General features: G+C 40.2%; 2 pseudogenes; both read left to right on the top strand.

Moving 5' to 3' along the window:
• The first annotated feature begins 29,602 nt into the window (after positions 1–29,602).
• On the top strand, positions 29,603–44,913 carry LOC149179922 (cell division cycle 20.2, cofactor of APC complex-like; annotated as a pseudogene).
• A 566-nt stretch (positions 44,914–45,479) lies between these two features.
• Positions 45,480–47,550, top strand: LOC149179921 (cell division cycle 20.2, cofactor of APC complex-like; annotated as a pseudogene).
• The last annotated feature ends 24,539 nt before the right edge of the window (positions 47,551–72,089 follow it).

The raw sequence follows: 72,089 nt of genomic DNA, 5'->3' as shown, positions 1-72,089 counted from the left end.
CAGCCAAGATCCTCGCTACTTGTATTTGTGCTCTCTATAGCAGGTTAAGAAGTGATAAAAAGAAGATTCAAAAGGCTAGAAACAATGCCTTTGCCTCTCTTCCTCCCTGTGGGACCATGATTTGAGGCAAAGACCCTCTTGCTGCCCGAAAAACACAAATTTTCCTCATTCATAGGACTTCTAGTGTTTGCAGCTTTTTAGTAGGTTAATAGTCCAGCATTGTTCTGCTTCAGATCTTATTCATCATGCTAAATTACTCATTTGAAATAGTCTTCTTTCATGCTTTACTTTCTTGCAACATTTCTCAGCATTTCCTTTCATAGATCATAGTTTAGACTAGTTTGATGCAAAACTCTGTTTTTCTAGATGCACTCATTTCATTGATTGTTTGATCTTATTGGTTGACTGTCAAGTTCCTTTGCAGTAGATCTCTTCTAGTAGTAGGCCAGCCTATCAGCCATCGCATCCTCCATCTGATCCATGCCCTACAGGTCACCCAAGTCTCACCTCAATTCTGCCTTAGTTTCCTACATTTTCCATAGAACTTCTTCCTCTCTCCTTGATAAAATCCAATTATCTTTCTCTCCCTTGGTGGTTGATGGTAGACCATAGGTGCCCTAACACCTCATTCCAACCTTCATCCACCTTTTTTACCCACTCTCACACCCTCAAAACAGTGGAAACTACTCTCGGCCTCCTCCTGTAGGCCTCCTGTAGAACGCTGTTTTTCCTCTTGTAGATTTCCTGTGTCCTCCTGTAGATTTTCCTGTAGGCTTTCTTTTGAAGGCTAAGTGTGGGAAAAGCCTCCAGAAGGCCACCTGAGACCTCGTAGGACCCATCCAGATCATCCTGCATCCTCTCATGTCCCAAAACCACCCTTCAACACCACCTATTTTTTGCCACATTCACACACAATAAATTACATGCATGTCAAATTCACATAAAAATACAAAAAGATGTTTTTTTCTTATTTACTTCCAGAAATAGCTTAGTTAGATGTTGTTTACTTCCTTGAGTAGGTAATGGAATTCCTTTCATGGTTTTCATAGTGCTTTTTTCAAAAGTAGGATTATTTGGTTAATTAGGGTTTACTAGGTTTGCTTTACATTTCAGTCTTTCTCCTTTCTGCAGTTAGAGTAGCATCTTTAGAGTAATCTTTCTCTCCTTTCATCACATATAGAGCTTCTTCTAAATCCATAGAAGTTGTCTTGAGATCCTATTGATCTTTCACTGGCTGACCAAGTGACAACCTACAGTAAGAGCTAGTACTTGTGCATATAGCACTGACGCTTCCAAGTTTGTTACAAACTGCCAGGTTGATAAGAGTAAAGTAGATAGCCTAGGAGTTGCAACATTATTTCTAAAATACTGGTGCTCACTACCAGCTTCTCATCACCTGTTAGAATTAAATCATCGACATATAATACTATAATAAAAAAAACTTATCTTCAACCACAATATGGTATAGTTTTGCATCTGCTTCATTTTTGGTGAAGCCAAACTTGATGAAATAGTTGTCAATCCTGGTGTACTAAGCATGGGGTTCTTGTTTCAATCGATAGAGCACTCACTTCAGTCTACACACATGTGACTCCCTATTGAATGTCAATAATCCTTTGAGCTTCTCAATGCACACCTCTTCCTTAATCACTATGTTGAGGAAGGTTGTCTTCACATCCATCTGATGTATCTTCCATCCCATTCGGGCTGGAAGTGCTATAATAGATTTGATTGAAGAGTACCTTGTTATTGGAGCAAAGGTCTCCTCGTAATCAATTCCCTCCACCTGAGAGAACCCTCTAGACACAAATATGGCATTTTGTTTCTCGACACTCCCATTTATTTCTTGCTTTACCTTGTGTTGTAGTGGCTACAACCACCCTCCAAAAGTTTTCCTTAGCTTCATTTCAGAGTCTCCCTACCAACCATGCTCAAAAACATATCTTGTACTATCAAGTACATGAGCTTCAGTAGTTTTTTACCAGCTTCTCAGCTTGTGCATGATAGCTTTGTTCACTCCCCCCTAGAGGTTGATACTCCAGACTTGGCCCAATGGCTGGCTGAGTAGCTCCCTCAATAAATTGTGCAATTCTGGAGGGGAACCAGCCTTACCTCCAGAAATTGCGCAAATCTAACTGGCAGCTAGCTGGGCTCAGAAACTGCGCAATCCTGTCAGATGAGCTTCCTTGTGAAAACTGCACAATCTGGACCAGCAGTGCTGCTAAGACCAGAAATTGTGCAATTCTAGGTAGCAGTCAGCTACTTCTCCCAAAAATTGTGTAATCCCTCTAGATAGCCAGCTCAACTTCCTCCCAGAAACTGCACAAAATTTCCCCTCAGTCAAGGAGGCTGTTGCATGTGCCTTCAGGTTGACCAGTTCCACCCAGGACCAAGAAAACTTGACTTGCATGCATGGGTTACTTTTTCCTGAAATAGCAAAAAGCAACATGAAAAAAGCATCCCTAGATTTTAGGGAGCTATTTTTAGCAGTTGGAGCTTACATGAAAAGATCGTTTTAGAAAATTTCCTCCAAGTGTCACTTTTCCCTAGATTTGTGGCATGTGCGTCATGAGCGTCAAAATTATATATTTGACATTTTAGAGCTCATTCTTTACATTGATCTTGGAGATATGACATCCCGCAACACATCTAGGAGTCTTTGACACATCCAACTCAGCTATTTCCAGGTAAGTCTGTTTAACTTGTCTTTTGCAGCATTTCTATCGCTTTTTATGTTTTGGCTTGTGTGAGTGTTGTAATTTTTATTTCTGTGAATGCTTGTTGTCATTTGCATGCATATTAGCTTGTACAATCACCATTTCAGTTTTCATTAGCATCTCACTGTTGTCACATGCATGACACTGTTTTACACGAACAGTCACCGATTTGGCAAATCATCTCACACACATGCATGTTGTTCCACTTTCTGAATCTTGCATTCATTGTTTGCATGCATGATCATTCACATTTTCTTACACTCAGTATCGCCATGCATTCACATATTCATTTTCTTTCAGTTGCCCATTGGCGAGTCTGGGAAACCTTAACCCAGACTCTGTCTCATCAAGACATCATTGCATAATTCTGAGAGGGAAGGCTCTACCTTCCTCCCAGAAAATGTGCAATTCTACCAGTGACTTCCCTCCAGTCTTGCCTTGCGCAATTATGAGGGGAAGTGACTGCTGGCCTAGAAAATTGTGCAATGCAGTCCCTGGGACTATAGCACTTGCCAATTGAAATTGTGCATTGTGTAATCTCAGCACCCAACAGGCCAGTTTGGATTGCACATTGTGAAATTATAGTAGCTAACCAGCCTCCTGATAGTCTGGACTACCTTTTGCGCAGTTCCGCCAGTCAGTCTCTCGACCTCCTAGTGAAAATTGCACAATCCTTACCAGTCAATTCCCATGTATGTCGCATGTCATCCCTCAAGTTTACTTTGTTTTTAGCTGACAATTTTATTTCCATGCATGTCACCATGTCTCTAGATATAGCAGGTGTTTGTCCATCTCCCAGTATTTCAGGATCAATGGCCTCTAACAGAGTAGGATCAAAGGACAATGACAAAAGTGCAACTAGAGCACCTGTTAAGTGAGTGTCTACAAGTTTTCTGATTTATGAAGATACCAAGCTGAATGTACACAAAGACATTAAGCCAAAATGACAAGAGGTAAATTATTCATTCTCAGGAACATTCGGGGAAGATCTCAAAGACCGCCAAGTCTATGTGAACATTCACAAGTCCGGCTTGTACCAGGTTTCATGCAGGTATCTCGTGCTCCCACACATGGACATGATACATTAGATCGTCTCACACACCGATCTTGAGATGATGAGATTGAGCAGTGTCAGTGGGAAAGAGATTGTTACCTTCAGGGCATAGGATTATTAGCATATGTATCATTTGTTGAAGGTGATTACCATGGAAACACCCTTCAGAATACCCAGCAGCAATGCTAGTTCCAGGGATATTTTGAAGAACTGGGTAAAGGACCCCGCCAAGTTCAGGATGACACCCAACCATATTTACAAGACAAAGATATTGCAGAAGGCGTATCAATCCTTGGTCATATTTTCATGCTTCTTGTATGGCCAAGAGAGCATGGAGACCTTTCTGCAGAGTTGGGTGATCACGTTGGACCAACTGGCTAGTGAAGGCAAAGCATGCGACTGGCCCGACATGTTATTTCATAAGCTGAAGAAACAAGTCACAGGAGATTGGTAGGTGCCCAAAGGTCGGCAAGCAGAAATCTGCATGTCCACCTACATCTTGGATGCAATCTGTGCTCGCTAGGAGTTCCCGGGCATGAAGAGGGCATGGACATTGGTGGAAAACTCTGTCAATACTTATTGTAAACTATTTTTCTAATGCAACTTCATAGGAGTTATCACACAACTGTCAGATCATTTTGTCACCTTGATGTACAAGATGATATTTGAGTAGGATCCACCTTTCATGTTGAAGGTAGCAATGGAGGCACTAAACGATATAGCAGATTGGTATGCCTCACCGTCTGGCACCTTCATATAGATGTAGGGCACAGAGTAACCTCTGCATCTTTTGTTGAAGTTTCCCATGGACAAGCTCGTCATGTAAGAAGTATCATACCACATCTCAGCAGGAGTGTCAGCTAGGCTGCATCGGAAGAAGAAGGCACCTTGGCCCACTCTTCCATTGTGGATCGAGTTGTACGAGATACATAACCTCAATCATGCAAATGTCGTAACAGAGGAGTTCAAGAAATATTCTTTTGATGTCTGAAGCTACAATCTATATGACCCTCATTGTCTTATGAAAGATCAATGTGCAAGAGTACAGTTTCAGTGGATACACGGGGTGTGTCATTGGGAGGAGGAAGACCCATGGAGATATTGTTATAGCTTCTCCTAGCCCAATGAAATGATCGGCATTGCTATGGAATGGTTAGCAAAGCAACGTGAAGCAACATCCAAGAGAGCACCAGTAGCAGAGGTAAACATACCAACGCACGAAAAAGGAAAGAGGAATATTGTCGACAACATGGAGGAAAAACAAATCTGTAAGTTCAGAGCAGACCCACTTGTGTAGAAAGAAGATTTAACAATAGAGCCAAAGAGGCAACAAAATGATAGGAGGAACACACAAAGGCTGAGAGAGAAAAAGATGATGGAAGATACAGTGAAGGAGTTTCATGAGTTGAACGAGCAACTCCAGAAGCAGATAGGGTGAGTAGTCGCAGGAGTAGGACTTCGCTCAAGAGATTGAACAAGCACTTGAGAAGATGGTTACGGATATGGAGCAGCAAGAGTTAGAGCAAGACATCGATCTCATGTCTTACCACCAAGAGGTCGACCCACCAGCTTCAACGGATCTGAAAGCAGAGCAAGTCCCAAGCGACCAAGGAGACATTAAGATCCTTAGAGACAATCTAGAAGGAGAGATGCACAACATATAATTCGATGATTTGCAACTTAGAGTTGTACAATCTCTTAGAGTGTCTACTCCAGATGACAACACATCTCCTGTGCATTTTGAGGAACGAGTGATCATGTCTGACATGCACAAGCATCCAACAACATCGGTTGATGCTACCAAAGCATATGTCAAAGCCACTAGCTCGAGCATTTGCTTCTTGATAGTTGAGAATGAGCGAATGGCAAAGGAGTTACAGACGACCAAGCAAGGAGGAGAACTGGTTATAGCATCCACCCGAGCAGAGTTGAAGAAGGAAATACTAGATGAAGTATTGTCCCTTGAGACAATCATGGAGGCGCTATATTTCAAGTTTGGTACCATGCATAAGGTATTTTTCCATCTCAAAAGTTGGCAACAACAATGTGCTAGGAGAACATGTATCTTGTCAAACATGCATACTATTGTTGATTGCATCCAATCATGGACAATGAGATACAAGTGAGCCCCATTACACTTTCCCAAGATGTTGATACCTAGAGCGGTCGAGCTGAAGGCATGCATCCGGAGTCAGGTCTAGAACTATGAAGATCTCCTGAAGCTCATTACTAGTTTGCACACTTCCCATGCACGGGTATTCAAGAGTATGGATGTTGTTGTGCATGCACATGCGATCCCATCTATTAGGACACTCACCGAGACAAAGACAAAGGCATAGGTCTGACTAGAGATCAACACATACTTTGAAGAGTTGATGCGCATATGCACCAACACAGACTTGGTGATCAGTGTAGACACCATGCATCAATATATCGTTGTTCCAACCGCACTCAAGAAAATGATGCACATGTTATCAGACTAGTTGGACATAGGAGCTAGAGTAGTGTACCCAGATGCTATAGAGGCAAAAGTTTGTTTCCAGAAATATGTCACCATCGAGTACACGAACACCATCGCAGACTACCGATCTTGGCATCAGTTTGCTAAAGTCGACCACCGAGAGGATGTCGAAGAGTTGGTCTTCCCACAGCTGTCCAAGTCATGGTGATTTCTTGCATGGCTTGCTCAAGCCTATTTTGTCTCACATGGGTACATGTGTAGATTGTATGTAACGCCTTGTCAAGTGGAAGTTCAAGTTTTGATAGTTGGATGTTACAGCCATAGATCAGATGAAGAGTCATGAGGGTAGATGAACAATCACAAGGGGGAATGTCTAGGGCCACCTCGCCCTTTGCTATATATAGTCCCTCATAACTCATTGTAGAGGCTTTTGGTTAGCCAAGCTTCCGACAGGAGTATCTTAGAGAAAGCTTGGAGAGTATTGTAATGAGCCTTGTCTTCTCCACTGTGTAGAGATAGTATATCTCTTTGGAGGACTAGGCGACAATGACTATAACATTTCACTCTTGGAACTAGTGGTTGGTCATGGTTGTATTGTATGACTAGAACTTTCACTTCTTAATATAACAGAGCCAGCATGTTTCATGCATATGTCATATTGTATTTCAGCTATCTTGTTTACTCTAAATGATATATCTATTTGTTTTCTTACGCATGTGTGTATAGACTCTTTCTGTATATGTATGTATGAATCTTACTGAAATGTGTTGTTGGTTTAACCATCACTTTGGATTGCTAGCTTACTTTCCTTCTAGTTTGTGATGCATCTTTGCTCATGTGTTCCCTTCTTAACTTCGTGCTTTCAGAAGTTTCCAAGGCACTCACCTCACCCTCCATGTGTTAGAACCGCTCATGCACCTTGCTTGACTTACTGCATATGTCACACCCTTTCTACCAATAGGGACATCTTATTTGCCTCTATGGGCAACCACGGTCAAGGTGCTACCATACGATCCACTACTGGGACTCCTACACCAAACAGTCTAAGGTTTAGTTGGGACTTCTTACGGGGATATCCCCTCACATGTTGGCAGTCCAACACCGTCAATATTTTTGGTTGTAGAAGGAGGGCCAAATGACAAGCTGTGTCCTGAATCCTCTTATCCTGTTTTGAATATTTGCACATCTATCATGGATTATGTTATACTCACCCCTCTGCGATGTTTTTTGCATGCCGAACCTCTCGACATCACGAGGGAGTTTCTTGATCTCTTGTCCGAATTCACGTATGACGATGAAGGTGAAGTTGCCTGGCTTGTGTTCTTATAATACTTCTTTGCCATGCTTGACAAGGTAGATGAATTTTCTGATGAGGAGGCCAGCTTGCTACTTGCATACACACTTTGCGAATCCCTACAACGGTGGTGTTGCAGTCTACCTCCTAGAAGCATGCACTCACTTGAGTAGTTCTATGATATCATTGAATCTTCTTTCCATCATTTTGATCCAGAACCTATTAACAAAAAACTGTTACAACAACGGAAGGCTGTGCATGAATTTCCTATGGATATTTTGTAGTGCTTCCATGATTTGCAGCTTTAAGCTCAGAAAAGTAGATGAAATTTAGATATATTTGTGATAGATTCAGATACTATCTTAACAAATCATTCCATCCCAAGAAGAAGTCTGAGATCAAGCCCCGATCAACATAGTTCGATGATGGAGGTGCGCTATCACAGATGAACATGGTCGTTGTCACAAGTGACTGTCCACTGTCCCCTCATCAATCAGCTCCAGCATCGAAGAGTGATGTGGGAGAACATGCACACACATTTGTTCAACCATAACATCCTCCGACATCGTTCCTTCCGATTTTTGTGCAAGCTTGATTGCGAATCCATTGGGTTCTCACATGTATTTTGTACCTCAACCTCCGCCTTTGTACTCGGATGATCCTTCGGATGACACTTTTTTGTGTTCTTCTGTTCCGAACTCTACACTTGTTGTGAACAAGGAACAAGCCATCGACGAAGTTGGTGTTGCACAACCAACATGCTCTGTCATTCATGAAGAGTATGACTGGGAGATTGATCATCAATCCTTGGTGAAGGATGAATCCCTTCCGTCTGAGCCTCCTTCGTTCTTTCCTGACATATTTGGTGATTTTGTCATCCATGATTTCGCATGTGTATCTCTGCCTATGGATGCACCTATTGTTAATCATTTGCAGAACACACCAGATGTAAGTCCATCGTCCCACAACGGAGAGCACAAATTATTCATTGAAAATCCACTTGACTTTTCATCTGCTTTTTCCAGAACAGGGACTCATCTACCCCTCTATTTGATTCATTCGATCATGAGGATGTCGATGAAATGACTGATTTTGTTGATAGGAAATGTTGTGATATATTTACTCCCGTATTCAATCACGATGATGATTATATCGTAGTTGATTTTTTGAAGCCACCTATTTATGATGATATATCTTTCAACGAAGTCGAAACCCCACAGACTGTCGAGGCACCTCAGCCTGATCTGATGGTTATGTCAGGCCCTCGTTGTTATATAGCATTTTGTCACTGTCCCTGTGCTCCCCGTTCCTTAATCCTGGAGGATGTCTACAGTGAACCCTGCATGCCTTGCCTTCATGGAGCAACTCCCATTATGTCCCTATTCATGAGTAGATCATTTCCTTTTTTCACCTTTCCCCTGAAACTTTTGTTTTGCCTAGTTTACAAGGTCGGTGCTAATGACCTTTGTCTCCCCCGCGCTGATGTGCAGAGATTAGCACTATTTCCCATGATGACTGGTGCAACTGAGCTATGTTCTAGTCACGCCAATCCTGTTATGGAAATATTTTTAAATTAGAGTTGGAGCTTCCATCTCTAGAAGCTCCGTAACAGAAGTCTGGTAAATGGTTTGGCCGGATGGGGTCAAGGATGACAGTTTGGGCTCCTTTCCCCTATAATGATGGAACTACCTCAAGGGATAAGTCCTTTTCTCATGAGAAGGGGGTCCATCTCCCATCCATATTTCCTATATAAACCTCCCTTCTTCCTAATCACAAGCTAGTTAGAGTGTTGGTTGAGTGTGAGTATACTATTTTAGTTAGACAAGCAAGATATTACTAGTTGTATCCATCTAGTTGTGTGAGGGAGAAGTGTGTTTGGTTTGGAGTGAATCCTAAAGGGAAGAGCCTTTAAAATATTGTTGTTTGAAGCCATTATGGAGTGGTATCAGAAGTGTGTGGGAACCCAGTCCTGTTAGAGGAAAACTGCGACGTCAAGACAAATGGTTATAATCTCTCTTTGATATTAATATATGCAACTATTGATTGATTTCCTACATGTTTTGTAATATTACATATCCATGTAATAATGCTTCTTGACTCATTAAGTAGGTTGAATTTCAATTTGTCTATTATTATTCTTGTGTGTTGTTGTTGTTGTTTACTTGTTTTAGGAGCTTGAAGAAGGAAGTGAGAGATTGTTGGAGTGAGCAAGTGAGGAAATCATCAAGCAAGATAAGCAACCAAGAGGTAGGCCCTCTTGATTGATTCTAAAATAAGGAAATCTTCCATAGAATGTATCTTTTGTGGCTAGAGCCATTATCGGGCTAGAGGAATTCATTCTGTCCGCATTTATAATTTTACTTCACCACAAGTTGGCGATTCTGCTAGGGAATATCCCATGTTTTGTTTGTTTTGGATTTCATGATTTCATAAGAACTTTGCTAGTTTCACATTTTCCCTTTGGTTCTGTTTCTTTTCTCCTACTTACTAGCCTAAGTCTAAAATTCATAGTAGCAGATCTAGTCCCTGTATTGATTTTTTTTTTTCCTTAGTTTCCTCAGCCAACGCATTTAATCCACTGACACTCACATTGACCAGCGCAAAGTGCAGAGGAACAGTCGCATTGACCAGCCTCTGGAACTTGTTGTTAGTTAGGCAGTTGTGCCGATGCCTATAAGTGAATATTAGGGCTTGACCCCAATCTTGGCCAGTGTGTTATGCTCTTGTGTTTTTGACCCCATGAGCCTTTTTTACTATTTTCTCCCTGATTAGGAAGCTACTTTTCATTTTGTTTTTGCTTGCTTGTTGGCTTGTCATCTTGCTATTTGATTGATTGAGTCATTAAGTGGTCAACGAAACTAGGGCATTTAGTTATTCACCCATTTAGCAGCTTGTGGACTCATCAAGTCTAGGTGTGGGAGTGTTTGTTCCTTGCATTTGTCTTTTGGTCCTTTTACGAACCTCTTTTTACACAAGTTTGTAAAAGGTTTCGTTTACTAGCTTCAACGTCCTCTTCCAGCATAGATTACATTGTTGGCCTTGTGTTTGGTAAAGTCAGTGTTTCATTGATTTGAATGAACTTCTCTTTTCATGCTTTCATATGCTTAAAGAGCTCATAGTCTTGAAAACTTTTTTCATTGAAAGATTGTATGCAAAAAGTTTGTTTCATTGTTTCATGAGAAAGTATGGAATTCTAGCTTGATTGCATCATTATCATTTACATCTCTTAGAACCTAGAATTGCATTAGCATTTGAAAAACGAAGAATTTTTTTTCATTTTGAAAGGACTGATAAATAGGTGTTTGTTAGGAAATTAGGAATTGGAATGCATTTTTCATTAGTTTATTTTTTGAAAAAGTGAAGTAATGAAACATCATTTCATTTTAGTTGCTTTATTGTTTGCATTTGATTGAGTAGTTTCTACCCTCTCTAGTGTAGGCATTTCATCAAATTGAAAGGGTCTTGTCCCATTTAGTTGCAATTTAGGTTTTTCGAGTAGCATCGATAAGACCTGAAAACTGAAAATTAACTCAAGATCAACTCTAAAATGAATCCAATTAACCTAAGGTGCATTTCACATTAACGATCATATCTAGAAGGTCTAGGCTAGAGACGTGTTCCAGTGTCTTTAAACCTAGCAGCTGTCATTAGCTTCAGCATTAGACAGTGCTAGCACAGATTTGTGCTCCCTGTACCATCGAGTATATAACGGGAGACCCCACTAGGCTGCAATCCTTTCATCATTAGAAAGCCGAGTCTACTGCCTTGCGAACGTGATACACCGAACACAACATTCAGGGATATTTCTTGCTCGTACTTCTTGGTTCGCCAAGAGGTATTCTGCAGTTCATTGTTCCTTGGTAATCCTATTTACCTAGATCATCCAAAGTAGTCATTTGATATTTTTGACTCATTAAACTTAAAAGATCATTCAAGCACTTGTCCTTTAGAGCTAGTTTCCAATCAAAAGTGATAGAGTCATCTTTGCTTCTTTCTCGACTCTTAAAAAATGAAATAACATCAGTCTTTTATGCATATTAATAATTGATTGCCCACGATCCAAAACATCTTGTTAGTATTTTTGACCAAATCGTGAGTTCCCTTAAAAGGACATTTTAAAGCCTTGAAGTTATTTGTTCTGTTGACTAAGACAAGGTCATGGTGGTTGAACCATCTGGTTCACCCAATTCCTCTTCCTCTCCTCTATCTGAAAGATTGTCTGAGGAGCCGTTTCCTGAGTTATCAGAGTCAATTGAGGACCAAAATGTTGAACTTGCAATTGTTTTGAGTGTTCAACCTTTTTCATCTCATCCTCCACCTACTTTCAATTTAGGGTCATCTACTGATCTTGGCCCAAAATCTCTGGATAATCCCGTTCAAACTCCAGAGAACTCACTGACCACTAACGATCAGCTTGGACTGGTTATATATCCTCCAAGCCCTCTATTTGATGCTGTTGAGATATCACTGCAATGTCCTTACAGTTCGTCTGACCATCTGAGAGTTCCTTTTGAACTATCCCCTAGTACACGTTCGGTCGTTCTTCGTCGTTTGTTTTCACACATGGAACACGAAGGCAATGCTCTAGTCACTTCTCCAAATGAGTCCCAAGTTTCTACTCCACACACTGTTGAGGGAGAATAATTACAATTGTAGTTTCCTCCCGAGGGTTTCCCTTATTGGGAAGGTATTCCCGCGAGCTTGCCACCCGGCTATGTGTCTTTGGGACATTTAGTTTCAGGCACACCTAGTGCCTCATCACTCTACCATAATCCTATTTGGGCATCAGGTGTCAAGCCTATGTCAGGTTCGTTCGTCACGAACACGACTTCCCAACCAGCTGTTACTTCAGTCCCGGTGCAACCCACCGTCCTGAATACTCTTGTATCATCGATCCTAGTTACACATCAGTCACAACTGGTGGTTTCAAAGATTGTCTCTACTAGTTCTTCTGTCACATTAGTTAGTGGCCAGATTGTGCCACCACCTGGGGGGAAGAACCTGAATGTCTCTATGGTGTCAGGTGCCACTAATGTGAGTAGCTCACAAGATCACATGCTTGGTATAAACTAGCCCTCTTCTGGTATTATTTATAACCTTGTTGATACTACTGGATCAAGCAATTTTCAGTACCAACAGGTTCAGAATCTTGTTGTTCCATCTGGATCGAGCAATGTTCAGTATCAGCAGCGCTATTGGGCTTAGGTCCAATACCAAAATCCATATGTTCCATGTGGTTCTCAAGGATTGGTTAATCAACCTTACACCCTCAAATCGGGGCAGTACATCCACCCTGGCTACAACCAGATTCAGTTCGGTAATTTCCCGGGCACTGTTCAAGTACCCTTGCAACAACAAGGATAGCCTTTACAACAACTAGGGCAGCCTTTGTTACCGCAAGGGCAACATTTTTTGCAACAAGGGTTTTCTGCACAACAACAAGGGCAGATTATCTTGTAGCAAGGTCACCTACAGCAACCCTATGTTCCAGGACAACAGGTCCCATATCCATATGTCCAATGTCAACAGGCTCAACAGCCTTTTAACCCATACGTTACCTATTAGCAACCTATGCCTAGACAATTTCAAGGTATTGAAGGTCAGAATCCTCCCTTTGGTTAGGGTAATCTGCAATGGGGGCAACCTTAGATGCCATATGGCCAAAATCCCCCACTATGGGGGAAAAATCCTTACCAGCAGGGATGGGCTCCTCCCTATTGGCCCGCTTATCGATCTCCCATGCCTTTTAACACTCAATTACCTTTCTTGGCTACACTTGAGTTGCCAGATGTATCATGCCTTACGAATGATTCGATCCTCCATTCACCGTTCTGGCCTCCAGTGCCATCCAAGATACCAAGTGATTGCCCAAAGTTTGATGGAAAAGCTAAAGAAGATCCCCAGGTCCATGTGATGACATATCACCTTTGGTTCTCATTAAACTCGTACGTGGACGACTCCATTCGTCTTCATCTTTTTCGGTGGACCCTCACAGGTTCTGCAATGAAATGGTACATCGAACTACCTCGGAGTACTTTTCATGACTTGAATTCATTAGCCATGGCTTTTCTCATGCATTTTCAGCTACCATTTAACTATGAAACTGGCACCTATTTTCTCACATCTCTTAAGAAAGGCACTAAGACACACATCTTTGATCATATCCATGAATGGAGATGTAGACATCACCTGATCAAGTTTGAGATAGCTGATCAGTTGCTCACTGAATGGTTTACCAAATCATCCTTAGCCCTAATTGCTCGTGATATAGCTATGGGTGGATGCGTTATTGAAGAGCAAGCCATTGCCCATGCCCAGCACTTGGATCTATTCTACCCTCAGCCTGACACCTTATATGAGTTGTTACCCAATGCTCCATAGCCATCATCCAATCCCGCAACATCAAAGTCACCAGTTATTCCTCCAGTTGATGGAGTTATTGGTTCAGTATTTTAGATCCGTGCTAAAACTTCTTCCAAACAGAATTCAGTCTCAAATGCTACTCCTAATAGTTCATCTCAAAATCTGCCAGGCCCTGGTAAAACCTCAGAGGTCCACACTGTCCAGCCTACCATAGCGGAAAAATCCTCGAGAGGGAAAAAGAAAGGCAAAGGAAAAGCTAAAGTTGATGCCCTAGAATAGAGTCCTCCCAAATCGTCTGCTCGCGAATCTTCGCAATGGAAACCTAAGTATCCCTACCTCATTTGCGAGGAGGATCACTATACTAAGGATTGTCCATGATGATCCGAAGTTAGTCGCCTACTCAAAGGGACCCCTGATGTCCTTAAAGAGTCATTTCCATCTCAGCAGACTCAAATGGTAGACCAACCCCAATCTTCTTCCTTTGGATCTCAAGTGTTCATGACGAGCATGCCCATTAATGTGGCTACCCGATCAAAAGATTATCAAACTCCAACTCTGGAAATTGGAAAAGAAGAAGAAGCCGTACCTTCTTCTTCTACCCCGAGTTCTGGCCTCTGCAAATCAAGTGCCCTAACCCTGATTCTGCTATGCAGCCACCCTCTCAAGGTGTGTTTTGGAAATTCTTGTATAATCATAACGCCTGATCCGCTCAACAATGCAATATTGTTGAAGATTTGGCTCAGGCTCCATCAACCATGTCGTCTCTCAAGGTACTCCAAAGCTGCCCATCGTAGCAGAAATATTTGTTGTTAGCTATCGGGGGCATCCATCCTACCGATTCTAATTTGATATGTTTCGATCTAGAGAACCATGTTCCACGGCTCCCTCATCAGACTTCCTTTCTTATTCATGTAATCATTAACGAGAAGACCATCCACTGCACTGTCATTGATGAAGGTGCTTCCACTTGCATCATGTCAACTACATGTTGGAAGGCTATTGTTGCCTATGCACTGAACTGGTCTCTAAACACTTTGGAAGCTTTCGATGGGCACGATTCACGACCTTCAGTGTCTTACCTAACCTTTCCATCACCCTGGAGGCAAGACAGTGCAAGTCGAAGTAGATATTGTTGACGCCAACCTCAATTATAATCTTCTACTCAGCCGAAGTCGGACTCATGCCATGCATGTTGTGGCCCCCTCTTTGTTTTGCGTGATTCGTTTTCCCCATCAAGGGAAGATTGTCACTATGGATCAGCAGTCTTTCTTTGCCTCTTCTTCCTCAAATGGAAATGTTCTATACGTCAAGCACTTTGGTGCTCCCTATGAGAGTGTGAGGGCATGTCTCTTCAAAGATTCTGCCTTAATGGGAAATTTTCCACTCCCACCTCCTCATGTTGCCTCTATCAAATCTAATCCCTGGGTCATACCTGCACCAGATCTTGTTGATTCTTGGGGCGAGATCATGCTGCTTAGTCCCACCGAAGTCAATTACGGGGAAATTGTTTTAGGTTCGAACTCTGCATCCTATGATTCTCATATGTCAAAGACCTCTCTTGATGTGTACTCTCAATCCCCCTGGCTTGGCACTTTGGAATCATCTGATCCCTTAACCGATACCTTCCTCACTGATGAAGGTATCATGGAAATCATGTCTCTCGAGGAACCACCATGGATCGATACTCATCATCGATCCTCGTTCCTGCCTCGCCCGACAGTCATGTCTACCGCTTTCGAAGAGTCCTCTTCTCCATTTCCGCCACCGACTGTTACTCATGAAGTATGGTCGGAAGGAAATTTGGGTAATATTACCCAAATGATGTCGATCGACATTTCTATGAAACTCGATGTAATTGAATACGTTAATATTGGGGTATCTTGTTCTCTGGATGAGATCAAGACATATACTCATCTATTTCAGGAATTCCATAATGTGTTTGCATGGTTTTATGAAGAAATTCCTAGCATCGATCTTAGCATTGTGGTGCATGAAATACCAATGTATTTGCATGTGAAGCCCATTCACCAACGGCTTCGCCCGATCCACCCTAGGAAGGCCACTGCTATTAAGGGTGAAGTTGAAAGGCTTCTCCAAGCTAGGTTCATCTATTCCATCCCCCTTATACACTGGGTGTCCAATATTGTCTCGGTGACTAAAAAATAAGGCATGATCTGTGTTTGCGTGGATTATCGAGATCTTAATCATGTCTATCCTAAAGATAACTATCCTACTCCCTTCATTGATCAAATCATTCATAAATGTGCCGGGAGCGATATATTTTCCTTTATGGACAGTTTTTCTGGTTATAACTAGATTAATATCGCACTGACTGGCCAAGAAAAGATAACCTTTATCTTCCCATGGGGTACTTTCATGTACAAGAAGCTCCCTTTCAGCCTAAAAAATGTTAGAGCCACGTTTCAATGGGAAATGTCCTATGCATTTCATGATATTCACAACATTGTCCAACCTTACTTGGATGACCTTCCTACCCATTCTCGTAAGCGCCAAGATCACCCAGACCATCTTCGGTAGAATTTTCTATGTTGCAGACACTATAACATTTGGTTAAATCCACACAAATGTGTTTTCTACGTGGAATCAGGACGACTCCTCGACTTCAACGTTTCTAAGGACGATATTCAACAAGATCTGCTAAAAGTCGAGGCCATTGTAAATTTACCCCCTCCATCTTCACTACACCAACTGCAGAGCCTACAAGGAAAGGGAAACTTTCTCCATCATTTTATACCTGACTACGCCAGTCTAGCCATAGGATTTACTCGGTTTCTCAAATAAGGAACACCCTTTGCGTGGGATGAGGTGGCCCAAAAATCTTTTGATGATCTTAAGGCCATCCTCATAAATGCTCCTCTATTGCATCCACCGGACTATTATTGAGATTACTTCCTTTACCTAGCCGCAACCCCTAGCACCATTGCTATGGTGTTGGTCTAAGACGATGACAAAGGCAGCGAACGTGTGATCTGCTACCTTAGTCAGAATCTCCTCAACACTGAAACGCATTATGGACATGTCGAGTAGTTGGCTTTGGCTATCGTTCAGGCTATTCAACACTTTCAACACTATATCCTTTTACGTACGACTACAGTGATTTCTGAATGCAACACTATGACCTATATCCTAACTCGTCAATTGTTGTGGGGAAAGTATTCTAAATGGATCATTATCCTACAAGAATTCGATTTGATCTTCACTACGACCAAATCTAAGAAGTCACTTGTTTTCGCTGAATTGATTTGTTCCCTTCCCTCCAAAGCTCTCCCTGCTGGTGTAGATGAACAACTTCCAGATGAGACCCTTTTCCTGATTAGCACCCTTGATCCATGGTACGGTGATATCATTGTGCATCTTCAAACCTCCATGTTCCAGTCCGCGTTGACCAAGGATGATAGTTGATGGATTCGGCATCATTCCAAACCCTACCGTATTATTGACAATACTTTATATTGTGTTGGTGTTAATTTTGTTCTTCGCCGATGCCTCACGATCAAGGAAGATGAAAGAGCTCTCAATGATTTCCATTCCGAGGCATGTGGTGGTCATATGTCTAGTTACACTACAACTTAGAAAATCCTTCGTGTTGGTTATTTCTGGCCATCTATCTTCAAAGACTACATTCTTGCTATCCATAAGTGTCACAAATGCCAAATTTAGCAATGCGAGATGTGCGCCACACCCGCTCACCTACACCCTGTCATTACCATTGGTCCCTTTTCCAAATGGGGCATCGATTATATGACATGTAACCCTCATTCGGTTGAGGGGAAAGGCTATATTATTGTCATTGTGGATTATTTCACTAAATGGGCTGAAGCAATGCCTATATATTCTGCAGATGGTAAGACAATGACTCAATTCCTTTTTAACCATGTTATTTCCAGGTTGGCATACCCCAAGCCATTGTCATAGACCATGGCTCCCATTTCAGAGATTACATGATGGAAGAACTAACATCTACATTGGGCTTGCACCATGATGGCTCGACCCCATATTACCCTCAGGCCAATGGCCAAGTTGAAGCCATGAACAAGGTTTTGGTCACCATGATTCAACATACTATTGGGATGCACAAGTCAAATTGGCATCTCCTGCTTTTTTCAACTCTATAGGCCTACCAAACTTCAACCAAAGATGCAACTAGTTTCACACCTTTTCAATTGGTCTATGGTCTGGAAGCAACATTGCTAATCGAATGTGAGATTCCTTCACTCAAGCTAGCTGTTGAAATCCTCCCTGAAACATCACCTCAAGAGGAACACCTCTTATATTTAGAACGACAAGACGAGACTCACCATCTCGCTGCCTTAGTCATCGAAGCAAAAAAGAAATGGGTCAAATCCCATTTTGACCAATTAGTCTCCCCTCGTGCTTTCTTTGAGGGTGATTTGGTCCTACTATACGATGAAGCTAAGGACAAGTTGGGGGCAGGAAAGCTTGAACCTATGTGGCATGGGTCCTATATTGTAAAATGTGTTTTGCAAAAAGAAGCCTATGAGCTTCTTGATTATGAAGGAAATCCTCTCGATAAGCCCCGAAATGGGCTTTACCTCAAAAAGTATTATGCTTGGGTAATCTTGCATGGATACTTATGTACATTAGTGTGTGATTCATTTTCGTACATCACAGTTTTGTGTGATAGTTTTCAAACAACTTTCCTGTTTACTATGATTTTCTCGCTTTGTAGATGTCTGCAATTCCTCACGTTGGTTTCACTGATGGTGCTTTTCGTAGTACCCAAAACTTATCATGCATGGCATGGGCTATCTATGACCCTAACAATAAGTTGATTGACCTTCAAGGTATCTACCTGGGTCGTACAACCAACAACATTGTTGAATACAATGCGATCATTGAACTATTGTCAGAGGCCATCACTCTGGGCATCAAAGAATTGGTTGTCAACTTGGATTCACAGCTTGTCATCCTTCAACTCAAAGGGAAATATTCTGTCAAGAACCCTCAAATATTATGAATGTATCTCTGTATCCATCTATTGGAAAGACATTTTGATTATATTACATATCATCATATTCCTAGACGCATGAATACATTGACATATGCATTAGCTAATTACGTGTTGGATAAACATTTACAAAACATGTAAAATATAAGACAAATCATTTGTACCATAATAGATAGGAAAATACAACATATATATATGTGAGAATGTTTGATACATCATAACACCAAAAAATAATATGTGCATCTATAATAACATGGCGACTCACCAGCCTTGTACATCCATGGCATGCAGGTCTCAAAAAATATGTAGGTGCTAGACCTAGGAACTACTCAGCATGGTGGTCATGGTAGCACGAGAAAACTCGTGCAACCCGACTTAGCAGTCGACAGATCCAATTTGAGACTCCCACTGTGTGCAGCTCATACCATCAGGGTATGTCTCTTATCAGAGCATACTCTGAGATACCATGGGTCAAACCCTCAAGGTTCCTTGCGATCTCCTCCTCATTATTGCTCCCTTCCTAATAAGGGGCGACAACATCAATAAGACGGGGGACATGCCTAGCTATTGGGGACATCCTATTTGGCCACTCTGGTCCAACATCTACATAAAAAAGAGAAATGTTATAAGCATGCATATACCAAAAACAATTAAAAAACATCAAAATCAAAAAGTTTTGATTTTTTACCTTCGTCATCGAATTCCTCTCCATCTAGTAAGGGCATATCTGGATCTCCACAGCAGAAACTAGGGCAAAAGTGGGTAAAAGGTCTTCACTACAAAGGTAAAATGGTAAATGGTAAAAATATATTTACTTTTCCCCATTTTATTTATTTTTTTCATGAAAATATCACCTTTTGTAAATATTTTTGACCTATTTTACCTCAAGAGTTTGATAATACACTTTGCCTTACTTGTGCAACGATAGGTGATGGATTTTTGGTGATGACAATGAGTCACATTTCAACTCTTTTCTCGACTCATTAAACTCATATGAAAATATTGTCGAGCATTTTTTTCCCTTTTTGACTCGTTAAAGAGAATATAAAATGGGGGTATGCTTTCAGCTCTTTTCCGACCCTTCAAAAGTGAAAAGATGGTTGAGCCCTTGTCGTTTCGGACTCGTTAATGGATGTGAAACGTCATGCACCCAGTATAAGTTTACCCCTTTTTCAGGCTGTGATGCACTATTTACGAAGAAGGTACTCCTTTATTGAAATGTTTAAGTGGTTCTCTCAAGTATTGTTTTCTACCTTTTTGGGTTTGAGAGACACAAATGTATGAAAAGGGACCACATGGACTTTTTTTTATGTGTCTGTTTCAAAATCTCTAAACATGAAAAAGATATCGAGTTACACCTTTGTCAGAATCGTTAAACTATTAAACGACATCAGATTCGTCACCATGATGAACACGAACTTCTCCTTACTAGGGCTCGTTAAACTTACTAGGTCGGATTTGTCCAAAGGATGAACTTACAATGTAAGCATATGCTATCCCCTTCAAGCTTGCGATTAAAAAATAATTGGGGTACTCACCTGAAATGGTTGGGGGAAAATTTAGAAATCTATCAGGTCGTGTCGGTAGCTTACTCTTGAACACGACACTCTTTGCTTTGTGTCGAGTTGGGACATCTTCCTTTGTATCATTACCTTCCTAGGTTTGTGCCATTCGTTTTTTCTTTCCATTTGATCTCTAACACGTCATTATGACCACTGATCCCATGGGTGTCGTTGATATGTTCAAGAGTTGTCCTTCTACAGTTACACTTACCTTTGATTCTCTGTATCATCCAAAATTATTTTTCATCCTCTCGTCTCGCATCGATGATGTGGGATTCATTAAGGTCCTCCTTCATCACGTTCACTTTCTATCGACTTCAACTCATTATCCAGGAAGTTGATCAAGAGACTCCCTTCCAGTAACTTAGAGCTTGCATGCCTTAATGGTAAGTTTTTCACACTCGACAACAAGTTCACATCATTGGCTTTCGATCGAATGATTTCAAGGGTGTTCAACTTCAGTTCCTGTATTCACATTCCATGAATTGTGCTGATAGTACCTTGAGGACCATTGACATTTTTGGTGGTTTTGTCTCACGCTTGTTAATAATTTACATCATTTACTGGTAATCAAGTGACTTTATAGCATGTTTGAAGTTAACACATACATTCGCATGCTAGGATCTGTACTTTGATCGGGTCATGTTGCAGCGCAAGACCCTGGACTCAGATCACAAAAAGTCCAGGTTGTGAAGTGGTGTGACATGATTATGATGATATGCATGTCTCTTTTAGATGGTCGTCTACGACCAGAGCATGGGTTATCATATGTGATCCTTCTCATTATTGGATGGATGTAGCCATACCTTAGTTTCATTATGATCTCCCTTGACGGATGGCTACACCCATACCTGGATCTATTTACATGATCATTCTCTAAATGGTTGCACCCATGCCGTGATTCGTGTATCATTTGAAAGAGATCTTAGTTTATGTATCAATACTTGCTTTTAGGTTTTCTGATGATAGACTGGTTCCCCACACTGATTTATAAATCATTTCATCCCTCACTCCAGCTCAGCCTTCACGCTTTAGGGGGCATATGTTATACAACATTTTTTCACTGTCCCTATACTCCCCGTTCCTTGATCCTTGAGGACCTTTACAGTGAACCCCACATGCTTTGCCTTAATGGAGAAACTCCCATTATGTCCCTCTTCATGAGCAGATCATTTCCCTTTTGCACCATTTCCCTTGAAACTTTTGTTTTTCCCAGTTTACAAAGCCTACGGTAATGACATTTGTCTCCCCCGCACTGATTTGCGACTGAGCTGTGTTCTAGTCACGCTGATCCTGTTATGGAAACTTTTTAAAATTAGAGTTGAAGCTTCCAGCTCTAGAAGCTCCATAACTGAAGTCTGGTAAATGGTTTGGCCGGATGGGGTCGACGATGACAGTTTGGGCTCCTTTCCCCTATAATGATGGAACTACCTCAAGGGATAAGTCCTTCTCCCATGAGAATGGGATCCATCTCCCATCCATATTTCCTATATAAACCTCCCTTCTTCCCAAGCACAAGCTAGTTAGAGTGTTGGCTGAGTGTGGGTATACTATTTTGGTTAGACAAGCAAGCTATTACTAGTTGTAGCCATCTAGTTGTGTAAGGGAGAAGTGTGTTTGGTTTGGAGTCAAGGCTAAAGGGAAGAGCCTTTAAACTTTTTTTTTTTGAAGCCATCATGGAGTGCTAGAATAAGTGTGTGGGAACCCAGTTCTTTCAGAGGAAGACTGCGACGTCAAGACGATAGGTTGTAATCTCTCTTTGATATTAATATATGCAACTATCGATTAATTTCCTACATGTTTTGTAATATTACATATCCATGTCTTAATGCTTCCTTACTCATTAAGTAGTTTGAATTACGATTTGTCTATTATTATGTTTGGGTTCTGTTGTTGTTTAATTGTTTCAGGAGCTTCAAGAAGGAAGCGAGAGATTGCTGGAGCGAGCAAGCGAGGACATCATAAAGTAGGATAAGAGACCAAGAGGTAGGCCATCTTGATTGATTCTAACATAAGGAAATCTTCCATAGAATGTATCGGTTGTGGCTAGACCCATTATCGGGCTAGAGGAATTTGTTTGTGTCTGCACTTATAATTTTACTTCACCACACTCGTTGTCCTGAGGATGGTTTCACTTCCAATCAGGAAATTGTTAAAACACCCTAGGATCCTAATCACTCATCTGTATGCATTGAAGATCAACCTCACACATAGATCGTACTCCCTCCACTCAAACTACATGATCCCATCTCTCATGCTTTGGAGGAATCTTACATAGCAAGCACACGTGCACGACGCAATTTGTCTTTGTTTCTTTCATTTGCTTGCATGTCATAGTCAAGAGTATGTGTATGGTTAACAGCTGCACATAGTGTTGCAGAGCACCATGATAAGTCCACAGACTACATGTCATGTACTTGCACTCACTTTCGTTCTGTGGATATATTTAATCTTCGAGTGTGTTTGTCTTCATTGTCATATCTTTCATGTTCGCTGGTTTGCACAGCTCTGTTGTTCGCGAACCACGCCTTCACCAAATGGGTCGACCAATGCATCGGAGGCTGCATTGGAAGCATCAATTCATGTGATAAGGCCCATGCACCATTAGCTTAGGAGTGGGAGTAGTGTTTTCTTTTGGTTTGCTTGCTTGCATGTGTGTTTTCTTCTTACTTTGCATGTTTTTTTTCTTGCATTCCTTTTTCTTACTCACTTTTCTTTCACATTTACTTCTGCTTCCACTTTGTTTTATGTTTGTTTGCTTTTTACATTCATGGGTTAGTTTCACATGGGACCGTGCACGACTCTTGAAACATGTTGGTTAAAGTACAAGAGGACTTGCACAATTATCAATACTTGGTTATCTGTCGTGTTGCCTTTGTATGAAGAACTTATTATCTTTAGTCCATGATACGTCAATGGAAAATACGTATTGTTCGAAGTGAACCTTGGTGAAACGCAATGCTTGTGTGCTAACTAGTGTCACATACTCTAGACGCATTAGGGGATATCCGAGGTCTAAAGTGGGCCTCATAACCAAATTATAAAATAATAGTGGAAATGATAAAATAAGATTAGATTACACCATCAAATTTTAGAGGGAAAAAAGACAAAATTATTTTTTCAACTCGTATTTTCAACTTATCTCCATATTGATTTACTCAAATTTCAAGCATAAGCACTCGTTGGATGTAGAATTCGATTCCTCATCCAAGGAGTAGCCATGTTGCATACTTTTGATTGACTCATGTATTTCTCATTTTTCATGTTGTAGGGTCCATCGAAAGTATGCAACATGGGTACTCCTTGGATGAAGAATTAAATTTTTCATCCAACAAGTACTCCCAATCAAAATTTGAGTAAAAACTCAGGGAGATAAGTTGAAAATACGAGTTGAAAAAGTATTTTTATTATTTTATTATTTTTTAATCTTTGTACTTTTTTACTCCAAAAATGGTGAATCATCCCCCATGGTTGACATCATCATCTTGAATCCTATTGGTTCTTATAAGGTTTATTTTGGTTGTACATTTTTCTTAGGAGGCCCACTTTAGACCTCTAAAATCTGTTAATGGTTGTTTTGGGTTAATCCTTGTCAGCCCAGTCAAGTAGAGTAAGGTGAGGGTGAAAACCTTAACAAGCATATCAAAGGTATATATAAACTACTTCTCTAAAGGAACAACCTCTTCTGCTCTCAATAAGTCGGGATCCCTCTTCCACCTCTAAAATGAATAAGTGCTATGCATAGTTATGAAAATGAAAAATGAAAAAATGAAAAAGCAAAAAATTTAAAAAATGAAAAAGTAAAAAATTTTAAAAATGAATAAGGTGGAAGAAGAGAAAATCTTCCTGTGCAAAGAGGTGATGCAAGTAACTCCGCTGGGGTACTGACCAGACTCGCTGACAGTGGAGTGATGCTTGTGTTCCTAGGTTGATCTAGGTGGATATTGGTGGCTACCCGCCAAGTCCACTTGGACCCCCACCATTGTTTCTTTCAGATTTTTAGTTTCCTTAATTGTAGCATAGTTTACTAATTTTAGCAGTTTCTTGTGTCCTGAACTTTCGGAGCCGTTTTGAGGCCCTAAATGACGTTTTTTGGAAAACAGGGAGCAACATGGGTCCATGGTATGATGTTTCTCTTCCTAGAGTTATAGTTATTGGATAGATCTTTCTAACAAGATATTGTGTGCATCAAACGGAGATATTATGCCAAAGATACGACCCCGGGAAGTTGATGTACCAATTTACCCAAACGGGGCCCACAATTTGGTGTTTCATCTTCTAGGGTTAGGTTTTTGGATGTTTAGGGTTTTCCATTGTTTCTCAACAATAAATAGGCCTTCAAGCCTCATTGTAACATAGTTCAGAGGCATGTAGCCACCACATCTCTTGTCAGAGATAAGCTACCATCACCCTAGTTGGTTTATTTCCATTTCTGTTTGTAAGCATATTTTAGTATTTTACATTAATGAAATGAAATATTATTTCTGTTGCATTTCTATATTGATGGTTATCTATGTAATTTGTTGTGTTCCTGTTTAAATCCAGATCAGTGGTATCAGAGTGGCCTGCTCTTTCTCTGTTTTTCTTTACATGTCCCCAACGAGGTTGGGATATAAGGAGTTAGGGCTTGAATTGGTCGAACCTTTGCAAGACTAGCCTCGCAAATCTTGATGGCCTCCCATGGCGGATGAAACGAAAGACAAGGGGGCATGAGATCCTATCAAAATCTTGCTCGAAGAAGCCCTCAAGCGACAAAGGAGCGCGATGATGGACATCTTTGTCCAGCTCTTTCAGCAGCTATCTAGAGGTGACGCATCGGCTTCGAACAAATACTCTGGAAATGCCACACCCTTTAAGGTACAAGTTAATTTTGAAATCCCCATATTCGATGGTTAGATAGATGCAGATGCCGTAGATAAATGGTTAAATCTACTAGAGGGTTATTTTTCTGTTCATGATTTTTCCATTCGAGAGAAGATTATTTTCGCTCTTCTCAAAGCAGCCCCCCACATCAAGGACTAGTGGGAAACCTACTGTGAGCAGAAGGATGAAAGTATAGGCTCACTATTTTCATCCGCACCCACTTAGAATTCATTCTGGGATGCTATTAAGGAGCAATATTACCCTATCAAAAGCTACGAGGACAAATACATAAAGTGGACTATGCTGCGACAGGGAAGGGACCAAGATGTGCCAGAGTTCACAAACATTTTTCATACCCTTCACACACAGTTGGGTATTAAGGAGTCTGAGCTACATTTGATACTCAAATACCGCGACTGCCTACACAGATACATATAGGAAGAGATGGAGTTCCTAAACATCTCCTCGCTCGACACGACGTACTGATACACTATGAAAATTGAGCAGAAGTTCAAACAAAAAAAGCGAGACTTTGGATCTGCAAATCTGAAGCAAGGGAAAGGCTTCCCCGAATCGTAGAACCAAGGACAAAGCTAAGACAGGGAAACCCAAGACAACCCGTCGAAGCCACAAGAAAAGAACAAAACCACGAAGTCAAAGAAGGGCATAGGAAAGTGGTGTGAGTTCCATAAGAGCCCCACTCACAACACAAGTGAGTATCAGACCAAGCAGTCATTGGTGGCCGAGTTGAAGGCTTCCGAATCAGATGCATGTTCCGAACCTGAGTTAGAACTTGACAGGGGGAATGGAAAAGGGAAGGAGATCATTGACGCAGAGCCCAGCACCACTATTTCCATGGCCAATATCCAGAAGTATGAGCTCGAAGATCCAGAGGAGGGGGAATGCCTTTTCCACTCACAGATGTGGGTGAAGGGTTCTCTGCTACAATTCATTGTTGACAAAGGGAGCGAAAAGAACCTCATTTCAGCAGAGGTCATGAAGCGGTTGGGCCTACCGACTACACCATATCTGCAGCCGTACAGTATCAGGTGGCTTCACCAAGGACAAGGTCTCCATGTTCGCCAGTAGTGTCACCTTCCTTACAACATCAAACCCTTCACATATGAGGTATTTTGTGATGTTGCACCTCTGGATGTTTGTGATGTACTATTAGGCCAGCCATACTTGTGAAGGCGACATGTTGTGTATGAGTAAAGGCCTCGTACTGTTATTATTACTTTGGGTAACTCATTATACAGGATACCGGAGGTAGCCCGACCTACCACCACCTCTTTTATCACTACTAAGAAAGGCAGCAAGCTCATCTCCTAGACTGGGAAATTCATTTTCTGTCTGGTTCAATCCCAAAGTAAGGGGAAGATTGTCGTCACATCCATGACCCCCGTGAAGGGTTCCTCCACGCAAAAACATCAACAGAGGGATATGGTCATGAAAGAACACAGGAAAAACTTATCCTCACCTATAGGGGTACCACACAAGTTTCAGATGGAAGACAAAGTTTGGTTACATCTGCAGAAGATCAGAAGCTCAGACCATCTGGCATGGTCCTTACATCATTACCAAGGATGTGGGAAATAATGCTTTGGAGCACAACATTCTTCCATTCCTTCACATGCACCGAGTGTTCAATGTGGAACACCCTCGACCATGCTTCCAACCATTATTGGACACATCAGAGATTACAAAAAATCTCATCAGGGACCCAGCTCAGTAGAAGCTTCCTCATCTCAGGGAGGAACTCAACGAAATGGGGACCATTACTTCCTAAGGGGGGAGAATGATCCAGGTGGATATTGGTGGCCACCTACCAAGTCCACTTGGACCCCCACCATTGTTTCTTTCAGCTTTTTAGTTTCCTTAATTGTAGCATAATTTACTATTTTTAGCAGTTTTTCGGGTCCTAAACTTCCAGAGCCGTTTTGAGGCCCTAAACGACGTTTTTTGAGAAAATTGGGAGCAACCTTGGTCCATGGGCCAATGTTTCTCTTCCAAAAGTTATAGTTCCTAGATAAATATTTCTAATGAGATATTGTGCGCATCAAGTGGAGATCGTATGCCAAAGTTATGACTCCGGGAAGTTGATGTACCAATTTACCCAAACGGGGCCCACAATTTTGCATTTCATCTTCTAAGGTTAGGTTTTTGGATGTTTAGGGTTTTCCATTGTTTCTCAACAATAAATAGGCCTTTGAGCCTCATTGTAACACATTTCAGAGGCATGTAGCCACCACATTTCTTCTCAAAGATAAGTTACCATCGCCCTAGCTGGTTTATTTCCATTTCTATTTGTAAGCATACTTCAATATTTTACATTAATGAAATGAAGTATTATTTCCACTGAATTTCTCTATTTATGGTTATCTCTGTAATTTGTTGCATTCTTGTTTAAATTTGGATCATGCGTGACTCAGCTGGGGTACTATCGAGGCCTGTTGGCAGTGAAGCAACACTAGAGATGAAACTAAAAGTCTGACAACTATACTACTTTTTCACCAATATACCCCTCATCCCAATCGAAATAATTGTGTTGACTTGGCTTGGAATGTGTGTCGACCGACCAAGGGCTTGGCAGATGCTACATCTTACAATCAAGCAAGTGTGGAAACCAAGACGAGTAGAGAACTAAACAATACTTTTGGAGGTGTTAGACTTGCATTTCATGAAAAAGGTTCATTCAAAGAGTTGGAGTTCTACCAGTGTGTCACCAAGTGTTGTAGCAACTACAACCACTCTCCAAATTTTTTCCTTAGCTTCATTTCAGAGCCTCCCTACAAACCATCCTTAGTAGCATGTCTTGCAATGTTAAGTACATGAGGTTCAGTGGTTTTCTAGCAGCTGTGCATGATAGCTTGCTTCACTCCTCCCATAGGCTGCTACTTCGAACTTAGTCCAGCTACTGGCTATGAAGCTCCCTTAAGAAATTGCGCAATTCTAGAGGAGCACTAGCCTTCCCTCGAGAAATTGTACAAATCTAACTGGTAGCCAGCTGGGCTCAGAAACTGGGCAATCCTGTCAGACAAGCTTCCTAGTGAAAACTACGCAATATGGCCCAACAGTGTTGTTCAGCCCAGAAATTGCACAATTCTAGGTAGTAGTCAGCTGCTCCTCCTAGAAATTGCATAATCCCTCTCGGCAGGCAACCCAACTTCCTCCCAGAAACTACGCACAATTTCCCCTCAATCAAGCAGGCTGTTGCATGTGCCTTTAGGTTGACCGGTTCCACCCGACACTGAGAAAACTTGATTTGCATGGATGGGATTCTTTTTCTCGAAATAAAAAAAGCAACATGAAAAAAGAATCCCTAGATTTTAGGGAGCTATTTTTAGCAGCTGGAGGTTACATGCAAAGATCGTTTTAGAAACTTTCCTCCAAGTGTTTCTTTTTTCTAGATTTTTGGCATGCATGTCATGAGCCTCAAACTTATTTATTCGATGTTTTAGAGCTCATTCTTAAAATTGATCATGGAGCTATGACATCCCACAACACATCCATGAGTCTTCAACAAATCCAACTCAACTATTTCTAGGTAAGTTCGCTTAACTTGTCTTTTGCAATATTTCTGTCGCTTTTTGTGTTTTGGCTTGTGTGAGTGTTGTCTGCTTGATTTATTTGAACACTTGCTGTCATTTGCATGCATATTAGATTGTACAAGCACCATTTTAGTTTTCATTAGTATCTCATTGTTATCGCATTCATGACACTATTTTGCGCAAACGATCGTTAATTTGGTGACTCGTCTCACACACATGCATGTTGTTCCGTTTTCAGAATCTTGCATTCACTCTTTGCATGCTTGATCATTCACCTCTGCTTAAACTTAGTATCACCATGCATTCACATCTTCATTTGCTTTCAGTTTCCTGTCGGTGGGTCTAGGCAACCATGGCCTGAACTCTTTCTCACCAAGACGACATTGTGCAATTCTGGCCAGTGACTGCCCTCCAGTCTTACCTTGTGCATTTCTGAGAGGCAGTGACTATTGGCCCAAAAAATTGCGCAATGCAATCACTGGGCCTGCAACACTTACCAGCTGAAATTGCGCATTATGCAATCTCATCACCTAAAAGGTCTATCTCGGTTGCGCATTATGCAATTCCAGTAGTCACCTATCGTCCCAAATGTCTGGTCTGCCTTTTTCGCAGCTCCAACAGTCAGTCTAATGACCTCCCAATGAAAATTACACAATCCTTGCCAGTCAACCCCCAGGTATGTAGAGCATGTCATCCCTCAAGTTTTCTTTGTTTTTAGCTGATAGATTTCCTACCATGTATGTAGCCATGTCCCTAGATATAGCATATGTTCATTCATCTCTCAGCAGTTTAGGATCAAAGGACACCGATGGTAGCACAACTCGAGCAATAGTTGAGCGAGTTTCTACAAGTGTGCTGATTTATGAAGACACCAAGATGATTGTAGACAAATACATCAAACTGAAATGGCAAGAGGTCAATGATGCATTCTCGGGCACATTTGGGGAATATCTCGAATACCACCAAGTCTATGTGAACATTGACAAGTCGGACTTGTACCGGATTACATGCAGGTATCCCGCATTCCCATGCGCGAACATGATACATTGGATTGTCTTACACATCGATGCCAAGACGATGACAATGAGAAGTGTCAGTGGGATGAATATTGCTACCTTTAGGGCACAGGATTATCAATAGATGTATCATTTTTTGAAGCTAGTGATTACCATGGAAATGCCCTTCAGGATATCCAACAGCAATGCCAATTCTAGGGATATCTTGAAGAACTAGGTAAAGGAGCTGACCAAGTTCAGGATGACACCCAACTAGATTTACAAGACGAAGATACTGCAGAAGTCGTATCAATACCTGGTCATCTTTGCATGTCACTTGTATGGCCAAGAGATCAGGGATACCTTCTCGCATAGTTGGGTGATCACGTTGGACCAACTGGCCTGACATGTTTCCTCACAGGCTAAAGGAATAAGTCACAAGAGCTTAGCAACTGCCCAAACATCAATAAGGAGAAATCTACATGTCCACCTACATCTTGGATGCAATCTGTGCCCATATGGAGTTCCTGGGCATGTAGTGGGCATGGACATTAGTGGAAACGTCTGTCAATACTTATTGTAAACTATTTTCCGAATGCAACTTCAGAGGAGTTATCACACAAATGTCAGATCATTTTTTCACCTTGGAGTATAAGATGATATTTGAGTAGGATCTACCTTGCATGTCGAAGGAAAAATTGAGGCACTGATCGATATAGCATATTGGTATGCCTCATTGTCTGACACCTTCATACGGATGTATAGCGTGGAGAAGCCTCCGTGTGTTTTGCTGAAGTTTTCCATGGACAATCTCATCATGTAAGAAGTATCCTACCGCATCTCGGCAGGATTTATTAGCTAGGCTGCACCAGAAGAAGAAGGAACCTTGGAAAACGCTTCCATTGTGGATTGGGTTGTATACGAAACCTCAAGCATGTGGATGTCAAAATAGAGGATATCAAGAAATATCCTTTCGACATCCAAAGCTACAATCCGTATGACCCGCATTGTATTGTGAAAGATGACTATACGAGCATAGAGTTTCAGTGGATCCACGGGGCATGTCATTGGGTGGAGGAAAGCCCATGGAGATATTGTTACATCTTCTCCAGGCCTAATGATTCAGTCGGCGTCACTATGGAATGGTTAGTGAAGCAGCATGAAGCAACATCCAAGAGAGAAGCAAAAACAGAGGTAAACATACCGGCATGTAACAAAGGAAAGAGGAAGATTGTTGACAGCGCGTTGGCAGAAAAAACCTGCAAGTTCATAGTAGACCCCCTTGTGCAGAAAGTAGCTTTAGCAATAGAGTTGAAATGGAAAGAGTACGAGAGGAGGAATGTGCAAAGGCAGAGAGAAAAATAGAGGGTGGAGGAGACAGTGAGGGAATTGCATGGGTTGAAGGAGTAACTACAGAAGAAGATAGGGTGAATGGTCCTCAAGAGATTAAACAAGCACATGAGTAAATGGTTACATATATGGAGAAGCAAGAGTTAGAGCAAGACATTGACCTCATGCTTTAACACCGAGAGTTCGAGCCACCAGCTTCAGTGGATCTAGAAGCGGAGCAAGTCCCAAGAAACCAAGGAGACACCGAGAGCCTTGGAGACAATTTGGAAGGAGAGATACACAACATATCATTCGACGAGTCGTAGCATAGAGTTGTTCAATATCACATAGTGTCTACTATGGATGACAACACATCTCTTGTGCAGTTTGAGGAACAAGTGATCATGTCTGACATGCACAAGCATCCAACAACATTGGCTTATGCTACTAGAGCATATGTCGAAGCCACTAGCTTGAGTGTTCGATTCTTGATAGCTAATAATGAGCAAATGGCAAAGGAGTTATAGACGGCCAAGCAAGGAGGAGAACTGGTTACAACATCTGCCTAAGTAGAGTTGAAGGAGGTAATACTAGATGAAGTGTTGTCCCTTGAGACAGTCATGCAGGCGTTGTATTCCAAGTTTTGTACCATGCATAAGGCAGTTCTCCATCTATAAGATTGACAAAAACGATGTGTAAGGAGAGAACATATCTTGTCAAATGTGCGTACTACTGTTGATTACATGTAGACATGGACAATGAGATACAAGGGAGCCCCATTACACTTGCCCAAGATGATGAAGCCCAGAGTAGTTGAGCTGAAGGCACACATTGAGAGTGAGATCCGGAAGTATGAAGATCTCTCGTAGCTCATCACTAATTTGCAGGCTTCTAGTGCATGGGTATTCAAGAGTATGGATGTTTTTGTGCACTTACATGTGGTCCCATCTATTGAGACACTGACCGAGGCAAAGACAAAGGAACAAGTCCAACTGGAGCTCGACTTGTAATTTGATGAGTTGATGTGCATAGCCACCAACACAGACTTGGTGATCAGTGGACACACCATACATCAGTGTGTTGCTGGTCTAGCTGCACTCAAGAAAATGATGCACATGTTATTAGATGAGTTGTACAGAGGAGCTAGAGCAGTGTACCCAGATGATATAGAGGCAAGAGTTCGTTTCTAGAAATATGTCACCATAGAGTACATGAACACGGTCACGGAATACTGAGCTTGCCATCAGTTCACTACTGTTGACCACTGAGAGGATGTCGAATAGGTGGTCTTCCCACAACTATCCAAGCCATAGTGATGTCTTGCATGGCTTTCTCAAGCCTATTTTGTGTCACATGGGTACATGTGCAGATTGTATGTAACATCTTGTGAAGTGGAAGTTCAAGTTTCGATAGCTCGATGCCACAGTCATAGAGTAGATGAAGAGTCATGAGGGTAGATGAATAATCACAAATGGGAATGTCAAGGGCCACCACACCCTTTGCTATATATAGTCCCTCATAACTCATTGTAGAGGCTTTTGGTCAGTCAAGCTTCTGATAGGAGTATCTTAGAGAAAGCTTGGAGAGTATTGTAATGAGCTTTGGCTTCTCCACTATGCAGAGCTAGTATATCTCTTTGGTAGAGTAGGTGGCAGTGACTGTAACGTTTCACTATTAGAACTAGTGATTTGTCATGGTTGTATTGTATGACTGCAACTCTCACTTCTTAATATAATAGAGCCAACATGTTTCATGCATATGTCGTATTGTATTTCAGCTATATTGTTTACTCTAAATGATATATTTATTTGTTTGCTTATACATGTGTGTATATACTCTTTCTATATATGTATGTATGAATCTTACTGAAATGTGATGTTGGTTTAACAATCACTTTGGATTGCTAGCTTACTTTCCTTCTAGTTTGTGATGCATTTTTGCTCTTGTGTTCCCTTCTTAAATCCGTGCTTTCACAGGTTTCCAAGCGGTGCACTCACCTCACCCTCTGTGTGTTAGAACCGCTCATGCACCTTCCTTTACTTACTACATATGTCACACCCTTGCTACCAACAGGGACATCTTACTTTCCTCTACGGGAAAGTGCGGTCAAGGTGATACTGTACGACCCACTGCTGGGACTCCTACACCAAATGGTCTGAGGTCTAGTTGGGACCTCTTACCAGGGAGATCCCTTGACATGTTGGTGGGTCCATCACTATCAACATTTCTGGAACTAGAAGGATGGCTAGATGACGAGTTGTGTCCTCCCATCCTGTTTTGAAGCTTTGCACATCTATCATGGATTCTGTTATACTCACCCCTTCGCGATGTTTTTCACATGCTGAACCTCTTGAAATCACGAGGGATTTTTTTATCTCTTTTCTGAATTCACATATGATGTAGAAGGCGAAGTGGCCTAGCCTATGTTCTTACAAGGCTTATTTGCTGTGCTTTACAAGGTAGATGAATGTTCTAATGAAGAGACCAGCCTACTGCTCGCATACAAACTTCGTGAATCCCCACAATGGTGGTGTTATAGTCTGCCCCCTGGCATCATGCACTCACTTGAGTAGTTTTGTGATCTCATTTATTCTAGTTTCCATAATTTTGATCCAGAACCTCTTGACAAAAGAATATTGCAACAATAGAAGGCCTCGCATGAATCTCCTTTGGATTTTTGGTAGCGCTTCCTTGATTTGCATTTTGAAGCTCTAAAAAGCTAGATAAAATTTCCATATCTTTGGGATAGATTTGAATACTGTCTTAACAAATTAGTCCATCCTAAGAAGAAGTATGAGATCAAAGCCCGCTCAACATAGTTCGTTGATGGAGTTGCGTTATCACAGAGGGGCACGGTCGCTGTCACAAGTGACTATCTGTCATCCCCTCATCAATAAGCTCCACCATCATAGGGTGATGCAGGAGAACATGCACACACATTTGTTCAACCATCACATCCTCCCAACATTGCTCCTTTCGATTTTCGCGCAAGATTGGTTGTCAATCCATTGGGTTCTCTCATGTATTTTGTACCTCAACCTCCGTCTTCGTACTTGGATGATCCTTCAGATGACACTATCTTGTGTTCTTTTGTTCCAAACTCTAACTTGTTGTGAACAAGGATCAAGCCATCAACGAAGTAGGTGTTGCACAACCAACATGCGTTGTCATTCATGAAGCATGAATCCTCGTCGAAGGATGACTCCCTTCTGTCTGAGCCTCCTCCATTCTTTCTTGATATCTTTGTTGATTGTGTCATCCATGATTTTGCGTGTGTACCTCCACCTATGGATGCACCCATTGTTGATCATTTGCAGAACACACCTGATGTCAGCCCATCGTTTGACAATGGAGAGGACAAATTATTCATTGAAAATCCACTTGACTTTTCATCTTCTTTTTTAGGAAACATAGAGGGTGATTTTTTTTCGCTTCACATCTACCCCTCTGTTTGATTCATCAGATCATGAGGATGCCAATGAAATCATTGATTTTGCTGATCATAGTTGTCGTGATCTATTTACTCCCGTATTCAATCACGATGATGATTCTATCGCAGTGATTTTTCGAAGCCACTCGTTTATGATTATCTAGCAGTCGACGAAGTCAAAACCCCATAGACTGTCGAGGCACTTCAACCCAAGTTGATGGTTATGCCAGGTCCTCACTGTCTTGAGGTTGGTTTCACTTCCGATCAAGAAATTTTTGAAACACCCGAGGCTCCTCATCACTCATCTGTATGCATTGAAGATCAGCTTCACACACATATCTTACTCCCTCCAATTGAACTACACGATCCAATCATTTATGCATCGGAAGAATCTTACATAGAAAGCACACATTCACAACGCAAGTTGTCTTTGTTTCTTTTGTTTTCTTGCATGTCATAGTCAAGAGTATGTCTATGCTTAACAACTGCACGTAGTGTCGCACACAACCGTGATAAGTCCACGGACTGCATGTCATGTACTTACACTCACTTTTCTGTGGACACATTTAAGCTTGGAGTGTGCTTGTCTTCATTGTTATATCTTTCATGTTTTCTAGTTCACACAGCTGTGTTGTTCGCGAACCATGCCTTCACCACCATGGGTCGACCAATGTGTCAATGGCTGCATTGGAAGTATCACTTCATGTGATCAGGCCCATGCACCGTTAACTCAAGAGTAGGAATAGTGTTTGCTTTTGGTTTGCTTTCTTGCATGTGTGTTTGCTTCTTACTTTGCATGTTTGTTTTCTTGCATGCATGTTGCTTACTTCCTTTTATTTCGCATTTACTTTTGCTTCCGCTTTGTTTTATGTTTGTTTGCTTGTTACATTCGTAGGTTAGTTTTGCATGAGACCGTGCGTGAATCTTGAAAAAGGCTGTGTAAAGTAGGACTTGTGCAGTTATCAATACTTGGTTATCTGTCATCTTGCCTTTGTATGAAGAACTTGTTATCTTTAGTCCATGATACATCGACGAAAAATACATATTGCTCGAAATGAACCTTGGTGAAACACAATGCTTGCACACTAACTAGTTTCACATACTCTAGTCGGTAGTTTTGGGTTAATCCTCATTAGCTCAGTCAATTAGAGTAAGGTGAGGGGGAAATCTTAACAAGCACATCATAGGTATATATAAAGTGCTTCCTTGAAGGAACAACCTCTTCTTCTCTCAATAAGTCGAGATCCCCCTTTCGCCTCTAAAATGAATAGTGCAGTTATCAATACTTGGTTATCTGTTGTCTTGCCTTTGTATGAAGAACTTGTTATCTCCAGTTCGTGATACATTGATGAAAAATACATATTGCTCGAAATGAACCTTAGTGAAACACAATGCTTGCACACTAACTAGTTTCACATACTCTAGTCGGTCGTTTTGGGTTAATCCTCGTCAGCTTAGTCAAGTAGAGTAAGGTGAGGGGGAAAACCTTAACAAGCACATCATAGGTATATATAAAGTGCTTCCTTGAAGGAACAACCTCTTCTTCTCTCAATAAGTCGAGATCCCTCTTCCGCCTCTGAAATGAATAGGTGTTATGCACAGTTATGAAAATGAAAAATGAAAAAAAGAAAAAGTTAAAAATGAAAAATGAATAAGGCAAAAGAAGAGAAATTATTCCTGCGCAAAGAGGTGATGCAAGTAACTCCGCTGAGGTACTGACCAAGCTCACTGGTGGCGGAGTGATGCTTACGTTCTAACATGACTCCATCGGGGTACTATTCAGGCCAACTAGTAGCAGAGTAACACCAGAGATGAAACTAAAACTCGGATGACTATACTGCTTGTGCACCAATATACCCCTCGTCCCCAATCGAAACAAATGTGTTGAATTGACTTGGAATGTGTGTTGATCAACCAAGGGCTTTACAAATGCTACATCTTACAATCAAGAAATTGTGGAAACCAAGACTAGCAGAGAACTGAACAATACTTCTAGAGGTGTTAGACTTGATTTTCACGAACAAGGTCCACTCAGAGTGTTGGAGTTATACCAGTGTGTTGACAAGTGTTGTAGCAGCCACAACCACCCTCCAAAATTTTTTCTTAGCTTTGTTTCAGTGCCTCCCTACCCGTACTTAGTAACATATCTTTCACTATCAAGTACATGAGCTTCAGTGGTTTTCTAGCAGCTTTCCAGCCTGTGCATGATAGCTTGCTTCACTCCCCCCACAGGCTGTACTCCGGACTTGGTCTAGCTGATGGCTGATCAAATCCCTCAAGAAATTGTGCAATTCTGGAGGGGAACCAGCCTTCCCTCCAGAAATTTCCTAAATCTTACTCACAACTAGCTGGGATCAGAAACTGCGCAATCCTGTCAGATAAGCTTCCCATTGAAAACTGTGCAATCTAGCCCAGTAGTGCTACTTAGCCCAAAAATTGCACAATTATGTTCAGCAGTCCACTACTCCTCCCATAAATTGTGCAATCCCTCTGAGAAGCCAACCCAGCTTCCTCCTAGAAACTGCGCAAAATTTCCCCTTAGTCAAGCAGCCTATTGCATATGCCTTCAGGTTGACTGGTTCCACCCGAGACTGGGCAAACTTGACTTGCATGCATGGGTTGCCTTTTTCCAAAAGAGCAAAAAGAAACATGTAAAAAGCATCCCTAGATTTTACAGGTCTATTTTTAGAATTTGGAGGTTACATGCAAATATTGTTTTAGAAACTTTCCTCCAAGTGTCACTTTTTCCTAGATTCATGGCATGCGCATCATGAGCCCCAAACTTATTTATTCGATGTTTTGGAGCTTATTATTCACATTGATCATGGAGCTTTGACATCCCATAATATATCTAGGAGTCTTGGACACATCCATCTCATCTATTTTCGGGTAAGTCTGCTTAACTTGTCTTTTGCAACATTTTTGTCATTTTTTTTGTTTTGGCTTGTGTGAGTGTTGTCTGCTTGATTTTTTGAATGCTTGTTGTCGTTTGCATGCATATTAGATTTTACAAGCACCATTTCAGTTTTTGTTAGCATCTCACTGTTGTTGCATCCATGAAACTATTTTGCATGAACGGTCACTGATTTGGCGACTCGTCTCACACACATGCATGTTGTTCCATTTTCTGAATATTGCATTCACTGTTTACATGCATGATCATTCAACTCTCCTTACACTCAGTATCCCCTTGCATTCACATCTTCATTTGCTTTCAGTTGCCCGTCAGCGGGTCTGGGCAACCTAGGCCCAGACTCTACCTCATCAAGACAACATTGCACAATTCTGAGAGGGAAGGCTTTGCCTTCCTCCCAAAAAAAAGCGTAATTATGGATAGTGACTACCCTCTAGTCTTTCCTTGTGCAATTCTGAGAGGCAGTGACTGCTGGCCCAGAAAATTGCACAATGCAGTCCCTGGGCCTGCGACACTTGCTAGTTGAGATTATGCATTGCGCAATCTCAGCACCGTGCAGGCTAGTCTGGATTGCACATTGTACAATTCCTATAGTCAAATGACCTCTTGACAACTTGGACTTCCTTTTGCACAGTTCTAATAGTCAGTCTCCCGGCCTCCCAATGAAAATTGTGGAATCCTTTCCAATCAGTCCCTAGGTAGGTAGCATTTCATCCCTCAAGTTTTCTTTTTTTTTACTTGACATATTTCTTGCCATGCATGTCACCATGTCTCCAGATATAGCCGATGTTCATCCATCTCTCAGTGGTTACGAATCAATGGGCTCCAAGAGAGCAGGATCGAAGGACACTGACAAAAGCGCAACTAGACTAGTAGTTGAGCGAGTGTCTACAAGTTTGCCGATTTATGAAGACACCAAGATGATTGTAGACAAAGAAATCAAGATGAAATGGCAAGAGGTCAATGATGAATTCTCAAGCACATTTGGGGAATATCTCGAATACCACCAAGTCTATGTGAACATTCATAAGTCCATCTTGTATCGGATTGCATGCAGGTATCCTGCGTTGTCATGCGTAGACTTGATACGTTGGATCTTCTCTCACATTGATCTCGAAATGATGACATTGAGCTGTGTGAGCGGGACACATATTTTTACCTTCAGGGCACAGGATTATCAGCAGATGTATCATTCGTGGGGTCAATCGGTACACCTCATCGCAGTGCTTATATTTGTAGGTAAGACACTATTTGTTATTGTTTTTATTTCTTTTTTGTAGTTGTTTCTTGGTTGTTTTCAGTAGTATTCATTCCCTTACATGCTTTATATATCTATGGCTACAATTTGTATCTCCTTCTATGGCTACTATGGTTTTCTTTCGGGTTTTTTTTTTTCATTTTAGAGTTCAATGGATCCACCAAGCTTCTATCCCTTTGGGAAATTTTTTCATTCTTGATATCCCTTGGTTCATACAGATAATGCTAATAGTGTGGGATCCTCTAAGCAATCACCTCGATTTATGGAGGGTAAAATATGAATCACTTTAGGTATTTTTGAAGTATTCTTCGTTTTTTTTAAGCTCTCTTAATTTATAGGACATCCATCTCATAGACAACTATGTAGAAACAAGTCCATATATTTCTCTGTCCCTTAATATTCAAATTTCTCAACTTCCATTAGGCTTCAATTAGAACCCAACACCCAATCCTATAATTATGTCACAGTTATTATACTAAGCCTTTAAAATTAATTTATGACAATAACATTCTAAGTGGTCATCACAATGCCTTAATCATCATTCTACTAACAATTTAGCTTCAAAATGATGCCTATCAGCTTTTCTTTTATCCAAATCTATGAACACTTAACTTTATATGATTGGCAGATGAAGGGATGGGAGGCTTCCAAATGCCAGAGCGTAGGAAATTGGAGGAGTGGACATGGTGAACATTTGTGGTGAACATTGGTAAGGAAGAAAGTTGTTTAGGGTGTGTTCTTCCACGTCCAAGTACTCTTCAGCAACATTGCACATAAGTCATTTCTCCCACGTTACATTGTGTTGTTCCACGTCCTACGTTACAAAATAAAAATGTTTCAGATTATATTTACTGTGAGTTATCATTTCTTAAAAACTATATGAGAAGAAACATTATAGCTCATTATCAAAATTTTAGTGGGTTTAAGTAGTTGCAAGGTGTCTGCATTGTGGCTTATAGATTTTCTTAACTTAAAATTTTTTGTACACTCACCAATGGTAATCATTCCGCACATAGGGTTTTATCATTATACAGAATGGGAGCATCATCAGCATTAGCTGTCATGTTCAACCAATTTAATTCAGTTCAGTTTAGCTGTATCTGTGGTTACTTTGTTTTTGTGTTTCTTATTCTGTTGCAACATATTCTATCATGTACAATAGAAGCAAAGAAAGTGATTGAAATATAGGATATCCAAAAAACAAAAGGCAGCTTTGATCATGAAAGGAGTGGAGCTGAACCATAACATAGTGCAAATAAGTAGTACTTCTTTTAGTCCACTGTAAACTATCAACTACATAAAAAAAGATCGCCCTCTTATTGGCAACATTGTCTATTTGAGAAATGATTTTTTGGTAAACAGATGATTCACGACTCCACTTATTTGTGTTATGGAAAAGTGATGTTCTAAAAACTGTTCAGTGTTGGCATTAGGAGAAATTATTTTTTTTAAGCCAAAATTGTTCATTATTGGATTTTTTTATTGAGTTTTATAATTTATATGATAATGTGATGCACCCTTTAGGTGTGACAGTCAGTTTTGTCCTGATCTAAGTGGCACTTTATGCCATCAATACTCTGCTCACATCTTCTTTCTACAATATTTAAATAATTTAATGTTGTCATGCCGCACATAGATTATGTAGTTCCCATTCCAAACATTCTTTTCCTATGCTTCCAAATGATTTTGCAGCAACTTTGTCAACACTTTATTTTGTGCTCTTTTGATCATGAATCTGCACTATTCTCATAGGAACTTTTGCTATTCCATTCCAATCGAACATATGCTTCCGTTTACGACAATGTCTCACAACTCCATGATCTTAATCTCAAGCTTATAGTCATAAACCCTTACCCTAGCAGTTATATAATCAATTATCCACTAACTTTGATTCTCAAAGTCACTTTGCAACATCTCCACTTCCAGAAATTTGGAATGACATGGCTCATTCAATGTATTTTGTCTTCACACAAAGATTTAAATCACCCTTCTTTGAATAATAATCAACCTCTGAAAACCAGAGATCGTTTCTCTTTGTTAACTAGTTGAGGTCTCCTTCTCCAAGTAGCAATTTCCTACTAGATTGACCCTATGGTCAATTAACTTCCTTTCAATGAAATCTGAAAATATTTCTTCACCACGTACTTCAGAAAATCGACCTTTAAGCCCTTGTGCTTGCTTCCCTACGTGCCAACTCCACAAATCAATTTACAAATCAATTATTCCATTCCATACTCCCCATTCCATGATTGAACTGTATAACTGTGCTTTCTTCCTATAGAGTTACTCCACCATGCATATATACAAACCAATTCAACAATCAAATTGATGTTTTGCACATACAACCTCTAGACACATGAGTTAGCTCCACAACGAAGCCATTATATTGTAGAGATCAATTTCCACCATTCTAATCACCCAATACAAACGAAAATCACTCATACATTCAATCGATTGATGATCACATTTAGTTATCTAGAGTTAAAGTCAAATCAAGACTTGGGATCAAGAATTCATTAAAGTCGATGAGGCCACTTTGTGCGACCTTATCCTAGTATTCTTTCATAAACCCTTATTTAATTAGGGATTTGATGGTTTGGTATTCTTTGAAAGCCTAATTTAATTATGGTTTCGACGGGCTATTAATTCATTAGAAAACTTCATTTTATTAAGGATTTGGTATGAAAACTATTAAGAATTCGGTCATTTTGTAAGGATTTAGTGGCTTGCTATCTCTCAAGAAACCCATTTAATTAGGGTATCAAGTTTTCTCTACCTTCTAGATTTTCTCTTGTGGACTTGTGGTTGGGGTTTTCTGGGACTATTTGCACGATGTGTGGACCACTGGCCTATTTGAGGTATTCTATCTCAGGGTTTTCGAAATATTGGAATTGTTCAATAATCTTGAGCTTATTTTTAATGGATATTTTGGGGCACGCAATTTGAGTCTTTTATGAAATTTGGGGCATGCAATTTGAGACTTTAATGAAAATTTTCAAGGTTTCTTGCAATCCATTTGGACAGATTTTTAAGACATGCCTTCTTTGAGTGATTGAATTAAAATGTTTTTGAAGTTTTTCTTTTTGATACTAGATTCGAGGGTTTTGTTCATTGATATATTTCATTCACCCAATTTATGGCTTCTTTATTTTTGGTATTTACTTAGTTTTGGGCCTAATTTTGTCAAAAAATTATAGTTCTCTTATTCCATTGCTCCTAGTTGAACTTCTTGTCTTCTGGATATTGTTGAAGGACATATTTTTAATGAAATTTTTTGGGGTCTAGTTAAGGTTTCCATATCTGAGACAATATGCTCAATTTGATTGTATTTAATGTTTGGACTTTCTGTTTTTCAAGTAATGGTTAATTTAATTATTTTCCTGGGTGCCCAAATTATATGGTTTCTTTTAGTTTAATTGATGCTTTTATGGGCACATTTGTAGTGCTACAGGTTTTGTTTTCATTGTCTCTTAGGTCCTTCGTAGGGTTTGACAGTTTAGTATTTCTAAAGTGTTTTCTTAACGAATTTATCTTAAAGGTTTTACTATAAATATTTGAGTGCATACGGTCAAGGGTTTCTAGTTTCGAGGGGCTATTAGAACTAATTTTTCAGATGCCCAATCGAAACTTACGTGGTTTTTGTGGGTTTAGTTTCTAGGTATATTTTGGGTGAGGGGAAATTTAATGTTTCGAGGGATTGTTAGCATTAGTTTTTTAGATGTCCAATTCTAATTTTATTTTCTTGGTTAATTTGTGAGTTTGATTTCTAGGTTTTGTTTAAGGATTCTTGCTCTTATGAAATCAAAAGGCTTGGAAAATGTATATGCATTTTTTGAGAGTGATTTTTTGTGTATTCTTGAAGAGAAAAATATGAGGATTCAGAGTGTCGATTATCATAGGCTTTTGGTTGTATGGAAAAATAATATTTTTCTCATTTGCTATTTTGAATGTTTACTAATTTTCCTAAATTGCCCCAACCTGCTTCAGAACCTGATTCTCCAGATATTTTATGGTTTCAAGGGGTTATTATAACTAATATTTCAGATCTCCAATTCAAGAGTTTCTTTATTTTCCTCATAATTTTTGGGTTTAATTTCCAGGTTTTGTTTCAGGATTCTCATTTCTATGCAATCAAATATTTCAGAGAATGTACATGGAATTTTCAGAATGTATTTCATGCATATTCTTGAAAAGAAAAATCTAAGGCTGATAAGTGCAGATTATCATAGGCTTTTGGTTGTGTAGAAAAATAATGTTTTTCTTAGTTGTTGTTTTGAGGGTCCAATCTACCTGAATTTCTCCCGACCAAATGGTTTGGAACCTCTAAGGATAGTTACCGATGGATTCTCCAATAAATCAATGTTCCATCAACTAATTGTTTTTTTTTTCTAATTTTTGTTCTTTTTTAAATGCTAGAAATCTTATGTGGAGGATTGTTTTTGATGTATTCTAAGATTGTTCAATTATCCTTGTTTCCTTGTAGTCTCATTCCATGTAATTTTTCTACAATAACTTTGTTCCTTTGTTTAGTAATAGTTTAGTCCTAATTGATGATAACATTTAGGCAAATTGATGATGTTTTTCTATTTCTCCCACAAACAATACATACCCTCTACTTATCCAAAGCAAACTTCTTCCAACATTCGCACAAAACGTTTTACCATATGATTATTCTCATACTCTATCTTGTGTATAGAATCCAAACACATACACACATAATCACCCTTATTTATATCGATTGGGATTCATTTTCAAGCATGAACTAGAACCAATTACAACGCATAATCAATACAGTTAATTGCCTCAAAGTACCCACAATTTCGTTATCAAATCATGTACGAACTAAGCAATCGAAATATTGTAACAACATGTTACATAAACTCATTCAACACAAATCACTTACACAGTTTTTAGCATAAACTGACTACCTTTGCTTCCATTAATAAGCTTCTGTACAAACAAGAATAAACTACCTATCTCCAAGATTTTCAGACCTCGCTCAGAGCTTAGCCAACCTCCTATTATACTAGAGTGCCAATAACATTTTATCGATAGCCCTCAACAATATAGTTTACTTATGGGATTCCTCCAAGCGCACAGCTTCTGAGCTCCTGACAGTCAATGATGATGGTCGTTAAATAACCAGTGTTAAATGGGCACCTGATGGAAGACATATTGGTGTTGACTTGACTAATTCTATTGTACACCTATGGGATTCTGCATCTAATAGACAGGTAGATTAAATTAATTTTTGTTCTCATATTTTCAGTTTCATTATTTGTTTCTAGATGCAATCTCATTCACTTGGTAATGCTTTTTCAACGAAAACAACTGAGAGCCTTGAAAGGTCACCAATCCCGTGTAGGTGCGCTTGCTTGGAATGGTCATATTCTTACAACTAGTGGCCTTGATGGTTTAATATTTAATGATGATGTTCGCATCTATGATTCCATTGTTCAAACATACAGAGGACATGTACAAGAAGTGTGTGGTTTGAAATGGTCTACATTTGGCCATCAACCTGCAATTGGGGGGAAATGACAATTTACTTCATGTATGGGACAAGAGCATGTCATCCTCTAAATTATGCTGCAACTCAGTATCTTCATCGGTTGGATGAGCATTGTGCTGCAGTAAAAGCCTTGGCATGGTTCCCTTTCCAGAGCAATCTTTTGGCATCTGGTTTTGGTAGTGCTGACCACTACATTAAGTTCTGGAATACTCATACAGGAGCTTGCCTAAATACTGTTTACACTCACTCTCAAGTTTTCTCATTATTATGTAATAAGCATCAACTTGAGCTATTGAGTTCACATGGATTTAGGCAGAACCAACTGAACTTATGGAAATATCCATCTATGGTTACGTTAGAAGATCTTACTAGTCACACGTCTAGAGTACTTCATCTAGCAAAGGTATTCATTCTATTAATCTATCGCTAAATGGTTTTGTGCTGACAGTCATTCCTTTGTTTTGTATTTTCACAGTCTAGATGGGTACACTGTTGCATCGGTTGCAGGAGATGAGACTCTTAGGTTTTGGAAAGTCTTTGTATCTCCTGATACCTTAAAGAGGACCAAGAGTAAAGATGCGGCTGGTGATTTTAACATTTATCTCACGCATATTTGTTAAGAAGATTTTCCTCCTTCAGGAATGAGTGCAAGGGTTTATTTGCTTACATGGATTTAACCGGAACCAACTGACCTTATGGAAATATCCATTTATGGTTAAGATAAGAGAGATTTACAGGTCACACATCTAGAGTGCTAGAGGTATTCATTCTATTGATCTATCACTAAATGAATTTTGTGTTGAAAGTCTTTGTTTTTATGCTGACAGTCTTTCCTTTGCTTTTGTGTTGACATAATGATAGTTTTTCCTTTGTATTTGGTAGGTATTTGAAACTCTTAATACCTTAAAGAGGACCAAGAATAAAGATGTGGCTGGTGCTTTAAACATGTCTTTCAAGCAGATTCGTTAAGAAGATTTTCTGCTTCAGGAATCATCACATGGGTATTATCTACGATATAATAATAATTTCTTCCATTCAAAATATTATAAATAAGGAAGATACTGTAAGCCTATCTTGTTTAACATAATTGTTTTTCCTTCTTTATACCAATTCTCTAACCATTGATGAATTCATTTTTAGTGTATCAAGAGGTTTGTGATTTGTACATGGAGATGTCATTCTGGACATGTACAATTCTGACATGGAAAGGGTAATATTCTCAGGTAAGAGTAGCAAATTTGTTGAAGGAATAAATTGTTACATTCCTTGCAATTCAAATAGCCATGAACTTATGTTATATTGAATATATTGTAACTCTATCTTGCTTATCATATCTATTTTTCATTTTAATTCTAGTTCTCTGACTGTTCATGAATTCATTTAGTTTATTGATAGGTTTTTACAGAGGGTCATATTAAACAACCAAAAGCATGTTCATGTATTAGGTATAGTAGTGAAGGATTGCATTGAAGAATTTGACCATTTTCTCTTTCTAGTTGAGTAAAGGACTACTTCTTAGGTAAGAAGAGTGAATTTGAGGTTATGAAAACTATTTAGTGTTGGATAAATTCTTCAGCCAACCCTAGTTTATGGCTCTGTCTTCATATATTGAACTTACAATGTTACACTTCCATTTTAGTTTCATGTTTTGTTTTTGGGTTTTTTGTCTTTTAATGTTTGTAATGGATAGATTTTGATATTTGAGCAAACGACCCAGGTTGGGATTGAGAATTGGACAAGATACAAATCCTCCCTTGTCTCTGAATGGGTTTATCTTGGAGTCAAATTGATTGAGATCCACTGCTGTATCTATCTCTGCAAGGGTTCTGCCTTTATGTCAGCTAGATAATTTTTATTTTAAGAAATATTTCTTATAGAAAAGCTAATGCCCTAGGATATATCTAAGCCATCAATCACTTCGGACTTGCAACTAGCCTCAATCATGGAACACTGGTCTCCGCCTTAATTCAAGCCCACGCTATGAGTTCCTCACTGCTTGCCCCAAAACCTCCCTCCTGTGGGATTTTAGGATGTTACCTAGATAATTAAAAATTGACAATTGTTGATTTTAACATTTGTATTTTATTTTTAACTTTCATATCCTTATTTACAGTCTGTGGAGTGAACTTTGGATGCCCCTGAGCTTGTGGATGATTATTACTTGAATCTATTGGACTGGAGTGGCAATAACGTTTTATCGATAGCCCTTAGTAATATGGTGTATTTATGGGATGCCTCCAAGAGCACAACTTCTGAGCTCCTGACAATCGATGATGATGTTGGTCAAATAACCAGTGTTAAATGGGCACCTGATGGAAGACATATTGGTATTGGCTTGACTAATTTTATTATACAGCTATGGAATTTTTCATCTAATAGATAGGTAGATTAAATTATTTTTTGTTATGATATTTTCAGTTTCATTATTTGTTTTCAGATGCAATCTCATTCTCTTGGTAATGTTTTTCAATGAACACAGGTGAGGGCCTTGAAAGGTCACCAATCCCGTGTAGGTGCGCTTGATTGGAATGGTCATATTATTACAAATGGTGGTCTTGATGGTTTAATATTGAATCATGATGTTCGCATCCGTGATTCAATTATTCAAACATACAGAGGACATGTGGAAGAAGTGTGTGGTTTGAAATGGTCTATGTCTGGCCAACAGCTTGCAAGTGGGGGGAATGATAATTTACTTCATGTATGGGACAAGAGCATGTCATCCTCTAATGGTGCAGCTCAATATCTTCATCGGCTTGATGAGCATTGTGCTGCTATAAAAGCCTTGGCATGGTGCGCTTTCCAGAGTAATCATTTGGCATCTGGTGGAGTTAGTGCTAACAGTTGCATTAAGTTTTGGAATACTCATACATGAGCTTTCCTAAATACCATTGACGCTCACTCTCAAGTTTTCTCATTATTATGGAATAAGAATGAGCGTGAGCGATTGATTTCACATGGATTTAGCCACAACGAACTAACCTTGTGGAAATATCCATCTATGGTTAAGATAGAAGATCTTACTGGTCACACATCTAGAGTACTACATCTGGCAGAGGTATTCATTCTATTGATCTATCACTAAATGGGTTTGTGTTGACAATATTTCCTTTGTTTTGTCTTTTTGGAGTCTAGATGGGTACATTGTTGCATCGGCTGCACGAGATGAGACTCTTAGGTTTTGGCAAGTCTTTGGATCTCCTGATACCTTAAAGAGGAGCATGAGTAAAGATGCAGTTGGCACTTTTAACATGTAACTCATGCATATCCATTAAGAAGATTTTCCTCCTTTAGGAATGAGCACAAGGGTATTATCTACTCACATGGATTTAGCCAGAACTAGCTGACCTTATGGAAATATCCATATATGGTTAAGATAAGAGAGCTTTACAGGTCACATGTCTAGAGTGCTATATCTGGCAGAGGTATTCATTCTATTGATCTATCGGTAAATGGATTTTGTGTTGAAAGTCTTTGTTTTTGTGCTGATAGTCTTTCCTTTGTTTGTTTGTTGACACAATCGACAGTTTTTCCTTTGTATTTGGTAAGTCTTTGGAGATCTGGGTACCTTAAAGAGGACCAAGAGTAAAGATGCAGTTGGTGCTTTAAACATTTATTTCAAGCAAATTTGTTAAACATATTTTCGGCTTTAGGAATAAGCACATGGGTATTATCTGTGGTACAATAATAATTTCTTGCATTCAAAATATTATAAATAAAGAAGATACTATAAGCTTATCTTGTTTAACATAACTGTTTTTCCTTCTTTATACCAGTTCTCTAGCCATTCATGAATTCATTTTAAGTGTATCAAGAGGTTTGAGATTTGTACATGGAGATGTCGTTCTGGACATGTACAAGTTTGACATGGAAAGGGTAATCTTCTCATTTAAGAGTAGCGAATATACTCTGTAACATAGTGATTTGGTTGTAGCAATAAATTGCTACATTCCTTGCAATTCAAATAGGCATGGACTTATGTCATATTAAATATATTGTAAGTCTATCTTGCTTATCATATCTATTTTTCCTTTTTGTTCTAGTTCTATGACCATTCATGAATTCATTTAGTTTATTTAAAGGTTTTTACAGAGGGGCATATTAAATAACCAAAAGCATGTTCATGTATTAGGTATAGTAGTGAAGGATTGCATTGAATAATTTGACCATTTTTTCTTTTCAGTTGAGTAAAGGACTACTTCTCAGGTAAGAAGAGTGAATGTGATGTTCTGAAAATTGTTTAGTGTTGGCTAAGAAACTATTACTGCATATATCTATTTCCATAGGATCTTTATTTGGCTCTAACTGGAACAGATAGCCTAGCTTGTATACATGGGTATGTTGAACATGTCTTTTGGAAATTTAAATCTCGGTGAGGGATAGAAAAAACCTGAGTATAAATTATTTTTCACCCTACTCAAATAGCCAACAATTGAGGCTGTTCAAAACTTTCTCCTGTTCTTTTGGTGAGCTTCCAAATCATTATGAGAGTCATTTTTCTCTTTGTTGTCTCTATAATTGCTATTTATTCATCTTTTCTCTCTTTTCCCAAAAGAAAACCATGAAATTTCTAAGTACCCACAAGTTGTTCTAGAAGGTCCTTGTCCCAGCTTATCTTTAAAAACTTTGATCAAAAGATAGATATTATGATCCACAAAAGGGCCATTTTAATCTTTCTCTCGCAGTAAAGAAATGTGTAAGTCATTATAAGAAATCTTTGGGTATTTAGTGCTCTCTTTTCATTTAGCATTGATTGGGATTGAAGATTATGATTGTGTACTTTGTTGCTTAATGTTCATTTGTTTATGGGACAAGAGATCCACTTTGATACATAGATTTGACTACCAAAATGTTAAAGTATTACACACACACACACACACACACATATATATTTTAAAGTTTTATCATATTCTATTTTTTTAATTTACTTTTCTCGATAAGAGAAAAATAATGCTCTTAACAATTAAACCCAATCAATAACCTAACACCATACATATTTATACCATTTATGGTGAGTAAATGATCATTACTAATAGTATAAAGAAACATTACAAGTACCACTAAAAGGAACATTATCAAATGGAGATGAAATTATGAGGTTGTGCAATGTTATCCCAATGACAACGAGTCTACTCGCCATGGCTGTGTGAATGGCAATTGCCTATGAGAACTTTCTTCAGGGTTTGAAACTTACCTTGTATTTTCACTAGTATTCATGGCATTTTTTGGCTTTCAATGGGAACAAACGATGCTACCAACCAAAAATAGAGATGGTATCATCATTAAAAATTATGTTTATATTAAAGAGTAGATTGATTTTGTTTTTGAGCCATTTTTATATTAAGAGTTTAATAAGTTTGTAGAATTTTAATTTTATTTCAATTATTAATTATTATAAATATGGTAGGGTTTTTTATTAAAAAAAAGTAAAATGACTCTACTATTGCATTTGCAGGTGCTCTTGGGAATCAGGCAAGGAAAGGCAAGTGATAATTAAGAATTACTAAGAGTGCACACATTTATATTTCATGTATGCACTACATTTATTTTATTTTATTTTAGTAAGTATATCTCTTGGAAATGGTTGAGAAATGGTATAAAACTTGCCTTATAGGAATTTATTATTTTATTCTTTACAGGAAGAAGGATGGGTGGTTTGTTGTGCCTTCAAGAAACGATTAACTACCCAGAAAAAAGCTAATGACAGAGACTTCTCTGCAGCTTCATCTTGCTATGAAGTCAATCATAATAGTTCATTACCTGAATTAGATTCACTGGATATGAAGCTTCCTCAAGAAATATGGTGCAGGGTAACACCCACACATACCCATAGTATGCATTCAACAATGCATCCACAACTGTCCCAGGTATTTCACTCTACAATGGAGTTAAATATTCAGACCATAAATGGTCAAGGCCCCTTTATAAGCCATTCATTTGTATCATAACCAATCACCCAGCGCGAACCTTCCTCTAGGGATTATATGAACCCTCGAGCTTTGTATAAGACTTTGACCAAAGTCTTTCCTCCAAATCCTTCTATCAGAATTAGAACTCTTCACAACCTTCAATCGACAGTTTTTATTCCTTTCATAATCCTTACAAAAAGGATTATCACACATTACACCTTTTCCTCCATTTTACTAAGGGTGTTGGATGATCCTGCATCAGACTCCCAAGGCACAAAAATTTATGACCTCTTGGTCATATGCTTCTCCTTATCCTTAGCAATTCTACCCACTACACTTCTTCAGTGGAACTACTCTTATGATCTTTGTGAGCTACAACCAACCTCTATAGTAATAGTCTTCATCTTCCTCCGTTACGCGATACCTCACCAAGCACTCCTCACTCGGTATTTTGGCATCGTTCGGGTTCTCTCCTTTGGAACCATATGAGCACACCTTCCTATAGGTTGCTGCAATCTTCTCACCTTCGGCTGTCATTCTCTGTGCAACAGTAAGACCATAACTCTCCATTCTTTATCAACTATACCTCAAGCTCCTCTGCTTGCACTCCTTCTTCCTTCTCTTGGGAATTTCTTTAAGAAGGAGAAAAGGTGTTGCTCAAGGAGAGGTCCCAAGATTGAAACCTAGCTCTGATACCAAATGATGGTGGGAATAGGAATTTTTGGGGTAACTCAAAATCCCTTTCATTTACAAATCATCGATCTTGAGGCCTGTGGGTTATGGGTCCACAAAGCCTATCAGAAGCATTCACAAGGCTTTAAGCCTTTATGATCATGGACCATTTAACATTATTGGAGCCTGAGAACTATCGACACTATTTATATCGCATTGATGCGTTAACGCATCAAAATACGTTATCGGCCCCTTTGGAAACATATAAACCCCAGTGCACTATCAGCAGCTTTAAACTATCAGGAGAATTCCATATAGGCATCAAGCCTTAAAACCCCGCAAACCATTTAACTCTAGGAACACAAGAAACAAACAAAAAACCCGCACCGGAACACCTACCAGACTTCAAAAGTTATAAAGTCTCGTCTATAAATTGTCGACTTCGCACCTCCAATTGTTCAGACCTTCGATCAGCCGACCTTCATTCACCGATCAAACTTATCGGTGACATCACTATCGCTATATTGCAATCACTCATTCCATGGCCGTGATAATTCAACTTTGCCGAAATGCAACTAGCGATCCCATCGGGACCGTCAATCTCCCTTTCGATCTGACGGTTGCGATTCAATCCTCGTATCGCAATCGCTATATTTAAAAGCCGCTATAATCTCATTCCAATGGGTTTTTTCGATGTGATATTTGGTCTGGCTGTATTCCATGCGAATAGATCCGTACCATTGATCATATTGATCCAACAGTCGCTATGCATTCTCGCTGCTTCCTCCTTAACTTAGTCTCGATTACCTTTTGATGGATTTCTGTGCTTAAACACAGTTCTCTACCATACTCCATTTATGTGCACGATATTCATAACATCGTTGGATCACCATCGATCCTACAGTGATCGATGGATGATCAATACTTACAAACAAGATTTAAAGTCTCCACGCATATACACAGAATTGAAAAGGGGTATCATACACAAGCACACAGAAGTTAAACATAGAACACATATCTATTCTTTATACACAACATAATTACATTCTAAGGCATCTCAGCCTTAGTAACAGGTTCTCCTTCAGCTACATTGTAAACACTCTATTCTCACAATCTTCTATCTATTACTCTCTCTCTTACACGCAGAATCTTCTTCTGCTCCGATACCAACTAATGGTGCAGAGTAACACCCACACATACCCACAATATGCATTCAATAATGCATCCAAAACTATCCCAGGTATTTAACTCTACAATGGAGTTAAATCTTTAGACCATAAATGGTCAGAGCCTCTTTATAAGCTATTTCTTTGTATCGGAACCAATCACCCCGCTTGAACCTTCCTCTCAAGATTATATGAACCCTCAAGCTTTGTATAAGACTTCGACCAAAGTCTTTCCTCCAAATCCTTCTATCGGAATTAGAACTCTTCAAAACCTTCAATCGATGCTTTTTATTACTTTTGTAATCCTTACACAAAGGATTATCACACAATATGCCTTTTCCTCCTTTTTACTAAGGGTGCTGGATGCTCTTGCATCAAACTTGATCACCACCAATTTGCATACCTATTGCAGCAATTCTCGGGTTGCAAACAGAAGATGGAGCCAACTCGAATTACGAAAGAGAGTAGTGGAGAAGATAATTATGTAGGTCACCAATAGATTGAGAATTGACCTATATCATGTTGTCAGGACCTGTGTCAATTTTCCGTCTTTTTTAAAACCTTCATGAAGACAGAATTGTCAATCAATTGTAGATTCAAATGCATATACATTATTACAATTCTTTGTTATAAAGGAAGCTAATTCCAATTATGCAAGGGTCTTGAAATTGTGGTTTAACAACTGGATATGAATTTAATTTTCACCATTTAATGTGATTGAAGCTTTAAATTTATATGTTATAGAGTAAACCCTCTTGCAGGATGGAGAAATCTAGAACATTTTTCTTTTGCTTCATAATGTGTCTTAAAATGAAGTTCCAACTAAGGATCCTGCATGTTCAAATGATGTGAATGTATTTTCAGAAAATATAAGTGTGTTGCCTTATTATTTTCAATGTTTCTTTTGAGAATTGTTTTTTAATTTAGATTTAAAATGACTTTGTTGTTAGCTTTAGAAATAATGGATTTATTTATCTTTTATTCTGTTGGTATCCATAAACAACAGAGATTTAAGGTAATTAAAATCACTATTTGGGAACTTTGAATGTTGAAACCACCTTAAAAGAACAATTAAAATGATTTTATTTATTTATTTTTAAATAATTTTTTATGTTATCTCTAGAGAGACAATAGCTTGAATTATGGACATATAGTCTCTATAGAGACAATATGTTTTTAATCTGAAAAGAAAAAAATGTAATTGTCTCTAAAGAGACAAAAATTAAAGTGTCTCTACAAAGACAAATGAAATGGCCTCTAGAGAGACAAATGAAATTGTCTCTTAATAGACAATAATTCTTGTCTTTATAGAGACAATAATAATATGTGTTCTATATTGTTTTTAAGACAGTAATTTTGAGACATTAAATTTTGAGACATTAAATTTTGAGACACCTGCTTAAAGACAATATTTAAGACAATACACAAGTTTCTTTTTGTCTTAAGTTAAGACAATTGACCCAAATATTGCCTTAAAACACCCCTGTCAGGCGGAAAGAGTCGATTGTGCGGACACAACCAACCTCCCTAGGAGCCTAAGACTCTCTAGTGACAAACAAGACAAACAAGAGCAATCCTTCTCTAAACATGCATTTACTATACGGGAAATCAAGTGTTTAGATCCTACCTGTAATCCAACGCTGTTGTAGCAGTCCAGCTCCGCTGATCCGGATGAGCTCCTCCTTCACTTTGAAACCTGCATACACTAACAATCAAACGATTAAATAACACTTGATAATCTCATAGAATAAAACATATTTAACACATAGACCAAGGAGTACATGAAACAAATCATAAATAACAAGTTATTGAGAAGAATGGACTCATTTGCATTAATAGGTAACAAAAGGAACAAATAAAACCTGAGCCTTGGTGTTGTGCAAGTCCCTCCCAGGGTCCATCAAGAGTTCTCCTTTACTTTGACAAAGCTCACCCACTTCCAAATAGAACAAGCAAAGATGGCAATCTCTCCTCACAAGCTTTTAAATGGGAGTCCTAATTCCTGCAGCATTTACCCTTAGAAATGTATAGCTTTCAACCTCCTCTCCTTCTGGCCCAATGCCTGTATTTATAGTGCTCAAGAGGAAGTTAATCAGGTCCACCATCAATGGGATAATCCCCTCTTTGGATGGGATAGCTCCCTTATTGATGGGATAAGTTCCTCTTTGGTAGGAGTGCATGAACCATCTGGAGGCGCTCAATACACGTCGAACAACCTTCTAGAATGCTCTAGAAATGACCACAAGTGACTTTTTAAAGATGAAACTTGCGCATTTTAACCTTTACAGGGGGACGCACCTGCTCCTTTACATACAGAGCGTCCAAAGACGCAGCTTTTGTGAACATTGGGTGCGTCCCCGCAGGTAAGGTTGAGAGAACCTGCGTCCCCAGAGATAAATACATTTATAAAAGACTTTCTCTCTTTTTGGAGTTTGACATGGAGAGCAGAGGCATAAGACTTGCCTAAGAGGATAGCATGACTGTTGATTGAGCCATACTAACTGTAAATAGTCATGGTGACATTTTTTAGTGTAACAGATTGCCCCCTAAAGTGCGAAGCCTGAAATAGATTAGGGTTTTGTATTATCTAGGAAGGGTGAAGCGCTTTATCATTTCAAGGATTATCTCGTGGAGAGCCTGGTCAGAACCTGCAATTTTCAACACAAAATACATGTATAAGATTATATCATCACTGAGGTAGGCATTCCCATACTCAGATTAAAACTTTAACTAACAGACTAACTACTCTGATACAGGAATGATCTTGCAGTACATCATAATCATAGACTTTTGTAGACACAGTATGGGCGCAGCCATCTGTTTATGATTAGTCTACTTAGATAATGAATACAAAACTCCTCGCAGCCTGGATGGTGGAAACTAGATCCAGGGTCTTCATTTCTACTCCTCGAATTGGTACGATTCTAGCCATGCGAATAAATGAGTTGATGTCGAACATGGTAGAAACCACTTGATTACCAGTCGATGATGTAAACTGTTAACAAGTGTGAGAGAGACCACCAGTAATGTCAATGGTTCTCAAAGTACCCAGTACAATCCATGAGATGTGAATGAATGAGTTGATGTCGAACATTTCACGGAATCCTTTGATCGAAAGTCAATGATGTAAACTGACGTCAAAGGCGAGAAACCTGCCATTGATGCATGCAGACTTCAAGGTACTGACGATTTCTAAGTCATCTCTCTAGATAATGTGTTGATGTCGATAGAAAGCGACCCGTTGCAGGCAAGCCTGCAACACGAAATCATTGTTCAAGTTGAAGAAATGTTGCTGTAAGGACTGACTCAGGGATGGTCAAATGGATGACAAGTATTTTGCAGATGAAAGTTTTGCTTGCAGACCTCTTGAACACATAACGACACGACAGATGGCTTGGTGATGAATAACTCAAAGTTAATCCCTGGAACCCGGTTAAAGACTTTCAAAGTGGTTTGATCAACTGTGAGGTAAAGGATTTCCCAACCCAGGTGAATGAAAAGTGTCGTGTTCAAGAGTGGTAATAAAGTTTCTTCTGAGACAAAAGATAACAAATAGGTTCATTCTTCTCTCTTTTCCCCCACCATTTCTGGCAAGTACCTCTTTATTTTTAACAAGCTTGAGGAGGATAACATATGCTTGATTATAAGCTCATCCTTCGGATGAGTCCAACCTAGTTTTGATTCGAACCCTAGGAAGGAGTGGTTCGTTCCTGTTTGTAATTGAACAGGTCCTTTACTGTGAAATGTTTAACGAGTCCAGTATAGGAGAAACTTAGCGTTTTTCAATTTTAGAGAGTCTGAAAAACTTAAGAAGACTCCAAGTTGAACTTTTTCGTAGATTTGTGTCCCTCAAGCCCGAAAAAGTATAAAATAATACCTGGGGGAACCGCTTGATCTTGCGACCAAGGAGTACTTTCATAATTAGTGCCACTGACCTGAAAAGTAAAAAGCGATCAAGGACACGTCGTTTTATTTCCGTATCGAGTTTGAAACGACAAAAACCCGGCAATCTTTTCCTGATTTTACGGTCAGAAAAGAGCTATAAGGGGACCGTCTTTTAATTCCGTTTTAACGAGTGTAAAAGAAACGCTCGGCAATCTTTTCATTTTTTAGGAGTCAGAAAAGGGCTTAAAAGATGACTCTGATATTTTGGTTCGTGAAAAATGACAATTTTCCCTCTAAGTCCCTTTGTCCTGCACAAAAACAACACATTACTCATACCTGTTTAAGATAGGCAAAAATACATCGAAAAACATCCTTCCATGGTGAAAAATGAACAAATTCATCCAAAAAAACTATAAAAAGACTTTTTACCATGTCATTTTTACCATTTTACTGTTGAGGTTGAAAAAAGGGCTTTTGGCAAGAAACTTCCCGTGGTCGCTGCGGAAAATCCGACCGTCAGAATCGAACGCCGTCTCTTCCAGGTATTTTACAACATCCTACTCTTCAATTTCATCCGATTAAAATTGTATTTTAGGTTTTAGTTTTGTTTTTTGGGGGGTTTAGGTTTCAAAATGCGCTCTGCGGTGGACGCAGGTGCCCTTCGGGTGACCTGCGTCCCCCGACTTTTTCCTATACAGGAAAATGGTCGGGGGACGCAGCCCACCTTCAGGCCAGCTGCGTCCCGACGCCCTGTGTTCTAAACGCGGGGTGCGTCCTCCGTGGAATGCGGAATTTGAAACCCCAATCCTCACAAACAACCATTCAAATTTCCCCAAATTAATTCTAATCATTGTTTCTTGGTGTGTAGGGCACTCACCATGTTGGATTGGAGAGAAAGAGAGCACGAGGACGTTGATTTAGCCGCAATTGAACATCAACCTTCCATTGATGCCCTAAAAGCATGTGGGTTATATAAATACTGGGCCATACCTGGCATGAGGGCTCAGGTAAGATTCTTAGAATGGCTGGTTGAGAGATGGAACGTTCAAGAACAATGCTTTTACATCAGAGGGCACCAGCTCGAGATAGAGCCCTCTGATATATACTTTCTCACTGGCTTGCCGAATAGAGGTGAGCAACTCAATCTAGCCGGGACTAGGCCGGGTGGCCAATCCCTTGCTAGTCTCCGGGCAGATTGGTGCACACCCAATGCCCACCATGCGAAAGGCGTGGAAATCAAACACATCTCTCTGCGTGAACTCAAAGTTATAGCTTTCACGGTTACCAGAATTTGTGGCGCAGCCGCTTTACATATTGCTTCCGGGTCCCAAATGCGGATGGCGATTGACTGTTACCAAGGCACCATTTTCAACTGGTGTGATGCTGTGTCGGCTAATATGAAGAGCCAACTGACTAGGGCAAAGAACGGACGACTGAAGACCTTTGGATATGGGCCTTTAGTCGTGAGCTTTGCCTTAGAGAGAGTTCCGATGCTGATCCCTCAGCAACTCACTGTTGATATCTTGGGTCCTCGGGAGCCAAAGCTGATACGATGGGTTACGGTGATGGCCCGGCATCCTGACGAGGGCGCGGCGGTTGTTCGATTCTCTGATAGTTATTTTCACTGGTTAGAGGACCAGGTTTTTTCGATCCAGGACTTTCCGTATGCCGGAGTAGATTTTCGACATGATCCGGACATGGTTCTTCCACAGGGAGAACAATGGGATGACAGAGGTACTTTATTTTTCACAAGTTTTCAAATTATGTATTTTTTTTTGTTTTTTATATATATCGTCTCAAAACTGACAGTAAAAATTTTAAAATGCAGATGTTGGTCCACAGCGCCCAGCCAACCTCCGGCCTTTTGAGAGGAGACATCCAGTTGCACCGGTACCGGCCCCACAGGACGCGGCTGCAGAGTCACTAGCTGAGTTGGAGCAGGATCTAGAGCGTCTGACGGCGGATATGCCTGAGACTACCATAGATGATATTCCTATCAGACTTCAGCGCTATGTAGTCGCAGTCCCTGGACCGTTTAGGAGGTTTTTGTGTAAGGTAGCCCGTGCAGTGGTGTCGTATAGGGAGCACCACCAGTGATTGACTAGTCACTTTTGTAGACACATATGACATTTTTGGCTTTTTGTACTTATCATTTTGCCGATCATAAGGTGTTTTTCAACCTATGATCGAAGACGATGTATATTTTTTGACACACTCCTATCTATATATATCACTATTACCGGCTTATCTTGTTTAACATATGTGATGAAATGTTTTTAAATTTACTTGCATGATTATCGTAAATGTCTGTCCAACATTCGAGAAGCAATTGCATCTGCTAATGTATTTAAAGACCTTGGAATATGCTGATATTCAATGTAATCAAATTCACGTTCCAAGAGACGCACTCTCAAAAACAACCTTAATAACACAGGATTTCTAATGGCATAAACTCTATTAAGCTGTAATACAACAAGTTCAGAATCTAACCTCACTATCAAACGTCGAATTCCAAATGAAATAGATTCGGATAATAATTCAACCACTGCACTGTATTCTGCAATGTTGTTCGTTGTTTGACCGAGGCTTACCCCATGCATAGAAACTAACTCGTCAGAGGGCGAATAGATAACCCAAGCTGCGGAAGAGATATTCCGTGTACTACGACAAGCACCATCAGCAAATCCAATGTATGTTTGGAGAGGCGTCGACATCTGCAATATCAAGAGTAAAACCAAGATAAGCCAGAATAACGACGAAAAACACACTCTCTAAGCTAAGCACACTGACTAACTAACAAACATACTAGCTAGAAAGAAAACCTAACCTAACTAAAAATTCTCCATACCCACCATTTAAGCATAATACCTCTTTAGGTAAAGTCCATTTCTGGGTTTACCCAAAGAGTCCCCATCAAAATCAACCAGCTCATAAGCCCCTTTTGCTAGCTTTCGCTTTACAATGTAGGGTCCATGCCACATAGGAACGAATTTTCCAGCACCTAGCTTATCGTTAGCTTGATCATATAATAGCACTAGGTCTCCCTCCGAAAAACTTCGAGGGGTCACATTTCTATCATACTGAGCTTTCATTCGCTTCGCGTGAGTCTCGATTGCCAATGTAGCGTCACGTCGAGTCTCATCTAATTTAGCTAAGTACAATAAACGTTTCTCCTCTTCGGAAGTAGCTGGAAGTAATTCGACAGCCATTTGAAGTGATGGGATTTCGCATTCAATGGGTAACACAGCTTCCAAGCCATAAACTAGCTGGAAAGGAGTGAACCCTGTTGAATTTTTCACTGAGGTTCGGTATGCCCATAGCGCTGAAAATAACATGTTGTGCCAATTCGACCGATGAATACCAATGGTTCGTCGGATCATGATAACCAGAACTTTGTTGATAGACTCAACCAAACCGTTGGCTTGCGGATAATAAGGAGTAGAGCTATCGTGGCGCAAACCAAGCTGGCTTGTAAGCTCAGTCATCATGATGTTTCGAAAATGGCTCCCATGGTCAGTAATGATTGCTTGTGGGACACCAAACCTAGTTATAATATGATTGAATACGAAAACTGCAGCTGTTTTGCCGCTTGCGTCGAATGTAGGCATCGCCTCGGCCCATTTAGTAAAATAATCAACCGCGAGGATGATATACGCATGCCCCCCGGCCGAGTGAGGGTTACAAGTAATAAAGTCGATACCCCATTTGGCGAATGGACCAACGGCAATTATAGGGTGGAGAGGAGCAGGTGGTGCGCGCATCTTGCGATCAAACACTTGACAGTTGTGGCACTTCCGGACTGCAATGATACAATCTTTAAACATAGACGGCCAGAAATAGCCAGCGCGCAACACCTTCTGAGCTGTGGCATACCCAGACATATGACCGCCACATGCTCCAGAGTGACAATCATTCAAAACCTTCTCAGCCTCTTCATGAGTTAAACAACGTCGAAAAACTAAGTCTGCCCCCCGGCGATAAAGTGTATCTCCAATAATTTTGTATTGCTGGGATTGAAAACGAATTTTTCGACGTTCCGCTTTGAAGCTTCAGGCCGAAAGGTTTGGGTTTGGAGATAGATGATTATATCTCCGTACCACGGATCTAAAGTACTGATAAGAAACAAAGATTCGTCCGCAATGGACTCCTCTGCCACAGTCTCTGTGTCAGCACACGGGAAATCACACATCAATTCCGCAAAAACTAAGGATTTCTTAGACTTGGACTTCTCGAACTCCAAGTCGAACTCTTGCAGGATAACGATCCATTTAGAGTACTTGCCCCCTAGCAGTTGTTTTGTCAAAATATAAATCATAGGGTTGCAATCCGAAATAACTGTAGTTTTACGGAGAAGAATGTAGTGACGAAAACGCTGGACAGCTTGAACGGCTGCCAGGGCCAATTTCTCCACATGCGAATATTTTAGCTCAGTGGGATTTAAGGTCCTACTAAGATAATATATCACATGTTCCGCTCCGAATTCATCTTCTTGAACTAACACCATTCCAATGGTGGAATGCGAAGCTGCGAGGTATAAGAAGTAGTCCTGGTTGTAGTTGGGAGGATGCAACAACGGTGCATGGGTCAACGCGTGTTTTAGTGCATCAAAAGATTGTTGGGCAATCTCGTCCCAAAAGAATTGTGCGTTCTGTTTCAACAACCGTGTAAAACCTTTAGTGACCTCGGCGTAGTTTGGGATGAATCGGCGTAAAAAGTTCGCTTTCCCTTGCAAACTTTGGAGTTGGCGCAAACTCGAAGGAGGAGGCAATTTGATGATAGCTTCGACCTTCGAGGGATCGACGCGAATGCCGGCTTTTGAAACAACAAATCCCAGCAATCGACCTGTTTCTATACAGAAAACACACTTGTGGGGATTCAACCGAATTCGATAATGCCTACACCTCATAAAGATTGCTCGTAGGTGGACAAGGTGATCAGCTCGATGTAAAGAATGAGCAGGCAAATCATCGAGGTACGGTTGCACAATGTGCTTGATGTCATGAAATGCGTAAGACATCGCCCGTTGAAAAGTGGCCACGGCATTCTTAAGCCCAAAAGGTAATTTGCAATAAGCAAATGTCCCCCATGGACAAATGAATGCCGTTTTTGGTTGGTCGGCAGGTAGAATATTGATTTGATTATAGCTCGAAAAACCATCCATAAAGGAAAACATTTCACTTCCGGCACAATCATCAATAATTTGATCGATATAAGGCGTAGGATAGTTGTCTTTTGGACAAGCTCGATTTATATCCCTATAGTCGATACAGATTCTTATTGTTCCTTGTTTCTTGTTGACTGGAACAATATTCGATACCCAATCCGTTAACGGGATCGGATATATGAAACCTGCTTTCAACAGCTTTTCGACTTCTGCTTTAATCGCAGCCGCTTTTCGAGGGTGAATCTGACGCAACCGTTGCCGGACGGGTTTAGCATCCGGGTAGGTCTTTATTTCATGAACAACAATGGCAGGATCGATTCCTGGCATTTCCTCGTAAGACCAGGCAAACACATCGCGGAATTCTTGGAATAGGGCCTTGTAAGTTTGGATTTCATCTTCTGTACATGCGGCACCTATATGAATGTTTTCCTCAATTCCGGGCTTCACTGAAATATCAATGGGAATAGTACGAGAAATATTCCCTAAATTCAACTCTGAATCAGAATGTTTCGTTGGATCCTGAGCGTCTTTGACATATTCAGCGGTAAAGATAGATGAAAAATCATTTTCAAAAGCATCATCCTTAGGTAAAAACGAAGATCTGTGATGGAGATCTTCCCATGGTAGATCGTCTACACTTAGGATTTCGCGAAGTTGCTCGTCAGATGACACGACTTCGGGAAACGCTATCCGTTCTAAGGTTGAGGTGAAAAGTGATTCTTCACTGACCACATTCATTTGGTCGATTTCGGTTGAACGCGAGTCGGTAAAAGACATGACAGCTTCATAAGCAATTTCATATGGACTCAAAGGCATAGCATCACCGAATGAGTCTATCTCAGATTCAGATGGGACAATCCAAGGATCATCATAAATAATGTTTTCTGATGTAATCATATGAATTGTTGCAAATGAAGGATCTACGCTGAGTGGAGGGAGAGGAAAAGTTCCCAGTAAACCGGAATCTTTAACTAAACCTACGCCAACGTCCCTATAAGGGATTGTCGTCTTACCGACATGCTGGATACTCTCTGAAGAGGCTGGGTCGGATGAAAAGTATGTCAGCTGATCAATAGTCACGATCTTACCGTTATGTGGAAACTTAATTACTCTGAAGACCGATGAAACGACCGCTGTCATAGCATATGACCAACTTCGACCCAAAAGAAGGTTGTAGTCTAGAGGGGCATCAACCACCTCCACATCCAGACTAACGGTTTTACCTTCTACCCCTATAGGCAATTCCTGTAGAATACCAAACGGACGGAACCCACGGCCATCAAAGGCCTTAAGGATGGTGGGGGATTGGTTCAACGAAGGAGAACCAAGAGATCTCCAACATTGAATCGACATAATACACGTAGAAGCTCCCTCATCAATCACAGTCCGATGAATAGGCCTGTTTTTGACTATCACTGGAATTTGGAAAGCCATTTGATGGGGGAGACGTGGTGTACTATTTTCTAGATCGAAGATTATCAGGTTCGGGTCCTGAACATCAACAGCTCCGATAGCCGACAAAAGTAATTTTCGTTGTGCTGGGCATGATTGCAGCACTTCTAACGCCGACATTGCTGAGGGTGAAACAGCTAAGTCCTCAACAATGTTGTAATTCTGGGCTGCTCTCGCATGTGGATTGAAAGCAGACCTTCGAAGTACACCCTTGGCGGGCGGTTTAATTACTAAGTCCGGGTTAGGTTTTTCGATCTGTAGTGGATCGGAACCAGGAGCTGAGGTTGATGGGTTAGAATGAGAAGATTCTGCTTCCTTACCATCAACAGGAGCCTTACTACCATAATCTTGCGATCGAGTCGCAATCCTCACATGAGACATCATCAAAATGGGTTCTTCACTGGCATTCGAGGAAGAACCTATCATCTTATTCTCCTGCTCTGGAAATGGATTTTTTAACACAGCAGGAGTGGGAGAACCTTTGACTATTTTTACAACCTCGGCCCGATGAGGGCAATCTCTCGTAAAATGATCCTCTTCACAAATAAGACAAGGATATCGAGGTTTGCGTTTTTCGTCATTGGTTTCCGACTTTTCCGTTTTCTCCTTCGGAGCCTTGTCTGCTTTAGCCTTCTTCTTTCCTTTCTTCTTTCCACCGTTTTTTGATTTGGCCGTAGATGTCTCTACAGCGTGAATATCGGCGGTAAGTTCAGGAGAAGACTCTCCTGTCGGGGAATCAGGCAAAGTGATAATAGGAGTAGTTGAAGCCTTGGAAGACTTCTTCTTGCTCTTTGTATTCACGATACCAATCATACCATCAGCGGCATGAGATCCCGAAGGAGCAGCAGCGATTTGATTCGATTTGGAAGATCCGGAATCTTCTCGTGTAACGTACCCGACTGAGTATAAACTAAGTCAAGGTATTGCGCCTGAGCAATGACTTGCTCCTCAGTAACTACTCCGGCCTTAGCTACATCTTCAGTAATCTTCGGTAATAATGATTTAACAAACCATTCAGCTAAGATTTGGTCCGGGATAAAAACTTTCACTAGCCTTCTTCGACGTCTCCACTCATGAATGTGATCAGAAATATACGTGGACGTCGATTGTTTTAGTGAAGTTAATAACTCCGTGCCGTTATCGTATCTGACCGGCAACTGAAAGTGAGTTAAGAACGAGGTAGCTAACTGGCTAAAATTGTAAAAAGAGGCCCGTGGTAACTCAATGTACCACTTGGCCGCGAGACCAATGAGTGTACGCTGGAAAAGACGTAAGCGGATCGAATCATCCGAGATAGAATTTGAAGCACACCAGAGGTGGTAAGTCATCACGTGATTGGACGGATCCTCTCCAGACTTACCTTCGAACTTGGGTATATCACTGGGCAACTTATTTGGCATTGGCGGCCAGAACTGAAGATATTGAATTGGATCATTCGTTAGGCGCGTCAAGTCTGGTAAATCCAAAGTTGCGATAAACGGTAACTGCCGGTTAGGATCTCTAAAACTCTGGGTCACAATACCAGCCCCAGGAGGAGGATATCCAGGATAACTAGGAACAAGAGTCGCATTTGGGATATTATATCCTCCTGGAAAACCAGGATTAACCGGACCGTACTGGGGTTGTTGATAAGTGTACCCAGGATACGGTTGATACTGGTAAACCGGTTGTTGGACAGCTTGCCCAGGTTGGTACTGTCCCTGGTACGGTTGGTGAACAAATTGAGGTTGAGTAGTGACAACCGTACTTATACCAGGCTGACCTGCAGGCATCTGGACTGTGGTTTGAATCGTAGATCCAGACAACGGTAAAGATGTCTGAGGAGTGGTTACAGAGACAGTAGAAACCGGAGCCATCGATACTCCAGAAGTAAGTATGGTAGATGTGGCGGTAGTTGCAGCAGCCGTTTGAGATGGAGTACTAGGTGCAATTGGCGGCTGAGTAACTACCGAAGTTACAGAAGTTTGAACATTTGACTGGACAGGTTGCGGTTGCTGGGGTGGACCAGAAACTACGGGTTGTCCAGCTTGAGGTACCAACTGTATACTTGGCTGCAACACCTGTTGACCCTGTGACAGATCCCACACTAACATTCCAGGGTATTGACCCGTAATAGGTTGAGGATACTGAGATCCATAACCGGATTGAGGATAGGATTGATAATTGTAAGGTGTAGTTCCCATATTTTGACCATATGATTGACCTTGAGGTGGTTGATAACCTTGACCTGAGTATTGACCTTGAGGTTGATAACCTTGAGGTAAATACGGATACTGGGGTTGACATTGACCTTGAGGTTGGTACCCTTGAGGTTGATACCCTTGGGGTTGATACCCTTGGGGTTGCCATCCTTGAGGTTGCCATCCTTGAGGTTGATATTGATACTGAGGTTGACCCTGGGGTACATATTGAGGCTGGGGTTGACCTTGAGGTATGTATTGCACCATAGGCGCGCACTGACCTTGAGGTTTCCCCCCAGACACAAATGATGTACCTTGAGGTTGCCCCCCAGGCGTTAACTGAGGCTGCCCCCCAGGCGGTAATTGGCCACCTTGAGGTTGGGAAACGAGAACTGAACCTGACATCATGTAAATGTCTCCTACACCCAATGGTATATTACCACTGTTTCCAACTAATAACCCATGATCAACGGGTTGAGGAGATGCCCCCGTAAAGGTACCAGAAAGAGATTGATACCCGGTGGGAACAGAAGGACCACTGTGTAAGAAAGATTCAGGACTTTGAGTAAACACGGACGACTGAACCGACATATTTACAGGAGTATGAATACCTCCAGGTGGAAAAGGAGTACGAGGTGTAGAAAAACCTAGCCCAAAGTTGTCTAAATAATTGGTTAACGAAAGGTACCAAGTAGTACTTCTAGGAGGACTGTAAAAGATAGATTCACGCTCCCTTAGATCAATAGTAAGTTGATTTTCAAGGTTAGAGACGCCTATTTCTTCCTCTGGAGCAAGTTCTTCAATAGCAATCAAACCAGTAGGAAGATTTTCGGTGATAATTCTTTCTATTCTCGGTGAATCAGGAACACTAGAAGTCGGAGTAACAGGTTCAGATATTTCTGGTTCTTCACCTGTATCACTAGCAGACGAAAAACTACCAACAAGCTCAGAAACTGTAACAGCTTCGGGATTATAACCTGTCTCTAAGCCTTGGTAATCTGAATGGACTACCAAGGAAGATTCTCCTTCTTCAGGTGAACCTACTCTACTGCCACTAGGAGGAGTTACAAGGACCTTTAAACCTTCTAGATTACCTGGGTCGTCTCGAGGAGGCGATCCCCTAAGCCTACGGGATCTTCTCAACAATTCGGCCACAGAAACAACTTCAGGAGACTAGCCCCGAAGTCTACGGGACTGTCTCGGTAATTCCGCCACAGCTAAAAACTTTTAACTACTACACACGAAAACAAAATAAAAATTCAAATCAAACCACCTAAAGTCTCTAAAGAACTAAACAAATTTGAATCACACGCCTAAAGAATCTAGGGCGTCAAACCATGCACAAACAATAGCCTTCCAGACTGAAAGCGCTAGTTGGTGATGAAGCCCAACATCGCTAGATTCAGTACAGAAGTGGCGGGTGGAACAGTTACCCCGGCACCCTGCTTAAGGAATAGACTGGACCAAGTTCCTCCACTTTAACCGTCTCAAGTGAAGTGAACCCCCCAGAAAATCCAAGTGAGTCTAGCCGACGTCTGCTCCAGGTACAGTGGGACCTTCCCTCCACCGTCACCTCAGTAGAATCCTAAAGATAATGGTCACTAAGGTTACCAACCGCAACAAATGCACCTGGGGGAACAGTCTAAACTCCGACAGCACGCAAGGGCAGAGTAGCAAGCTCAATCCCCTTGCCGGCTCCTTGACAATAATCCAAGGTTTACCAACAAGTGACCCCTGGCTCCTCGACAATGGTTAATCCGAGGTTTACCGTTTGTAATACGTGCGTGTCTGGCGTCGTTCCCAACGAGGGGGGATTGATCCCCTCACTGGTTCGGACACGAGCTCGTGCTTCTCCTTTAAGAGGAGCTTTCCCAGAGTACAAATGAGACAATTGGATTTATTCTATCACAAGATAAGCTACTTGTTTGGTTTTGTTGTCTTGGAGAGTTAATTACTCACCTACTCCAAGACACTAGCCTGATCTAAATTGGTGTTTCAGAGCCCTAGTAAATAAAAATTACTACGTCGATTTTACTTTAAGCGTTAATTTTATGGTTTTTTCTTAAAGACAAAAGGTAGTGGAAGTGAAACCAATGGTGTGTAGACTCAACTCAAACCACTACAAAGATGCACCTAAGATGATTTACGCTACTTTCCTTTTTCAATGAAATTCTTAACTAAGAGAGTTGAGAGATGCAAATTTTATAGAAAACAACTTTCTTAATAAAGACAATCAAAGAAACAATTCTCTTTATCTTTTCAAGCATACAAACATGACCACTCTTTACGTGCACGAAAAACTCTTTTTCTTTCAAAACTTTTCAAAGCTACTTGAAACAAAACTTTTCAAAGGAGATGTTTTTGTATTTTCTCTTTTTAATAAAGCATATAAATCTATTGTAACGAAAATCAATCTTAAAAGCTATAAAAACTATGAAAACTTGACTCACAAGCAAATCAAAAAGGAAATTACTCTAAGCAAACCTAACAAGGAAAAATCTCACAAAGATGATTCTAGGTTGTTTTACTTGACCAAAATCAAATCAAGGACCAGCTAATGCAGAATCAAAAGACTAGTAAAAAAAAAACTCAAATCTTTTTGTTCTTTTTGTAAAATGGAATTCAAGACTTAAACAACAAGCACTTCGAAATTTGCCCAAACAGACAACTCAATGGTAAGTTGCTCACACAGGTAGACTTTATGACAGGTCTGACTTCTTAGAATGCTGACAAAACCAGAGAGATCTAAGGCTTGACAACTTCTACCGCCAAAGTCACTACAAGACCTACTCAAAAATCAAACCCTAGGGCTTAAACTTCCATGAAATCCACTAAAACACTCAATGCTATCGAAACAAGTTCAGGTGAAGATATTTGACAAGGGACTAATGAATCTGGGCAGTAAAAACTAAGAAAAAACAAAATCTAAGAGCAAAAATGCAAAAAATGGAATTTTCTAAAATTTTAGCAGGGGACGCAGGCGACCCGTTAGAACAGGTGCGGGCCCGCTCTGTGCACACAGAGACAGTGCGTCCAGGGACGCACTGTGCAACACGCAGAGGGTGCATCCTACTGAAAAACTCAAGAAAAACCAAAATGAATCTAACCCTAAGCTAACCCACCCAAAGACAAAGTCACAGAGCCACAACCAGAAAAATAAACCAATTTTCTCAGAGCAAAGTTCATACAAAGGAAAAGACTTTTCACATCAATGGAGTCCCCAGTGGAGTCGCCAATTTGTCAGGTGGAAAGAGTCAATTGTGCGGACACAACCAACCTCCCTAGGAGCCTAAGACTCTCTAGTGACAAACAAGACAAACAAGAGCAATCCTTCTCTAAACATGCATTTACTATACGGGAAATCAAGTGTTTAGATCCTACCTGTAATCCAACGCTGTTGTAGCAGTCCAGCTCCACTGATCCAGATGAGTTCCTCCTTCACTTTGAAACCTGCATACACTAACAATCAAACGATTAAATAGCACTTGATAATCTCATAGAATAAAACATATTTAACACATAGACCAAGGAGTACATGAAACAACTCATAAATAACAAGTTATTGAGAAGAATGGACTCATTTACAGTAATAGGTAACAAAAGGAACAAATACAACCTGAGCCTTGGTGTTGTGCAAGTCCCTCCCAGGGTCCATCAAGAGTTCTCCTTTACTTTGACAAAGCTCACCCACTTCCAAATAGAACAAGCAAAGATGGCAATCTCTCCTCACAAGCTTCTAAATGGGAGTCCTAATTCCTGCAGCATTTACCCTTAGAAATGTATAGCTTTCAACCTCCTCTCCTTCTGGCCCAATGCTTGTATTTATAGCGCTCAAGAGGAAGTTAATCAGGTCCACCATCAATGAGATAATCCCCTCTTTGGATGGGATAGCTCCCTTATTGATGGGATAAGTTCCTCTTTGGTAGGAGTGCATGAACCATCTGGAGGCGCTCAATACACATCGAACAACCTTCTAGAATGCTCTAGAAATGACCACAAGTGACTTTTTAAAGATGAAACTTGCGCATTTTAACCTTTACAGGGGGACGCACCTGCTCCTTTACATACATAGCGTCCAAAGACGCAGCTTTTGTGAACATTGGGTGCGTCCCCGCAGGTAAGGTTGAGAGAACCTGCGTCCCTAGAGATAAATACATTTATAAAAGACTTTCTCTCTTTTTGGAGTTTGACATGGAGAGCAGAGGCATAAGACTTGCCTAAGAGGATAGCATGATTGTTGATTGAGCCATACTAACTGTAAATAGTCATGGTGACATTTTTTAGTGTAACAACCCCTACATGTAGTAGCGCATTAACAAACAAGAATTAAATTTGACAATGAGTACCCCTTTTATATTAGAGATATGTAGTTGAATATGCAGCTTGCAGAAGACCTAGATATTAGATGTAGGCTTGCATTGATTGATTTGGTAGTTGGTGGAGAAACAACAAATTTGCAAGGAGATTTTGGAGAGATCTTGGGGGATAATGTTAGGTAAAATTGACTAGGGAAAATAGTGAAAATTTATTGAGTCAAATAATAGTGTTTTTGGGGCACGTGGTATTGTGTACCCATGGTTTTATACTCATGGTATTGTATGTAATGGAGCCTATAAAAGGCTAGGAAGACTTAATTGTAATGTAGGCAAGGGAAGTGAGAAGGGAAGGCCCACCTAGCTCGGTTGGCCAGGGTTTTGGGAAAAGCTAATGAAATTTCATTGGATTTTCCAATGAGAAAATATTGTGGAAATTGTGCATTAAGTTTAATATCTATTCTTGTTATTGTTTTTAAGTTTTCTTTTGATTAAATCTCAGTAAATAAATTATTATCTCCGCAGTAAATTCTTAACAATTAATATCAGAGCCCAATGTTGGCTTCATAAGGATGCTTTTATTACCAATTATTTTATTGACCAGGTAAATGAAGAAACTCTGATCGAATGTACTAATGCAAATTTGGATCTAGATCTGGAACGTAATTAGAAGAACCAAAAAGTGTATCCTATTGTCGAGAAAAGGTATCGTGAACAATGGGAGTCAGTCTGTATGAATACGTTGTGAGGTTGAGACTGTAGAGGTAACTTTTATTTGACACGAGGCTACGGGTTGCTCTACGTTGGTGGGTGATGAGCCCCAATTTTTGGTACAATTTGGGCTCATATTGACCTACTTACCTTGTTCAACCATTCATCTTTTATCACTTATGCATTCATTTCTTAGTATATTCGTGTTGTTTGTAGGAAGAAGGGCAAGCATTATATCTATGTGGCTAATACATGATGATTTCAGGTTTTTGGCATTAAAGAGAGAAAAAGACCACGCAAAAGGAGACAAGGAGACAACAAAGGTGACATTGTGGGTTCATAGGGAGGTTGTCCACGGTCTTGGTGACCTTCCTTGTGATTTTCACCTTAACTCCGAGCTCCAACAGCTCTCCCCACTGAGCTTAAAGGCAGCTAACACGTTCTACAGGATCAGCAGATTTACAGCAGTTTGACTTTCAGTTGGACAGCCAAGCTCCACGAATGGAGGAAGCCAGCTTGATCTTCATTTTGTATAAATATGAACGCCGTAGCCTTTGTTAGGAGCTTTTTGAACTTTTGGACTGATATTGTAATTTCTGAGCACAGCTCGGTGTTTGTTTTTGTAAGCCAGTTTTGGCATGACATTAGATTTTTGATTATGAATAAAGGCAAGCAGATTTGGATCTAACTCTGAGCTTTTAAGGGAGCTATAGCTCTCAGGTTAGGGCCCAACTTGAGAGCAATAGATCTCCTCTTCTTGTAGTGTTATTTTCCTTTCTTTCCAGCACTTTGTTTCCTTGTTTGATGTGCATTGCAAGAACACAGTCTGCTGATTTGATTTCTTTAATGAGATTGAGTAGGATTAGCTTATGGTTAAATTACTTTCAGTTGCTTAGATTAGGATAGGAGGTTTGTAATTCACTGGAGCTCCAAGAAAAGGTTGTTAGTGCCTCCACTGCCATCTCTGTTTAGGGATTGGGGTGCAGTCTATACCAACCACCAAAAAAACGCAGTCTTTTTCCACTTTTATGCAAGCTGCAACACAGTCGTTTTAATCATGGATCCTTCCATGCATTTTTCTCTCGAGCCATACTTCTTCATTGCAATTCCATGCACGCCTTTTCTTCATGATTTACATTGTTGTTCATTGGTTTAATAGCACAGGTAGCACAGGTTAATGGATTCTCGTTTTTGGTGCAAGACATAAGTAATTTGTTTTATTTACACTGCTCAATATCATTCCACTTCCTTCTTCTTCTTCTTAACCATGCCTAAATCCACCTACTCGACCTCTGTTCAGCTCGTTCACCTTCCAACTCTTCCATTGCCCACGTAGCTCCATCTTTTTGACCTTTCGTTGTTTCCATCCTTCTATTCACCAACCAACTCCGTGCACTCTCTCTCCATCTGATTTCTCTGCCGCTGAGTCATCACAAGCTCCATCTCCACCTTACCTATCCACCCATACCGCTCCATCACCTAACCATCACCCAAAAATCCCACGATAGAACATCCTGTAGAAGTTAGCAGATTTCCTGTAGAATTCCTTAGTTTCCTGTAGGATCCCCTGCAAACATCCTGTAGAAGCCTGCGAACTTGGTTGCCGAGCACCTGAATGTTGTAGACTTCTATGGACTGATGCTAGGGACCCTCTGGGACCTCTCCTAGCCCTCCTGACCTTTCCCAAGCTTTCTCTCCCTTTGCACCACCTCTGCACAGCCAAACCCTAATAAGAAGCAAATTCATAATCACTCCATCCACTTAAGCAAAAATACAAAAACAATGTTCTTTTTCATAGAAGTAGTTTGAGTTCATGCATTTCACATCATTAGAAGTAATGGCATCATTTTTAGACATTTGCACTCTCACTATTGCACCATAGAGGTTAAACTAGTCAGATTAGGGTTTACTAGGGTTTCCATGCTTTGGTTGGCTTTCAGTTCATTTTTGCAAAGTAGATCAATTTCCCTTGAGATAGCCTTCGTCCATCATTTAGAAAGCTTCTTCTGAGAGCATATAGAGGTTGGCTTGAGCCCTAGTGGACTTGTGCCAGCTGACCAAGTGACAGCTGTGACAAGAGCTAGTACTTGTGCATACAGCACCGTCGCTTCCAAGTTTGTACGAACTACCGGGTTGATAAAATTAGAGATAGGAAGCCCCAGGAGTTGTAGCATTATTGCTACAATACTGGGACCCACCATCTTTTTGGCGCCGTTGCCGGGGAAGAGTCATAGTATTAGTAATTGTTGCTTTTCTTCTATTTTCTTACTCTTGCCTTCTGCTAAGTAGTTTATTTCATTTCCATTTTGCAAAAGTAGCATAGACATTTCCTGCTTTCATAGAT

The sequence above is a fragment of the Pinus tabuliformis genome, chromosome 3_2 (assembly GCF_031772625.1).
Source record: "Pinus tabuliformis cultivar Carrire ecotype Pingquan chromosome 3_2, CPIR1, whole genome shotgun sequence".
In the NCBI taxonomy this organism is placed as follows: domain Eukaryota; kingdom Viridiplantae; phylum Streptophyta; class Pinopsida; order Pinales; family Pinaceae; genus Pinus; species Pinus tabuliformis.
Note: the sequence above shows the minus strand (reverse complement) of the source record. Positions and strands in the feature narration are given on the sequence as shown.